This window comes from Plectropomus leopardus, chromosome 22 (genome assembly GCF_008729295.1).
Source record: "Plectropomus leopardus isolate mb chromosome 22, YSFRI_Pleo_2.0, whole genome shotgun sequence".
Classification (NCBI taxonomy): domain Eukaryota; kingdom Metazoa; phylum Chordata; class Actinopteri; order Perciformes; family Serranidae; genus Plectropomus; species Plectropomus leopardus.
This window is the reverse complement of record NC_056484.1, coordinates 23,110,710-23,171,855: the sequence shown is the minus strand read 5'-3', so window position 1 is coordinate 23,171,855 and position 61,146 is coordinate 23,110,710. Positions and strand designations below refer to the sequence as shown.

At 38.8% G+C, this 61,146-nt stretch overlaps 4 protein-coding genes and 1 pseudogene across 4 annotated transcripts; 2 read left to right on the top strand and 3 right to left on the bottom strand.

Moving 5' to 3' along the window:
* Nucleotides 1-2,904: 2,904 nt before the first annotated feature.
* On the bottom strand, nt 2,905-21,198 carry LOC121961380 (RAD50-interacting protein 1-like). Its single transcript, XM_042511351.1, is given in 16 exon segments — nt 2,905-3,762; nt 5,544-5,662; nt 6,805-6,985; nt 8,731-8,951; nt 9,905-10,009; nt 11,003-11,097; nt 11,967-12,104; nt 13,059-13,284; nt 13,372-13,482; nt 16,488-16,553; nt 16,555-16,678; nt 17,301-17,441; nt 17,562-17,735; nt 17,967-18,082; nt 20,110-20,235; nt 20,823-21,198. Coding segments are annotated over 16 exon segments (2,385 nt in total). The 5' UTR covers nt 21,057-21,198; the 3' UTR covers nt 2,905-3,554.
* A 9,908-nt stretch (nt 21,199-31,106) lies between these two features.
* Nucleotides 31,107-36,604, top strand: prl2 (prolactin 2). The gene is made up of 5 exons (XM_042511674.1): nt 31,107-31,128; nt 31,971-32,158; nt 33,555-33,662; nt 34,443-34,619; nt 35,784-36,604. The coding sequence occupies exons 1-5, from the start codon at nt 31,107-31,109 to the stop codon at nt 35,976-35,978; spliced, it is 690 nt and encodes a 229-aa protein (XP_042367608.1). The 3' UTR covers nt 35,979-36,604.
* Nucleotides 36,605-36,843: 239 nt separating this feature from the next.
* On the bottom strand, nt 36,844-46,569 carry LOC121961365 (heat shock 70 kDa protein 14-like). Its single transcript, XM_042511321.1, is given in 15 exon segments — nt 36,844-37,127; nt 37,212-37,279; nt 38,460-38,624; nt 38,731-38,946; nt 39,161-39,263; nt 39,444-39,599; nt 40,521-40,682; nt 41,248-41,352; nt 41,438-41,528; nt 42,368-42,473; nt 43,150-43,198; nt 44,443-44,464; nt 44,467-44,524; nt 45,633-45,713; nt 46,489-46,569. Coding segments are annotated over 15 exon segments (1,518 nt in total). The 5' UTR covers nt 46,546-46,569; the 3' UTR covers nt 36,844-37,048.
* Nucleotides 46,570-47,413: 844 nt separating this feature from the next.
* LOC121961089 lies at nt 47,414-50,015 on the top strand (annotated as a pseudogene).
* A 1,155-nt stretch (nt 50,016-51,170) lies between these two features.
* On the bottom strand, nt 51,171-60,904 carry irak3 (interleukin-1 receptor-associated kinase 3). Its single transcript, XM_042511554.1, has 13 exons — nt 60,737-60,904; nt 59,591-59,779; nt 59,152-59,216; nt 59,008-59,056; nt 58,675-58,838; nt 57,063-57,127; nt 56,861-56,975; nt 55,841-55,959; nt 53,339-53,537; nt 53,056-53,118; nt 52,382-52,549; nt 51,874-52,207; nt 51,171-51,614 (listed from the first exon to the last, which is right to left on the bottom strand). The coding sequence occupies exons 1-13, from the start codon at nt 60,837-60,839 to the stop codon at nt 51,499-51,501; spliced, it is 1,749 nt and encodes a 582-aa protein (XP_042367488.1). The 5' UTR covers nt 60,840-60,904; the 3' UTR covers nt 51,171-51,498.
* Between the last annotated feature and the right edge of the window lie 242 nt (nt 60,905-61,146).

Below are 61,146 nucleotides of genomic sequence, written 5' to 3'. Positions count from 1 at the left end.
TGTGTCTCAACATGCTATGCTATGTGGTTTCTAGCCCTTTTTTCGACTTGACATTTTTATGCATGCAGGTCATTGTTGTCCATTTTTGGATGACATTCTATACTATGATATTTTTATGTATTTTTTAATGACATACTATATTATAGTATAGTTTGTTGTCCAAAAATACATAAAAACATCATGACATTTTTATTCTTTTTTGGGATGGCATACTATACTATGCGGCTTTCAGCTGTTTTTTGAACATATTATATTTTGACATTTTTCGACATACTATACTATGACGTTTTCGTTTGTTTTTTTGACATGCTATATTATAATGTTTGGGGCCATTTTTTGACGTACTATACAATGACGTGTTGACATGCTATACTATGTGGTCTCCAGCCGTGTTTACAACATCTCATATTTTGACATTTTTCAACAAAGTGTACTGTGACATTTTTATGGATTTTTGGATAACATATGACATTTTATACATTTTTGGACGACATATCATACTATAACTTTTTTGTGTATTTTTGGATGAAAATTTATACTCTGAAAATTTTAATTCATTTTTGGACAACATACTATACTACATTTTTATGCATTTTGGTGATATTTCTATGCAGTTTTGGACGACATACTATACCATGACTTTTTTATGCTTTTCAAGCTGACACACTACAGTATAAAAATTTTTTGCATTTCTGGATCACATACTTTATTTATTCATTTTTGCTATTTTGGTGAACATGACCATTGTATGCTGTTTTTGAACGCCATATTTTATCCAGACTTATTTATGCATTTTTGAAATGACCTTACCCGATTTTGACTTTGTCATAATATTATGGATGACATATTATCATATGACTTTTTCATGCTTTTTTAGCTGATTTATTATACTACAACAATTTTATGGATCTTTTTTACAACATATTATACAGTCAGGCGCTCAAACAGTGAGAAAAAAAAGTGAGGGATTATCAGTGAGCAGGATATCAGCAGCCATCTTTCCTTTCTCCATCCATCCATCCATCCATCCATTTTCTTCCGCTTATCTGGAGTCGGTTCGCGGGGGCAGCAGCCTAAGCAGGGAAGCCCAGACTTCCCTCTGCTGCACTGCGCTCGGCCTGCCGGTACCTGTCTGCTGCCTCCAGAGTCCCACAGGCCAAGAAGGCCCGATAGGACTCCTTCTTCAGCCTGACGGCATCCCTTACCGCCAGTGTCAACCAACGGGTTCGGTTGTTGCTGCCCCCCGACAGGCACCGACCACCTTACGGCCACAGCACCGGTCGGCCGCCTCAGCATTGGAGGCACGGAACATGGCCCACTCAGACTCAATGTCCCCTGCCTTCCGCGGGACATGGTCAAAGCTCTCCCAGAGGTGGGAGTTGAAGCTCCTTCTGATGGGAGACTCTGCCAGACGTTCCCAGCAGACACTCACGATGCGTTTGGGTCTGCCAGGTCTGACCGCCGTCCTCCCCCACCATCGGAGCCAACTCACCACCAGGTGGTGATCGGTTGACAGCTCCACCCGTCTCGTCACCCGAGTGTCCAAGACATGCAGCCGCAAGTCCGACAATGCAACTACAAACTCGATCATCAAACTGCGGCCTAGGGTGTCCTGATGCCAAGTGTGCATATGGACACCCTTATGCTTGAGCAGCAAGAAGAACGAGGGAGTCCCCAGAAGGAGCACTCTCCAGCACCCCCTCTAAAGAATCCAGAAAGGGTGGATACTCTGAACTGCTGTTTGGACCGTAGGCACAAACAACTGCGTCCGGGCGAGGGAAACTGGACGATATTTTTCCTTTTTTCATCATAAGGGGTGCAGTGAGCTACACTTTGTCTGGTCCCTCCCCGGGAACCTGTTTTCCATAGGTGACCCTACCAGGGGCATAAAGCCCCCAACAACTGAGCTCCTAGGATCACTGGGACACGTAAGATTCTCCATTTTCAACTCAACTTTTTCCTGCTCAATCTCTTGCTCAACTTCTCAACAGATAACACTTTCTCCATCTCCACTGCTGCCTCCCTCTCAATGTCTGACTTGCGCAACAAAGGCAACTCTTTCTGCTGCTTGGAAGGTAAACCCACACCAGGACAAGTCCTCTGCACCTGAAGAAACAGGACAGGCCCTCCAACCAATAACACCTTCATCTTAAAACTTAAATTAACTTATGCCCAATATTAACCTTGTAAAAATCAGCTATTTTAACCAACTGATCCCACATGACCTAAAAAACTTTCAGTGGGCGCCGCCATGAATGCCTGCACAACTTCATCAATAGTTCACAACTCACCCAGCGACAATAGGATGTACAATGTTCAGACCTACAAGCATGCGCTGCAGCCTTCAACACAGAGCTTCCCAGCTATCTGACTGCCTAACCACAAATCCGACTACATAACTCTCCTCCCTAGTCTTTATGAGGCTTCCTCTCTGAAGCTTTTGTGCTCCCTTGTTGCGTAGATTTCCCGGATTATGGCTGCACCTGGATTGTGGTCACGGTTGTGCTGTTGCTGTGGTCCTGTCAGTGGCTGCGCCTGTGTTGTAGGTCTTGGTTGCACTGATGCTGTGATCCTACTCGGCAGAAACATCTACTGCCATCGTTATTGGTCATGTCATGTTATCGCTGCTTACATAAACTACAATATTTGCATGTAACATTGCATGCTATCATAAATTACATTTATTATTTTTATGTGTATTACAATTGTTAAATGTTATGTTATTGTTGCATCTCTCCTGTCTTTCTCTTTCCTTTATGCAATTTTGTCATCTACTGTAATTTAATTTGTTTTTTACAACATCTATTGCACGTCTGTCCATCCTGGCAGAGGGATCCCTCCTCAGTTGCTCTTCCTGAGGTTTCTTCCATTTTTTCACCGTTATAGGGTTTTTTGGGGGGGAGTTTTCCTTCCCTCTGAGGCAAATTGTGATATGTGATAAAGGACGTGATGAATAATATTGAACTGAATCAAACTTTATTGAACTAAATTAAATGAGGTGAAGCGGTACTGATGCACTAAAGCCTGCTGGTCAGAGAGAGGCGACCAGAAACTGACAACCACCCGGAAAACCATGGACATGCTCCTGTGTAATTTGGGGAAAAGGGAAGAGGAAGCTCTAGCCGCCTTGCATCTATTGTCGCTGTTAACAGCCAGGGTCAAAGCCAGCAAAAATAGACAAAGCACAGCCTCACCAGACAAAAAAAGGAAAAAAAAGAAATGTGCAACATCACTGCAAGGATGGTAGTATTCTGCTCAGGAGCAGAGCAGTATAATGAGACCTTTGGCATTGCAGGTTATCAGGGTTTATTACATAATCCATTATAACAATTGTTATTTCTCCTTTGTGGTATATGTCAGTCAACTCAGGTGACAGGTAAGTGGGTCCCCAAAAAATAATGCACAATAAGTTCATACAATGACAATGCAATAGTATCAACTCACTATTACCACTATCTGAACAGTCTGAAATATTACCTGTCTTGTTTACAAAGACAGTTAAAGCACTTGCTCTGATTCCCCGTCAGAAAATAGTGCAGGGAGGATTGTTACTGTCAAGGCCAGGAGGCTCTGAGGTTGAGGAGGATCAAGACGTCGCAGGGTGCCAAGCAGTAAACCCCCAGCTCATTGAGCGCAGACTCCGGTGTAGGATCCCCTGTACCCACCCAGTCTCTCGTCTCCTCCTCGGACTCTTTGAGGAGATTCCTCAGCAGAATAGCAGAGCCCACGTTAAGACACAAGATGATACACGCCTCCTTAACACTGCAGAGAGAGAGAGAGACAGAGAGACAGAGAGAGCAAATGGAGACAAACTCATGAGAATGCTCATTAAAGTTATCTCTTTCAGTTGTGCTCTTAATCCTCGATTGTCTTTTTAATTCTGATTTTCCAGTGGCTTCATGATTTGTTGGTATTTTCTCAGCTCATCTAAATAGATGATCAATGCTAACCCATCTGTCATGACTGGAGCATAACCCCACACACAGATGGTTCTCCTGACAAACACTTTGGGATGTGACCAAACTCAAACGTTTTTTTTGTCGTTCATATTTTATTCATTTTGAAAACACTAAAATGTACTTATGTACTGTACTTATTACACAAATACAAATTATAGAGATATAAAGGGATCCACAGACAGACAAAAGGAAAATAAATAACATCAATAATTATAATAATAACAATAATATTAATAACAAAACTAGAAAATTTCGGCAGAAATTTTGAAGGGTGCCTGCCGCTGAGGGGCCACTAATGTATGTGAGGAGCAGGAGGGGGGTGGCCACACTTTAACTCAGGGCCACAAGACACAAGAACCAATTAATGGACATTAATCAGTAAGTGATATCTTTAATAGACCACAACGGCCTACAATTAAGGGCCCCCTCAAGCTCAGGGGCCACAAGGGCCAATCAGTGTCTTACTTGTAGGCCCTCCAAAGGGCCCACACTGTCCCACTGTGCTGCAGTGGGACAGTCTGGGGGTACTTGTATACGCGTTTAGTGTGTACTAATGCATGCGCTTCGCAGTGCAGGCACTTCGGGGTATGTGTTGCACCGAGTAGTAATAGGTTCCTTGCACTGCTTCGCAGTGCAGGCACCCTAATAAAATCAAAACAAAACAAACTAAACCAGAAAACAACAACAAAAAATAAATAAATAAATAAAAACAAAACTTGGCAGCCACATAGAACCCACCCCAGCACTACAATCTTTCTTCAGTATACATATACATGCATACACATACACGATACAGTATACACATACATAAACATCTAAAGCACAGTGCAACTTTCTCCATTAACCCTTTGAAACCTGGATTGCTATCACTTCTCTTGTAATGCATTCAGATGATTTTCACAACTATTTAAACCTTCATGAGCAAATTGGTTTGATTTCTTTCAAAAACATGGGAAATAAAGGCAATGACTAACTTGGCAAGATGTGTCCCGCAAACTGCAAGAAATTAGTGGATTTAGAAAGTTATTTTTAAAAAGGTAAGAGGAAAATGTCGAGACAGCTCAATTTATAATTATCATAATTACATATGTGATATTATTTTACAAAATTATTTAAATTTTTAAGCAGTTTTTTATGGGAATTTCCTTGTGTGTTTGTTTTATTTGTTGGAGTTGCTTTACTTTGCTTTTTTTTGTTTGTTTGCTGTTTTTTTTTTAAGATTTTTTTGGGGGCGAAATGTGGGAGAGAGAGGAGGAATGACACGTAGCAAAGGGCCACAGGCTGGAATCGATCGCAGGCTGCTGCAAAGACCTCAACATATGGGGCGCACACTGCAGCAGGTGAGCTAGAGGCTGCACCATTTTTCGGTAATTTTCTTGTACTTCTTACTCATTACTTGCTGATTTTTGGGTAATTTCTTCTTAAATTGCTTATTGCCTTTTTCCCATGATTTTGAAAGAAAGCAAGCTAATTTGCCTAGATATTAAAGGGTTAAACAGAGAAAAGAGGTACACACTCTAAACAACAGCCTTGTGATGACCCCCCCCCCCACACACACACACACACACACACACACACACTTACTGCTTGAAGAAGTTCTCAGGTCTTTTGCAGTAGTGACCAAACAGAGGAAAAAGGTTTCTGGTCATGTCGAACTGAAGCTGAGCTGCTCCGCCTTCACTGAAATGATTGGACAGGATCACCTGAATAAGGCACACACAGTACATGATCAGAAGACATGTCTGAACAAAGTGCCAGGAGCAGCATGGAGCAACACGTGGACAAGACGCTATTTTAAGGCATAAAACAGGCAGAGTATAGTATGTCAAAATAGCCTGAAAAAGTCGTAGTGTAGTATAGAATAGAATAGCATAGCATAGCATAGCATAGCATAGCATAGCATAGCATAGTACAGCATTCAAAATAGTATAAAAAATCATAGGATACTACATCATCTATACATAAAAAAGTCATAGCATATCTTGTACAAAATAACGTGAAAAAGTTACACTAGGGTATGTCATCCAAAAATGCATGAAAAGTTCATGGAATGGTATGTCGGCCAAAATAGATTAAAAAAGTCATATTATACTACGTCGTCCAAAAAAACATAAAAATGTCATAGTATAATATGTTGTCCAAAAATGCATGAATATGTCATAATTTACTATGAAATCCCAAAATGCGTTAAAAAGTCATAGTGTAATTATTGGTCCAAAAACCCACAAAAATGTCACTGAAGGTGTGTTATGGAGCAATAATGGAAAGGCAAGCCTCTTACACATGGGAGTGGTCACGTATGAGGGATTTCTGGGAGCTGATAGTCCACGATTTCACAGAGGAATTTTTGAGGAGTTATATAAAAGATATAACAGATTATGGAATAACACCTCTTGTATCATGTGACCTACAAAAGCAAAAAAAAAGTGTTTCCATTGCAGTTATGCAAAATATGGCTTTTTTGAATCGCCTGAAATACCACTTTCATGTATGTGTAAAAACATTTTTTGCGATAAATGGGATTTTTTTTTAACTGATGTGTTTCCATTAGGGGTATTTCATATACACAATTTCAATTTACACAATTTGAGGGTTAATGGAAATCCACCTCCTCTGATATTGGGAAGCCAAACTTTATTGACTGGCTAACATTTAAGAACCAAAATCTAGATTGTAATTTTAACGTCTCCCCTTGCTATTAACTTCTAATTCTGGTCACTGTAAAATTTTTGGGCCTGGCCTGGCCTGGGCCTTTATGTCTGCTTTACGGTTTGTTCTTAATATGCTCTGCCACAAATGAAACCCAAACAGTACAGCAGGTTTTTAGTGCACGCTAATCTCTTACATCCTGGTAGAGAACGTGGTCCACTCTCTCGGCCAGACCCTGCCAGGCCAGCTGGAACAGAGACAGACTCAGGACCTGATGAAGGTGCAACAATCTGTCTCTCACACAAAGCATCATGGGACATGCTGAACTGGACAGGGTCATAGTGGACTGGTCCTGCTGGGGTGGTAGGGACAGCCACCTAGAGAAAAGACAAAGACAATAAATCAGAGTTAAATCTTTAATCACCCTGACTGGTGAAATCAGCAGAAGAGAAACCAAATCAATCCATCTGAAAAACAACCCCAGGGCCAAAACCGGGAGATAAAATAAGAAGGTAATTATTTCCAAGGTTCAGAATGTCTTTCCTAACTATTTGAGATCTCCTCTGCCTCTCACTGCTCCATCGCAGTCATCTCTCTGCATCATTAACAGCATCCTGTCTCCTTCTGCAGGCGTCCCTGTTTTACACAGTCAGCATCTGGGACTGAGCCCACTTCGAAAACTGTTATGTTACTTTTTGTGCTTGGAAATGCTTCATTTGAGTCAAGGCAAACTTTATTTGTAGAGCACTTTTAAAAGTAACAGTTGACCTGAGAGATGAACAAAGCAAAACTGAACTTATTTAAAGAACTATCAAAAATCACACCAGCATTTTTAATAAATGATCGATTATGAAAAGCTAAAGGACAAAGAATAACACACAAAACAACTGCAGCCTAATTAAAATTAGGACAGACAAAGTTTAAATTTACTCAAGTTTAAACATCATGTAAAGAGTTCAGCAAAGGTTATATAGCAGTGATACTCAACCAAATCTGGCCCCCAACAGGGTGCCGGGTGGCCCCGCAACCATTTTTTAATTCGAAAAGAAAATAAAAATAGAGTTTGTTGATCAAAAAACTTGCCAGTGGAGGATCCCCTGGACCCCCTGACATAGGTCTTTGCTAAGCCCCTGATGTCCTAAAATCTAAGAAATGTCCTAAAATCCAAGAAAAGTCTTCAAATCATAAAAACATCCTTTAGTCCTAGAAATGTCTAAAATCCTAAAAATGTTAAAATCCAAGAAAGATCCTCAAACCCTAAAAATGTCCTGAATTCCTAGATATGTCCTAAAATCCTAGAAATGTCCTAAAGTCAAAGAAACGTCCTCAAATTGTAAAAACATCTGAAAATCCCATAAATGTCCAAAATTTCCAAGATATTTCCAAAACCTGAAATGTCGTTAAATCCTACAAACATCCCAAAATCCTAGAATAGTCTGAGAAATGTCCTAAAATCCTGAATATATCCTCAAATTTAAGAAATGTCTTATAAATCTGAGAAATATTCTAAATCTTAGCATTGTCCTGAAATCCAAGAAATTTACTGAAATCCTAGAAACATCTATGGGGCTGCTGCGACTGGCCCCTGGCCTCCTGTCATTTTGCAAAAGTTGACCCAAAGCAAAGCACATTGAGTATCCCTGCTGTATAGAATATTTAATGTTGTTTTTAATGGTAAACAGATCTGTACATCACTGGCAAAATGATGAAACCAAATATTATGTCTATTAAAAAATGGAACCCGGAGGCAGCATACACAGTGAGAACAGCATAGGGCCAAAAATGGAGTCTTGCGTAACCCCACAAGTATATTGGGGCCACTTCAGAGGAATGCTCACTGAGGCGAACCAAGAAACTCCTATCAGTCAGGTCATCACTAAGCTAACTCGGGCTTTGTAAAAAGGCAAGGCAAAGCAGGTTTATCTATAAAGCAAATGAAAAAAAATAAATTAAAGTGCATTCCATGAGCCAAGCATATCATTCAATCTAGTAACATTCAGAAAAAAATAAAACCTACAGTAAATATTGAAGGCAAGAGACTGCACAGACGGCTATAGAAATGTGTTGTAAGCTGAGGGTAAGAGGCATTAATATGGTGCTCCTCCTCACACTGATGTCTCACCTGTCTTGGCTGTATGATCTGGCTTTTTCTGTGATTTCCCTCATGGTCCATTCCAGCAGTCTCCCCATCATGTCACCCTTCAGTCGATCCAACAGCGCCAACAGACCTTCAAACAGAGAGCCCTCCAGAGAGGCCAGGCGACCCACCTCCATCACCCCCAGGCCCCCAAGCACCGCCTCCTCGCCGAGAGACACGGCTGCCTGCTGCAGCTGCAGGAAGAACTGCAGAGAGAAGAGGAACAGGTCTGTCACCATCTGCTGGCTGCTCTCTGGAAGCATTGTTTGATTAGAACTCATCTGAATCGTTTTAAACCAATTTTCAGACTTTTTTAAAAAATAAAAACAAAGTTCTTGCAGCTACTTGTGTTTACACAACATTATCAACATGAAGTTTTGTGTCTTTTTTTAAATAAGAGAATTAACTGTCTTTATCTTTATTCCTTTTGAGTACAAACCCACAAAAGTTTCATTTTGGCATTTAAAAGAATCCCTACCACTAAAGCAGCATGATGATCAGTCCTCACATAGGTGACTATTTGTGTAATATACCCTTTTCAACCAAAATTAGGGCGTGTGTGCATGTTTTTTATTGTGACTCTATCCCCTAATAAACAGTCTCCTTTCCCATTGCCAAGAGACCAGAGCTGTGTACACAGCTCCCTCTGTTTTTACTGGTGCATCATGTTAAATGTTATGAATGCTTGGGAAAACAAGTTAGTAAACCATAAAAAGCAGCATGGAGGCCAGCGAAAACGTTTCAGTGGTTACTTCTTTTTCCATATCTGTTGACTTTTAAAATGGCTAAAATTCAGAGATGAGCATTACAATGTTGTGATGCTCTGATAAATGACAGTAACAGAATTATTTCCTATTAATTAATTCCTTTTGCATAAATTTTGAGCACGACTTTAAGAGCATAGTACCATTTGCATGTACACATTTTTTAAGCCGGTCTTTGTGCATACCTACTGTTTTTAGTGAGACTCCTCGTCAAGACTGCCTTTATGACATTTTTCCCAGTGAAACTAGTTTTCATATAAAACCATAGGGCTTGGCGTACTCATGCATGAGAGATAATTAGGAGCTGTCCAGCAATGGCAACATCCTGCTGCTGCTGTGGCCAAAAGAAAAAAAGCTTAAATAAAACAAATAATAAATTCATTAACTCAACTCACCACGTTGTCTCCCCAGTCTCCCAGGATGGTGGAAATGTAGTTTACAGCGTTTAGGATGGCGCAATAACGAGCACCCAGCGGGCAGCGAGACTCCTCCTTCATCACCTAGGAAGGAAAATAACTCTTATTATTATTTAGACACCTCTGCTTTCGTCATTCCTCACTTACAAAATTCTAACTATATTAAGTCCATAAATAACTACATGACTATGCAACAATAATAAGGCAATATGACAGTGGAGAACAGTACAACACCATTACATATAACAAGCAGCAGTGTGCCTACAGAGCATTAAAAAAGCTTGTTATTCCTACCCATCTTACAATGCCCAACCTACTTACACTTAAAGAATATTATACATTATTATATATTATATATTATAATTTATAAATTAAACATTAAAATATTATACATTATTTTGTTCTACTTTCACTGAGCTAATTTTTTAACCATCATCAGTCCTCATCATTTATCAAGTATTATAAACCTATCACTAACTGGTGTTTGTCCTGATGCCACTGTTTTTAGATGAAAAAAACACAAAAATATACAACATGAGAAGTACACTATTATTTTTTTAGGATTTTTTTTTTGATGATGATGACAGTCTGGGATATGTCAATGATTAGCAGCAATATTGATTGTGACAGTGCACCTCGTGGAAACCGCATGTATTTTCTCCATACGCCACATATGGTGAAAATGACTTCACCAGGTGGAAAATAGTAAAAATGACAAATTCCAAGTCAAAAGCCTAGAATGATACCGAGAAATAATACAATGCATGTTTTTATGCTTTGATGGCTGTGGGATCAAAAATGTCAGTTTAAATGCGTTTCAGTGGAGCATTTTTTGACTTTAACAGTCTGAATGAAAAGTTTAGTTCCCACAGTGTATTTTAGACCTATTGTAGGAGCTGAGCTGGAAATTCACTGATTAAACCCAAAGACACTATCTTGCCTACATTGATTCCATATGCATGAACACAGCCAAAATGATCAAATAATAAATAATGAAAAGCGTCTAAATTGCAGCAAACAGTCACTAAGGGTTAACTGTCTTTCTCCCACTGACATCCGTCTCTCTGTCATGGTTACCTGTGTGAGTCGTATGCGGAAGTCATCCACTAGTTCTCTCTGCAGGCCCAGGAACTTGAGTTGTGCAGAGGCACAGGGCAGGGCCCGGTACCGCTCTGAGGACAGCAGGAGGACAGCAGGAGGACAGTAGGAGGACAGCAGGAGGACAACAAACACAAGAGTTTTACTCTTCATAAGCTCTGACTTCATATATTCCTATCGTGTGCTTTAGCAGGTACCCTGTAAAGTCTTTCAACTCTTGGAAAGCTGTGGAGGAACGTTGTTATCAGCAGGTCCCTGTTTTGTTTGTATGTCATGTATGCAGAGAAGGTCACGTCATACACCTTCCTGTCAGTGCTTTCAGACCGCTCCACAAACCATCATGTGGTGCTTTTTGAGGCATCGGTATCTGCAGATATGGGCTTAAAATAAATGATTAAAATCAGCCAACATGCTGATTTTTGCCCATATCACAAACCAATATTTTTTCTAACTGACAACATGAACATATTTTTCTTATTTTGCACAATGAAAGGATATTACACACACTAAAAAGCACTGTACTTCATGTCTCCATTCGCTGGTGGGCCATCATTGATAAGAATATACAGAATATTATGTCAATTAACCAACAACAGAGACTTGATGATCACTAAAATTAGTGGGGAAAAAAAGTGGAAGTAGTGGTATTAGTGATGTGCAAAATGTCCGTGTCAGTTATCGGCCAAATGAGTTGTTATTTATCGGCATATTGGATATCGGCAAAAAAATCAAATATCATGCATCCCTTGTGCTACTGTAACAAAAAACGCAGCAGTGTGCCTGTAAAAGGCAGAGAGAAGAAGAATTTTTTTCCTTCCATTTTAAATTTCGAAAGATGGAAAATGGTCGATAAACAAGCGTCTGCTGTATTACATGTAAATGTTTCATGCTTTACTAAATAAAAGAGCATACAGATAGTGAGTTAAATACTGCGTAGTCTTACCTGTGATGACCTGTAGCAGAGTCATGAAAGTCTCAGCACAGTCTGGAGCCTTCAGCTCATCCATGTCACTGATGTCTTTGTACTGAGAGCTCCAGGCTCCCTCTGCTGACAGCATGGCGTCCATCTTCTCCACTGCCACTGAGTACGCACACAAACACAGCGTTAGGATGCTCTTCACGGCTCTTAGAGAGGCCGTGCACACTGCATGTCTAAACATGTCACCGGTGGTATGCTTGTATGGAATGATAGTTTGTTGGATGTCAATAAATCTCCATCTCTGTGCCACATGCTGATCTATTTGCAGCGTCCCAACACATTTTCATGAACAAAATTTCCAAACTTTACCATGACGTTTCAAGGACCCCCCTTCACAATTTTTTATTTTTATTTATCTATTTTTTACCTTTCCCAAATTTTTTCCTTTTTTCCATTTTTCAGACATAATTCCAGTGTCCCCAGTGAAGTGTACAAGGACAATGGGAAATTTGAAAATCCAAAAATAATCTAAATTACTGTAAGTTTTTAAAGTTTCTTGCTATAATAAGTGATGTAATTTTTGCAAAAACATGCATTCCAAACCCATTTCCTTAAAAAAAATAATAATTGCCAACATTTTTTTAAGTTTTCTATAAAAAATTGCCAATTGAAAAATATATCTGAGCTTTTCTTTAAATATATTTGAAGACAAAAAAAAAAGAAAATCAAAAACCTTTTCATGTTTTTAATAACAATCACTAAAAATGTTAATGTTTTCTACGGAAAAAAATTACCCAAAAGTTTAAAGTTTTCTATGACTTCTATGAATTCTATGATGAATTCTATGACTTTTCCAGGTTTACCATGACCATGGGAGCCTTGTATTTGGTATATTGACAAGGGATTTCTCTGTACTTTCTAAAACTGCCTGCTATTAAATCAACTCAGAAATCTCAAAATGTATAAAGTTTTTGATACCAAATCACAGGATGTTTTTTGGTGTCTAAATGTGGTATTTCGGGGGAATTTGACCATTTCTATCAATGCTCCAGGGATCAAAACACTTTAATGTAGCACCAAATCTGAGATAATCACACCATAGCTAGGTATACTTACTCTTCTTTTCCACAGTGAGCCACTTCTGAAGGATAGCGTCCTCCAGTAGGAGGTGAAGCAGACCGGGGTGCACTGCTGGGTACGACTGGTTTGTTCGCAGCTCCTTCTCAAACTGCAGCACCTCCTCCACAAGGTGACAGAAGAGCACGTCGTCATAGAGCAGCCTGGAAGCATCGCTGGCCACCTTCTCCTGGACCAGAGACAGCAGGCCTCGACACAGCTCCACCTGCACGCGCATGCACACACACGCACAATAACTACCTGTGTGGACTAACCAGATGAGATCGGAGCAGACAGGTGTAGATCAGCTCACCATGGCACTGATGGAGGCCCCGGCTCGGTCCAGGATAGGTTGGATCCTTTCCTCCATGAAGGCCGAGCTATTTCCCATCCACATCAGAACCTGTGTGAGGTACCACTCCGGCTGGAAGACGCAGACAAAGGAGGAGTTTGAGCTCTTCTAAAGCTTTGCCAAAGACTCTTTCGACTGATTTTCTGTGGGGACAATAAGTCTCTCTGATCCAATTGTACAAGCAGATATTAGAGAATCAGGACCGAAAACCTAAAGGTTGTTGCAGTCTTTGCTGACAGTGTGTTTAAGAACCATCATGACTAGTGCCCAGAAAGAACTAGTGTGTGTGACATGTTGTCTGACCAACAGGAGGTAAAGAGTTCACAGCTGTAAAGCTGCACTCAGTCTCAGAGTGTGCTTCTACTTTGGCTGTTCAGGGAGACATGGGAATTCCTGGATCAACAATGCAAAATGAGAACTGATAGACCGTGAAATCATTTGCAAAACAGGGTCAGTAAGAAGGTTTTCCTTTGAAGAATATCTTACAATTCTGTATGAGCTACAGACCTTCATGCTATTTTAAAGAAGCTCTCATGGTGTTCTTGAGAGCTTCCTCCGAAATCAAATTAGTTTATCCTTTTGTCCAAGTGGACATTTGCGCCAAATGTGAAGTTCCCTGAGAGATCTTAAGATATCACAGGAATGAGATTGATGAGGTCACAGCAATCATCACCTTTGACCACCAAAATCAAATTAGTTCATCTTCGAGTCCAAGTGGAAGTTTGTGCCAAATTTGAAATAATTCCCTCAAAGCATTATTGAAATATTGCGTTAACAAGAATGAAACAGATAAGGTCAGATTTACCTTGACCTTTGATGAAACAACATCTAATCAATAAACTCTTGAGGCCAAGCGGACGTTTGTGCCAAATTTGAAAAATTCCCCAAAATGTTCTTGGGATATCATGTTCACAAGAATGAAACAAACTCAGACAGACAGACTCAATAAGACAACATTGTCTGATGGGAAACTTTGTAATAAGACAGGTCTACTTTAACACTGAGCTGTCTGAAGTTTCTGCTATCATGTGCTTGCCATGAAACTGTAACTCTGGTAATCATTACAATTTATGCACAAAAAATATATGTTAATGTGTCAAACCATGCTCAGATTAGACACATAAACTGAAGTTGGTGTCAGTCGGTTTCGGTGGTGTGCATAAATTCTGAGTGTTTTCAGGTGTGTATATCAGGGGTCGGCGGATTATTGGCCTAGTCGATTATCAGGGCAATATCTGGCATTTGCAGATTATCTGTATCAGTGTTTTATTTTAATGATCACCGATATTAACTAATGAGAAAGTGCAAAGAAAGTGTCTGCATGGGAGGAACTTTTACTTTGTAAAACCACAGGGAGATATTGTTATCTATTCATTTTATAAAGCATTTACTTGACTTTTTAAAAAAGGTTGCTGGTAACTTGCTGTATGTAATGTTGAAAATTTCAGTTTTGATGAAACATTTGCGAAAGGCATTCAAACAAAATTTTGTGTTGAAGGACCTCACAGGCAGATCCTTCAGAGTGTCATGGCGAGGAGAGGTGTCTAGGTCACATGGCCTATCGACAGGGGTTCCTCAGAGGTCGGTGCTTGGTCCCCTACTCTTCTCTCTGTACACCACCTCACTCGGTGCAGTGATCCGTTCCCACAGTTTCTCCTACCACTGCTATGCTGATGACACTCAGCTCTTCCTCTCCTTTCCACCTGACGACAGAACGGTCTCAGCTCGATATCAGCGTGTCTGGCTGATATCTCCACATGGATGAAGGAACGCCACCTTCAGCTAAATCTGTCTAAGACCGAACTCATGGTCTTTCCAGCTTGTCCATCTGTTCAGCCTCAGATCAGTGTCCAACTTGACTCGAGCCTACTTGTGCCCACAAACTCAGCCAGAAACCTGGGTGTCATGATTGATGACCAGCTGACCTTTAAGGTTCATGTGGCCTCAGTTTCTCGGTCTTGCCGTTATGCCCTCTACAACATCAGGAAGATCAGACCCTTCCTGACCCAACAGGCCACACAGCTTCTGGTTCAGGCTCTTGTGATCTCACGCATTGACTACTGCAACTCTCTTCTGGCAGGCCTCCCTGCATGCTCATTCAAACCTCTTCAGATGATCCAGAATGCAGCAGCACGTCTGGTCTTCAACCAGCCCAAAAGAGCACATGTCACCCCACTGCTAATTTCTCTTCACTGGCTTCCAGTGGCAGCCAGAATCAAATTCAAAGCACTTCTCTTGGCTTACAAAACAATCACAAGAACTGCTCCAGCCTACCTGGAATCCCTGATGCAGGTCTACTCTCCTTCTCGCCCACTACGCTCTGCATGCGAAAGACGCCTGGTGCTTCCAGCCCAGCACGGCTCTAAATCTCTAGCCAGACTCTTCTCTTCTGTTGTTCCCAAATGGTGGAACAAACTTCCAAACTCTGTGCGTTCTGCTGAGTCCCTTTCTACTTTTAAGAGACAATTGAAAACTCATTTGTTCCGAGAACACCTAGGCACTTAACCTGACTCTTCTCCGCTTTGCCCTTTGGGGTAAATTAAGTCAGAAGGTCCAAAACCCAGCACCTAATGATTATCTAGCACTGACAAAGTTGTGTGATGTTGTATGTTGACTGTCATCGTAAGTAGTGATACTGAGATTGTTGAATCTCAGATGCTGAGATCGCTACTGGTTATTACTTTGGTTTAAAAAAAAAAAAAAAGGGGGGGGGGGGTGGTCTGTGCGGCACTTCTTCTGCCACTAGACGGCAATACCTGTGACCAATCACACCTGAAGCACTTTTTGCACTTACTAAGGGTTTTTTCCTTAAGTCTAAATTCTTGCTTGTGTTGTACGTCGCTTTGGATAAAAGCGTCTGCTAAATGAAATTGTAGAATTGTAGAATTGTAGATTTTGTTATATTCCAAATTCCAAACACTGACAGAGAGATCTTCATTTTTCTTCTAAATGCATATCAATTTAAATATCGGTTATCGGTCTTAGTGACTCCTAATAATTAGTATCAGTATCATCCCTGTAAAAACGATATCGATCGACCCCTAGTGTATATGTGATGTGAGTTGTGCATGTGAGACCTTGCTGAGGGAGTTGGTCTGTCGGTTCCCGTAGAAGTGGTATCTGAACCTCTTGCTGAGCGGGCTGCAGCATGATCTGAATGGGCAGGCAGAGGGGAGGAGGTTTGGACAGAGGTGTGGATGCAGAAGCAGGCTGGGTGGAGGGCGCACCTTGAGAAGAGGCCGAAGCCCTTTGGGATATGAGGTCATCACTGACGGAGGGAAGTTAAAGAAAACAAAGACTGGAGAAGCTGCAGTGTTCAACATGTTTACCTCCTGTTAGCTGATGTTGATGCTGATATTGCAAAACAATCAAACAGTGAATACAATTTTACTTTGGCTTTTAATTGAACTTTATTTAATTAATGACTATTTATTGTTATATTTTAGTCAGTTTTACAGTTTTACTAATTTCTAAATCATTTTATTACTTCTAAGATATTTATTAAATTATTTTACTTACTGTTTTTATCCTTTAATTTACCTCTTATTTACAGTTTATGTATTTTACTTATTTATTAATCTACTTATTCATTTATTTTTATTATTGTTATTTATTAATCTATTTATCTACTTACTTATGTCTTTTTTATCTTTCTGTTTATTGGTTTTATGGTGATTCTGGTGTTTCCTTATTTACGGTAGCATTTCCTCAGTTCCCGGTTTAATGAGTACTATTTTGTGTGTGTGTGTGTGTGTGTGTGTTATGGTTTTTTATTGTATGAAACACTTTGTGTTACAGTTAATTTGTATGAAAGGTGCTACACAAATAAAGTGTGATTGATTGTAAAAGAAAGATTGTATGTGAAAGTAGAAGCCCAGAGTGAAGGATACGAGGTCTGCAGGGCGAGCAGCTGTGAGACGAGCAGCTCCAACTGGCTGCTGATCTCCTGACCGTTGGCGGTGGGAGTCAGAGACTGAGTTGGAGGGGAGATGATCGGCCAGTGAAGCTGAGTCAACACTTTCTCAAAATCACTGTGTGGGAATTAAAGAGGAGGACTGAGCTCACATATCAAACACAGGATGATGATCTTTGCATTTCAGAACTTTGGCACATTCAGACAAATAAAGGTCGGGGGTTGGGTGGAGGTTTACCCGGCCAGTCTGTCTTTGATGATCTTGTGCCAGAAGTGTAGTGTTTCTCGGAGGAAGTCCTGGAGGTGAGAACATCCGGACTGGCTAAGTCCAGTGTCCAGTGCAGCCATGCTGTCCACTGCCCGTATGGCCTCCCAGACACTGCTGGTCATCAGACACTGCTGGACTGCAGCACTGCAGACACACAACACACAGACATTCTACCAAGACCTCAACATTTAGAGTGACTGACTACCTGTGCCCATCCTGATTTAGACCCCAAGCTATTATATGTCATTGCTTAGACCTCTATACAACTCAGCTTGTGCTTCACTTTTACGGTTCTTTTCTTTACATTGACCCCCTACGTCCATCGTCATCTCTGTCTGTCCACACATCCATGTGTCACTCTCCAGTTCACAGTACCTGAGTTCTTCTATATGTTGAAGGCATCGTAGGTACTTGACGTGTCTCTCTATAGTGTCCACCTGGTTAAGCGTCTGGCCGAGACTATCCATCCAAGGCTGGGCCCCCTGTAGGTGCTGGAAGGTGTAATCATATAGGAATACAAACCATTGTTTATACATCCAAGAATGGCCTAAGTAAATTACTTTATAAGGCAGGTTTCCATTACAGATTTGCACACAAAACTTCAATGATTTTGTCAAAATGTCGATAAAACACAATTGTGAGATGTCTCCACTGAGTGATGTTATGAGACTTCTCTGATGATAACATTCCAAGAAGCATCGTGATGGATATTCAAAACATTAGCAGCTTTATTTCTATTGCAGCCACCACACTAGCCATCATTATTTTCAATCCAAGGCCATGTAGGCGAGTTATGGAGCCATAATGGAAAGGCGAGCCCCTTAAACATGGGAGCGGCCATGTATGAGGGATTTCTGGGAGCTGATTTCACAGAGGAATTGTGGATTCAGAACTTCCAGATGATCTGCTCAACTTTTGAAGAGTTATGTGATGCAGTAACAGCTCTTGTAGCTCCTGCTGCATCATGAGGGAGCCAGTTCCTACTGACAAGCACATAGCCATAGCATCATGTGACCTAGAAACGCCAGTGTGTTTCCATTGCAGTTTGGACAAATATGGCTTTTTCAATTCGCATGAAATACCAAACTCAAGTGAGTGTAACAACTTTTTTGCAATAAATGGGAGTTGGGTTTTTTTTTCTGTGTTTCTATTAGGCGTATTTTCTTATTTTATATCTAATTGCAATTTCAATTTGTGCAGTTTGAGGGTTAATGGAAAGCCATCTAGTGTCTTTGTCATACAGACATAGAAATCTGCTTGCATCACCTCTCTGGTGAAGTAACATTATGGAAGCATTTGGTGGTGTTAAACATAGCAGGATCGTCACAGAGCTGCAACACTTACATGATATTTGGCATTTGGAATGTGTCAGGGCACTCTGTGGCCCCTTTTGTTGGAGAACAGCAGTAAATTGTAAATTGACAACAAAAAATAAAAATTAAGGCTTCGGAGTTTATGTTCATTAATTAATGTGAATTTGTTTTTTTTTCCTTCTTTTGACTTGCACTGCACAGAGAGAAAGAAATTCTCAAAAAATAGCCAGCTATTGAAATCCACACACACACACGCACGCATGCATGCAAGCACACACACACACACACACACACACACACACACACACACACACACACACACACACACAATGGTTAATTCAGGCTATTTTTTTGTTTAACAAGTTTAGTTTCCTGTTGCATGTAATGATCTATTCATGGCAGTGCTGTCCTTAAAAGGCTCTGTGTGAAATTCAGAGCATATGGGTTGTTGGACAAAAGGCAGATGAGGACGGCGCATGCTCATGCAGCGACCAGCAGCAGGTGTAGGCTCTGTGTTTGGCAGTACTTTTGAGCGTGTTTTTATCGTTGTTTTATTGCTTTTACATTAGAGTTTTTTGGTAAATATCAATAAGTGTCCTCCAGTAACTGACTCAGGCATTGAGATTAGCACTGACAGTAACAGATATGTGAATATGATTATGATTATGATTTGTTGTTGCTGTTGTTGTTATTGTTGTTGATGATGTTGATGATTATGATGTGATTGGTGACAGTAACAGTACATGTTGTTATTGCAGGACATGAATACAGTCAGAGGTAGATGATGTGATTTGTAAGACTAATAGAAACTGTTTATGTGATGATTTGATGAGTCTGATGTGTGTACCAGTGTAATAACAGTACATGTTGTACTTGCATATACATGAATATATATATATGACACAGTCAGAGTGTGTACCCATAGACTGATGTGGTTTGTATATATACTAATATATATATAACTTTACATATATATATATATATGTATACACAGTGTGTGTTGCAGCTGGTCTCTGCTGTCACAGTCTGATGTGTGTACCCATAGACTGTTTATATACATATATATATATTATATATATATATATATATATATATATATATATATATATATATATACACAGTCTGATGTGTGTACCCATAGACTGTATATAACAAGTATATATATATATATATATATATATATATATACAGTCTGATGTGTGTACCTGGTGCAGCTTGTTGGAGATGAGTCTCTCCTTCTGCAGCAGCTCCTCCAGAGAACATGTGGCCTCCTCAGCAGCACACAAAGCTGCACACACTTTAGGAGGCACGGAGCTGGACACGGTCACTACCTGGAGGACAAATACACAGTCACAACCTGCAGGGCACAAATACACAATCACAACCTGCAGGACACACATACACAATCACAACCTGCAGGGCACAAATACACAATCACAACCTGGAGGACACAGTCACAACCTGCAGGACACACATACACAGGGCACACATACACAATCACATCCTGAGGACACAGTCACAACCTGCAGGACACAAATACACAATCACAACCTGGAGGACACAGTCACAACCTGCAGGGCACAAATACACAATCACAACCTGCAGGACACAAATACACAATCACAACCTGGAGGACACAAATACACAATCACAACCTGCAGGACACAAATACACAATCACAACCTGGAGGACACAGTCACAACCTGGAGGACACAAACTACACAGTCACAGCCTGGAGGACACAGTCTCAGCCTGGAGGAGACACATTACAGTGCTTCAGAGCTAACACAGTCATGGACAGACTTTATTTGAGTCATGTGGTCAGTTTCAAACTTAAGTTGTAAATATTTTTGGTTTGACAGACAAAGACACCGTCTGTCCCACTGGACAGGCGTCTCTCAGAGGTGTCCCTCCTCACCTGCTCCTCCAGCTCGCTGTTCTCCTCTCTCAGTCTGTCCAGCAGCTGTCCAACAGTCTTCAGGGACTTCAGGTCGCTGCCGACTTCTTTCTCCAGAAACTCCAGCACATAGTCATGTCGAGTGTCCGAGTCTTCTGAAAATAACTCGCTGTCTCGGCTGTTTGTGTGAGCGGGGTTTGAAAAACTGTCTGACAGTTTGCTCATCGTTTGCTGGACTGTTGTGGGCGCCGCCATCTTTGCTCTCTGCAGCCGTCAACAAACTGTCTCGGATGTTAGAGGAGGGAGCGCTCGATTTGTGTCTCTGAGACCGGTTGGTTAAACTGTATGTCCACGTTTTTTTCTTTACTCCAAGTCCATCTAGAACGTATTGTCCATATATGACCTTAAATAAAGATAATTTGATACTATTTGTCCTACTCACTCTGTCCACTGAACTGCGCGTTCTTGCGTACGCAGCAGGCTCGTCCCACCAACACTGTATCTACGGGACACACTGACGAAGAAAACGAACTCACACGTTTGACGTCGACACCAAAGAGTCTGGCCACACGTCACACGCTACACGTCAACAAATACGTTCTTATTTATTTTATCAGAAAGAAAAACAAAACAAAAACAAAAATTTCATCAAAATTGGAAAACTTTGGAATAAAAAATGGTGCACAGAATCAAACAAAAAATAAAATAAAATGAAACTGCACATTTAAAGAAGAATAAATAAATGATGACATTTTAATTGTAGATGTGTGAATTAAGTGCCAGTCTGCCTGTGGCGCTTTCTGGTGCATGTCAGGTTCTGTTTATCCTCTTGGCCCTGGATTTCTGACCCTTCTACATGTATGAAATCATACATGTTCTTCATGTCGTTTAACCCTTTGAAACATGACCATATTGACTTGATTTCTTTCCAAAATATGGAAAGGAGGCAATGAGCAACGTAAAATTGAGCAACACCAAATTATTCAAATTAGCATTAAATGTGTAAAGAAAAAAAGTTTCAAAAATGACCTGAAAACAAGCATAAAAAAGAATAAGGAGTAAGATAAATTAAATTAAATTAGAAAATTAAAACATTAAACATTGTTAATACACACATACAAAAACACATTTCAGTAACATTTCTGGACATTTCCCCAGTTAAAAAAAAAAACTTTCTTGCAAAACAAACCTCACTGTCATGTGAGGCATATTTTGCTCATTGTCTTTTTCCCCCAAGTTTTAAAGAAAACCAAATAAATTTGCTAAAGTCTCAAAGGTTTTAATGCTTGTGAAAGGCGTCTGAACACAGCACAAGAAAAATGACGTCAGTTCAGGTTTCAAAGAGTTAAACAGTGTAACAACATAAAGTGTTTGTGAAGGAACATTATTGTTTTTTATCTGTTATTTTGGTTGTTTTTTTAGTAGTTTTTTATGCTAATTATTTTATCATGTAGTATTTATTTGTTTCAAATGTAAAGTGCATTGTAAATAAAATCATCAAAATAAAAATCATTCTTATTGTTATTATTATTATATCTTCAATCCTAGATGGAGCCTTACTTGTAGATTTTTAAAAAAATGACAAAAACCTTCCATAAAAAGAAAGCACTTTATCTTGGATATAAATTTTGTACAAATGCTGCAAAAAGCAGCAAAACTATAGCTTTTACATAACCTGATTACATCACATGCTCCTTCAGAGTACAGTGAAGACATGTCAGCTGTAAATGGAGCTCTCAGGTCACTGGGTTCATCCTGATGAGGCTCAATGTGGACACACGAACTGCCCTGATGCTGCTGGCTGCTGATTTGTCCTCAGGCTTTTTCTTGACTTAAGTATGACACATGCATGGCAAAAACTGACAGGATGCAGCACATGAAGCTGGAGAAAACACATCACTGACTCCCACATCAGCAGCACTAATTCCCCTCAAAAGAACATGATTTGTTTCTGATTTTAAGTTAAGTCAATTTTATTTATAAAGCCCATTATCACAAAACACAGTTTGCCTCACAGGGCTTTACAGCATATGACATCCCTCTGTCCTTAGACCCTCACATTGTCTAAGGAAAAACTCCCCCCCAAAAACCTCTGTAACAGGGGAATCAATGGTAGAAACTTCAGGAAGAGCGACCGAGGAGAGATCTCTCTTCCAGAACGGACAGACGTGCAATAGATGTCATAAATAACAATGCAACTTTTTAAATTTGGATTTTTGTACGAGCGGGGGAAAGAGGAGCGCTTGTTTAACAGCTCTGTGAGGAGCTGTCACATTCCATTCTGAAGCTCCCATGTGGATTTGCTCAACTTCAGTGATCTCACCACATCCACCTTCCAGATATTATCAAAATCTGCTCCTAATACTAAATTATGTCATGAAATTGGTCTGTGTAAAACTAATGTACATTTTGCTGTGTGATCACTCCAGCTGTGATGCAGTCAGTACATAATGATGTTAGAAAAAGTTGAATATTTGCATAGTCTGACTAAAACTGGACCTTTAAAGTACATGTAAACACGTTAGTCTGACTGAAATCAGACTAAATCGCATTTCTCAAAGTTGGATCAACACACCTAGATAATGCAACTGGAAGTCAATTCCAATCCCTCAGTGGTTATTGATAGAGACTGTTCATTATTTCTGAGGGGCAAAGGGGTGCTGCAAAACGGGTCAGGCATTTAGAAAAAAAAGTAAGCACTGAGGACGGACTTGTGCTTTTAATTTTGGCTTAGACAAGGGACAAATAATTCGAAAAGGTTGCATTTTATATTTATTTTTAAATGAAAAAGTCACAACGTAGCCACCCCCTCCTCTGATAAAGTACAGTCCCACAACACTGAGACTAAGGCAAAGTCATGTCCTACTATGGACTGGACTGCAGCAAAACCTATGTTTGCCACCTTAAAAAGTCTATCAGTTCACTTTATTTGAATTTTATGGTCTCTTTACCTTCCACAACAGCTGATGGAGGCAGCAGTAGAGCAGCAGCTCCAACATTCAGTGGAGTAAAATAATGTGACGTTTTTGATAGAATGGCTTCAAATCCCTGTCAGTAAGGGGTGTCTTACGGAAAGCGCTGAAAATATATTAAATATCATGTACACTTAAACTGATATTGATTTTTTTAAAGTGTATTGAAACTAACTAATGAAGGCAGAGTCTGCTCAGTACAGTCTGATTATATGTATGTGTTATTGTGAATAAACAGTTTGTGATTTGGTCTTTATCATAGACTTTATAAATAATAAAGATTTATTGTAACTAGCTGAAATGATCTCCACCAGCTGTGGAGGAGTCAGACATACTTCATCAATAAATAGATTCTCCCCAGCTGCTTGTATACTGAGACAAGGACAGGAGTCCAATTAAATGATCTGATTGAGCAATAACTGTGACTCCACTAAACTGGGAAACACACTGAAAAAAGTTTCATGACTGCATCCTGTACGGTTCTGATGTTACTGTATAAAACTCTCTTTTTTTAGTGTAAGAAATGATCCACAAATTGCAAGAAATTCATCGATTTTAGAAAATAATTTTGTAAAAAGCTAGGATAAAATATCTGGGGATGAAAAAAGGAAAAAAGCCAAGGAAAATATATATTTACAATGATCATAACCATCCTTTTAAAAATTATGTTCAAGGTAATTTCCTTTTTTCTTTTTACTTTCCTTTTTTTCTTTTTTTTAAAACCAATTTTCAGGTAATTTTCTTGTACTTCCCACTAATTATTTTTGAAAAAATTTGGTTCATTTTTGTCCTCCTCCAATGTTTTTTGAAAGAAATCAAAGGGTTTCAAAGGGTTAAAGGACGGGTCTGTTTCTCAAAAACTAAATAAAAGGCAAATAGAATGGCATTTTTTTATTCTAGGTGTCATAAACAAATTACTAAAAGGGTGTGTGGATGCATAGGCCCCATGATCACACATTAATACGCTTTTTAGGCTTTAGTGAATGTTATTATTATTATTATATAATTAACATTATTATTTTTCAAACAATATATGAAGGTTTTAGCTGGTAATAATAAGAATATAAATGTTTAAATGATGTTATGATATATACCATGAAAAAATGTTGCTATAATCAAAAAGGCTTTGTTGTAAATCAGAAATACAAAGTGAGCAGTTTTGTTCAGGGCAGTGACAGCAACACACTGCCGGAGGCACCGAAAGTTTCTGTGATGACAACGGGCTACTGCTGCACGTGCCTATGCTGCACGTTCACACACACACACACACACACACACACACACACACACACACACACACACACACACACACAGGAACTTAGTGTTGTTGGGCAGATGCCCTCATGTTGTCACATTCAGACTGACCTGCAGGGTAACAGGGTGACTGTTACAGCCGTTCATGCCCTCAGGACAGCACCCACTCGGGCTGTGGCCTTTCACTCCATTTACAGCACGACTCCTCCGCTGACTGGGGCCACCACACTGACACAGAGTTTTCTTCATTAGTGTTTAGTTTCCAGGAAAGTGTTTAGTTTCCTAGTTTTCCAGGAAATAAACACACACCAAATCAATAGCCTCCAGCACTTTGATTTGTACATGCATAAAACAATCTCTCTTACTAAACCAGGAAAAGACATGCAATGACTAGCAATTTTTATTTTCTCATATTCAAATTAAACAAACATACTATGGTCTTCAGAAGACATTGTCGTATATTCAGCATCCAAAAAACCACAACAACAACAAAAGAAAAAAAAAAAAAAACAAAAAAAAAAACAACCCACCCATCCCACCCATAAACTAAGAGGGGTCGACCTTCTATCATATGACTTATTTCTCACTCTGTTAACAGAAAAACAATGCGGATGGATACCTTAGGAAACACTGTATTAATAAGATCAAGGGATCAATTGCATTAAATGCTCCCAAAAATAAAATTTTTAAAATAAAAAAAGAAATAGACAAATAAATAAAATATAAGATACAATAGAATAAATTAATAATAAGAAATAAGAAAGAAAATAATAATAATAATAAAAATACTTATAATGGTAATAACAATAACTAACTACATAAACTATGTGTCTTGATAAAAGAGACTTAACCTGATTTCACTTAATCTTTACATTGACCTCTGTATGTTGTAAAGGTACATGCCCCATTTCAGGAGATATTTTTCTATTTTGTCCTGCATCCTTTATGACATCCATTCATATGCAGCCACTTTTCCCAGTTCTGTCATCCACTCCTGAAAAGGAGGTTCTCCAGGTTTCTTCCAGTTCCTGAGGATGATGTGTCGACCAATCTTAATTGCCGTCTGCGTCCAATATTTCAGTGGTTGTGAAAAGGCAGACAATGCAAGTATATATAACTTGGGACAGAATACAGAATACAAATTGTCTTTTGATGACATTGACAATGTAACTGTGGATTTTCAGCCAATATTGATTAATCTTGGGGCATGACCATAGCACATGTACCAGTGTACCTTCACCCATGCAGCATTTCCAACAAATAGCCGAGTCCTTTAAGTCTGAAAAGCCTACTCGGAGTCCAGTAAGATCTATGTAGAGTTTTAAAGTGGATAAGCCTCACCTTTAAATCCACTTGACATTACCTGTGAGTTCCTACAAATATTAGCCCATTCTTGTTCATTAAATGATGCCCCTAGATCCCTTTCCCAGGCTAGCCTAAGCGCTGATACACCTCCATCCCCTTCATATTCCATCAGCATCCTATAATATTTAGTTTAATTTAATATTTAGCTGTTTCATGACCCTGTCCCAGTACCTGAAAAATTTTATCCACCTTATCTGCTGGCCTTCAGGAATGTACTCCACAAGTCTTTTGCAATAGATGGTGTAGTTGTAGATATCTCCTGAATTGTGAGTTAGGTAAGTCATATTATAATATATAAAGTCATTGAATGATTTAAGTATATTAGTATTGTATAAATTCTCCAACACAAGGATGCCTCTTTCAACCCACTCCTTCCAGATAAATGTTTTTTTTATTAATAATTAACTTAGGATTTAACCAAATACTAGAAGCTCTATTTAAATATGGATCAAACTCTATCAAACCTGAGACCTTTCTCCAAATGCTTTGAAGGTGAGTTATGACTGGGTGAGCCAATGTGTGCTTAGAAGGTTTGGTGGACAAACAATTAAGAAGAGGTAAAGGAGCTAACACAGACTGTTCAATACTGAGCCACAGAGGGGCTAAAGAAACTTAAAAAAATATTAAGAACCAATCCGCTTCTAAAGCCAGATTCTAACTGTTTTTTAACGATTTCTAGAGCAACTATAAGAGGGAAATACTACAGTGTTTCTTTAAAGGGAGATCAGTCTACTGCACTGTAATCAAGGATGATTAAGAGTAACTGAAATAGTAATTTTAAACTCACAGACTACAATACCTGAACATAGGTGTGTTTAGGTGTTTAGTGGACCGAACACATGAAAAGAATCTTTTAGAAAAGTTTTGTAACCAGACCCAACAAGAAAAAGATCTTGGAGTTACACAAAAGATTACAGGAGTTACACTAAAATATAACTGAGAATGGCAAGTATCCAGCTTTTCTCATAATGAATTTATGTAATGAAATACACAATCAAATCACACATCACAAAAGTGTGTGTGTGTGTGTGGATGCATATGTAATTTAGATAGATAGATAGATAGATAGATAGATAGATAGATAGATAACATTATATGAATATACAGAGTGCAGTGTCATCATGGGCAACACTTTTTCTGAATGGTTTTCCGACCGTTCTGGAGTGAAATAGGGCTGTGTCATCTCTTCTATCCTTACCCTCGTCACCATGGACCGGATCACAACCAACACCACAGCGGACAAACCCAGAGGCATCCAGTTGACCCTGTTCTCCCAGCTGGAAAATCTTGACTTCGCAGACGATCTTGCTCTCCATTCAACTAACCACCCCCACATGCAGGCTAAAACTGACAGACTCCACAACTTTTCCAGACAGGTCAGATTCAACATCAACACCTCCTACTCCTCCACCACCTACATGAGCAGCCTCATCAAGACAGACAGTAAGACCCACAAATGCTTCCACTATCAATATACGCATGAGACTTTTATCAACAGACAAAATATTTGTACGTAACATCACATGCTATCATAGAGTACATTTAGTAATTTTACACCTATCACTATTGTAATATGACTTGCTATTGTTACCGTTATTGCTGCGTATCTCTCCCCGTCTGTCCCGCTCTCTTTCCCTCTCTCTTTCACTTTCTTTTTTGTCGTTATTATGATTTATTTGTTATTTATGACATCTATTGCACGTCTGTCCATCCTGGAGGAGGGATCCCACCTCAGCCGCTCTTCCTGAGGTTTCTTCCACCTTCCCACCCCAGTTACAGGGGTTTTTGGGGGAGTTTTTCCTTAGGCGATGTGAGGGTCTAAGGACAGAGGGATGTTGTTTGCTGTAAAGCCCTCTGAGACAAACTGTGCATTGTGATAATGGGCTTTATAAATAAAATTGGCTTGGCTTGACTTGACAAAGACATCAAAACAAGAATGGGGAAAGCTCAGGATGCCTTCTCCTCTCCATCTGGAGATCTAAACAACAGCCTTAAAATGACAATGTTATATAACAGCAAAGTAAAATCTGTTCTGCTGTACAGTTCAGAGAGCTGGCAATAGTCAAAACAGACATGAGCAGACTGGAAGTCTTTCATAATGGATATTTTTATGCTTACTGGAGATAGTATTTCAGGCAATTTGAAAAAGCCATATTTCACAAAACTGCAATGGAAACACTCTTTTTGCATTTACCCTGTACTCTGCACAGGTAGCCTTTTTCTAAATAACTATGGCTATGTGCTTGTCAGAAAGAACTGGCTCCCTTGGGCATGTGCAGTAGGAGCTAAAAGAGGTGTTATTGCATAGCATGACTCTTAAAAAGTTGTCCAGATCATCAGGAAGTTTTGAATCCACAATTTTTCTGTGAAATCGTGGACTACACCTCCCAGAAATCCCTCATACTTGGCCGCTCATAAGGGGCTTGCCTTTCCATTATGGCTCCATAACACGCCTATGTGGCCTTGGATTGGAAATAATGACGGCTAGTACGGTGGCTGCAATTAAAATAAAGCTGCTGATATTCTGAACATCCATCGCCATACTTCTTGGAATATTATCACCGGAGGAGAAGTTGCATAACATTGCAAGAAAAATCCTCTCGCACTTTTGTGTATTTCGAAAATATTGCTTAAATTTTGTGCAAATCTGTAATGAAAACACACCTATTATCCTTATTTGATGTGCTTGGTCCAATAACATTTTGAAAGTCTAAAAGAGCAACAGGATAACTCCATTTTTTAAAGTTAGCAAAGCGCTTAACCGGAAGTCAGTTGCTCAGCAAACAAAGTCTCTACCTCTATGGGCCTAATATTGCTTGACGATCTTTGTAATTTTACACCCGAAAAGTCATACTTTTCATGCTTCATGCACCACTGAGCAACTTTCGAAAGACTGAATTAGGCCCCGCCTTCAACTCTATCTCCGTTTTTCTCTATTCATCAATGCACCTCTGCTGCTACTGATAATGAACTCCTATTGGTAAATTACTAGACCTTCTATGGCCTTCTCCTGTTTTAAAAAAACTGCATTACATTTTTCTTCGCTCCTTCTTTTTCTTCTTCCCTATGACTCATTATTAGGCAACAGATGATGCCGGACCAACACGTTAAGATGAGTCAAGCTACAATACTTGACATGAGGCCAAGGGGCCCAAATGTACCTTGTGAAAGAGATGTTGTATCCCAACGGATACATTTTTTTTGAGAGTCCCAAACCACATAAAATTATTTTTTTCACTATTATTTGATTCATACGGTCCCATACTATTTTGGAAGTCTAGAAAACTATACAATTACACCACTGTATGCCCCTTCAAGTTAGCAGTGCACTAAACCAGAAGTTGGTTGCTCAGCCAACAAAGTCTTTCAACCTCTATGGCCCTAATTATGTGGAAGATCTTGATCATTTTACCCCTGAAAAATCAAACTTTTTCTGGCTTCATGCACCACTGAGCAACTTTGAAAAAACGGAATGGGGCCCCGCATTCAACCCTGTATCCAGTTCTCGTCAGAGCTCCTCTGCTGCTATTGATGATAATAAACAACTATTGATAAATTACTAGGCCGCCAATGTTTTAAAGAAGATTTGGTTACATTTAGTTTTGATTCTACCACTGTCATTAGGAGTTCTACCTTTTCAGTGTCCTCCAAAATACCATCAGGCAACAGATGATGTCTGACCAACGCACACATAAGACTCAACTGATCCAAGCTACACTACCTGACATGGTACCAAGGGGCCCAAATGTACCTTGTGAAAGAGACATGGTATCCCAATGTCAAGTTAGCAGAGCGCTAAACCGGAAGTTAGTTGCTCAGCCAACAAATCTCTACCTCTATGGCCCCAAAAGTGCTTGAAGATCTTGGTAATCATACACCTGAAAAATCAAACTTTTTTGGCTCCATGCGCCACTGAGCAACTTTCAAAAGATTGAACGGGGCCCTGCCTTCAACTCTGTATCCAGTTCTCTTTATACATCAATGTCCCTCTGTTGCAAGTGATGATAATACACTACTTATGATAAATTACTATGTTATAGAGAAGTTTGTGCTACATTTGACTTAGATTATACCACTGTCCTTTGGAGTCCTACTTTTACTAGTGTCCTACGACATACTATTAGGCAACAGATGATGCCTGACCAACACGTAAAGATGAGTCAACTGATCCAAGCTACACTACTTGACGTCATTCAACTGGCTCTCTGGACATTGTGACCGCCATTGACTGCTGCTCTGCAGTGTCACTCTGAGCTCCTGTAAACCTCATTCACTCTCCACTTCCTGTTAGTGACTGGAGTGCTCCGAGTGACCTTTCCTGCATGTCACTTCAGGGCACACGGACGTTAATGACAGGTACAGGAGACGCCTGCTGAGTGGACCCAAACTGTCAACGTCACACGTGTCGGACGTACTATCTGGTGACGCTTTGTGGGAGTGACGTCTTAAGTTGATGATGTCATTGCTCTCGTAAACTGCCTAAGGATAGTTCATTATGATAGTCTCACTCATTCATACCGACACACACACACACACACACACATACACTTTGTATGACAAGACACCACCCCTCCTCTCTCCCTCTCTCTCTGACATGAAAGTGTAAGAAGGAAATGGTGAGTGAAGACCCTCATATGAAGCTGCAGGGGTCTCGGAGTACAAAAGCTTGTGCACCCTCGGACTCTGAGAAAGGAGCTCCTCCGCGCCCTGCAGGATGCCTGGACACATCAGATCAGGTACATATGACAGAATTTGAACTTTGCATGAAGAAAGAACTTTCTCTGCATGTCAGTCATCATGTTTTCTAATTTTCCCCAACCTACCATGTTTCTTTATGGTAGGTTTACTTTCTTTACTTTATTTTTGTTTGTTTTATTTCAGTGTCAATAACACAGGGTGACTGAACACGAGACAATGTTAAACATTCCTTGATAGAGGGATTTTCATTTTATTCACCATTTTCATTTGAAGGTAGAAGAAGGAAGGTAGAAGGTATATTAATTAGTCATTTTTTAAACCAAGTTTAATAAACTCAGTTGCTTTTGTCCTTGATCCTGCTACATCTTTGGAGGTGAAGGATGAGTTGATTAAAATCAGCAGCTACTATGAAAATTCGATCCATTTCCTTAGGCATGTTGCTGCTGGTGGCATTAATCCATTACATGGACTTGTTTCAGTCTCTGGATTCTTGTGGGCAAAGGTGCTTTCCTCCAGTTTACAGTTAGAATTTTTCTAGCAATGAATAGGTATTTATGTGGCATATACCTCTGATCTTTTCTTGTTACATTTTGTGGAGCTACTTCCAGTACAAATACAGGGGATCTATTGGAATGGCAATTTCTTTTCATCTTTTCAATCTCCCCTTTTATATCCTGCCAAATATCCGGTTCTTGATTTTTCAACTTGAAATAACTGGTAAAAAATCAGCTTTAAAGATCTCAAAATGCACACACTTTCTCAAAAGATGACATGACCTTATTTCAGTCTAAAGAATATGATTCAGACACTGGTTGAGTATTTTGGGTCACTGTATTCAATGTTTTGTCTTATTTAGTTCTTCCCTTGGTCTTTCTCCTAGTGTCTTTTGTGTGGGTGGTGTTGGTGTGTCTGCTGTTGTGCAGCAGACTGACCAGCGTTGGTTCAGCACCCCTCTGTACCAACGGCCAGGCTGGGTGCCACGTGCTCTCCCTGGCCAACCTGTTTGACCGGGTCATCCAACACTCAGCCAGGATGCATGGCATTTCAAATGACCTGCACTCCGAGTTTGTAAGTCTCCTCTCTGAATTTTTTCTTACAGTATTGAATATGTTTGATCCTGTAACAGGAGATTTATGCTACTGTATAAATAATATATATAATTAAATTTATAAAATCTCCTATTGTGCCATTTTGAACATGTAATGAATTAAGGAAGGAGCATTTTTTGCATTATATGTAAAGTTACTTGCCAGTTTATTAGATCCACTTGTCTAAAACGTCTAAAAGTGCTAATCCTAACCCTAACCCTGACAGCTGACTGAAGTCATATCAAAGCAGGATATAACCACAATAATACTTGGATAACATCATGTTTTAAAGAAGATCTACTGAATGAAATCATGTTTAAAAAGTTGAATTTACCAGATAAAGGCATGTTTAAAAGGTAAAATCTACTGGATAAAATCAGGACTAAAACACCCAAAGAGCGGTGGAGTAAATCATGATAAACAGTTCATTCATTTGAATTAGACGATGGGAGGTAAAATCATTTCAAATGGGTAAATATGCACAAAGACAATGTGTTTTTCTCTCTTTATTGATTTTTATTTCAGTTGCATATGAATTTATTCGGAGACCTAAAGGTTGTGCATTGCCAGGTAGCCGAGGTCCAGTCTACTATCAATGGTAGATACCATCAATGGTAGACTGGACCAAGAAACATACACTAATATATAGTGTAATGGGAGGAAAAGGGTTTTAAAAATAAAAAGGCTGTGTGCTGGTCCTACTGCTTGGCTGAGAGGTCAGCATATAAAAATCCTTTCCCCACGCTTAACCCTACATCCAATGAATCCTCCTTCATGAAGGTTCAAATGTTGAGTTTGTGTTGAAGCTGTTTCAGAGAGCTCTTTCGTCAACTGTACGATGATTCTGGAGATAGTTTGTGCTGATGTTGATATCATGATATCATGTTTTCTCTAGGTTGTCTTACAGACTAACTAACAACTCCCATGTAAATTTACTGTTTTTGTCAATGGAGCCTGGTGGTGGTGTTCAATCAGCCATCTGAAAAGGTTGTCTGATGAAGAGGTTAAGTAGTAAAAATATGCAAAATATATCGTACACTTAAACTGCTGTTAATTTTTATTTTAGCGGGTGTTTTTTAGGTGGCCAAAAATGAACCTTTGCTCAGCACTGTTTGGTTTTATGAATGTTACACCAGGGTTTTCTACCTGGAAGTTACTGTAAATAAACACTGAGATTCTGTCTATAAATGCGCATGAACTGGAAATGTAGTACACACACACACACACACACACACACACACACACAGATATGATTATTTGAAACTGCAAGCCATTCTACTATTTCATTCATCATCTTTTTACACTAGCTGTAGTTGGCATTTCGCTGACCTCTGACCTCTGACATTTCATTCCCGCGTCCTTGTTTGTCTTGTCAGGAGCAGTACTTCCTGCCCAGTAAGAATCAAATCGGCAGGGTCGGTCGCAACTGTCACACCTCCACCATCTTCACCCCAAATGGCAAGGAGAACGCTCAGAGAATGGCGGTGAATGAACCTTTACGAACACTGTTTCCATTCAGTGGCATGCACTTATCCCTTGTATCCCTTTAACCCTCTGAGACCCAGAGTGACATCACTTTTCTTGTGCCGCTTTAAAACGCCTTTCATGAGTACTGAAACCTTTGAATTCTGAGAAACTAGTGTGATTTCTTCCAAAAACCAGGGGAAAATGACAATAAGCAACTTGGTATGAAAAAACTGAAGATATAGAAAATTATTTTTAAAAAGCTAGGGATAATGTCGGGGGGGGGGGGGGGGGGGGGGGGAAAAATATTTAAAAAGACGACAATTACCTATTTTTTTTTTTTTCCTTTTTTCAACTTTCTTTTTTGTTTTTATTAGTAAATTTCTGGTGATTTTCTTTTATTTTTTAGGTTGTTTTTTTTAAAGTAATACTATATTTACAGCTAAACATCATAATTACATATCTTATTTTTAAGCATTTCCTCTTTAAAAAAAGTTTTTAATCATGTTTTTTTTGCTTGTTTGTTTATTTATTTTAACTTTTTCTTTTTTTAGGTGATTTTCTTGTACGTTTTGCTTATTTCTTGCGAACTCTTAGATTCATTATTTTTGTTGATATTCATGGCCTTCGAAAGAAGAGGAAGAAATTGAGCCAATATGTTCAGATTTCAATGAATTTGCATCTTCCCAAACATCCAATGATGGATAATGATACCAATTTCACCCTACCTACTTAGACTTACAAAGGCTAGCTTGAGTTTGAACTGACTATGTGTCCACCGTGTCCTGCTGTCCCTGCAGAGAGAGGAGCTGATGCAGGTGATCCTGCAGCTCCTGGTGGCCTGGAGGGACCCTCTGTGGCATTTCCATCAGAGCATGGCTCAGCACGACTTCAACAACTTCAGCTCCAACAAAGCTCTGGAGATGAGCGACATGGTGCACGAGCTGCGCAAAGGTGTGGAGAAAGTGGCTGAGAAGGTGCAGGACCTCTTGTATTTATGTCAACGTGAAAATGTTTAGTTAATGTTTAGTTCACATGAGCCGGACTTTAAGTGCAGAGCTCATTGCAAAAGTCTGCAGCTCAGAGGGTGACGAAAGCGTGTCAGTGTGTGTAATGCAGCTCGCAGGGATGCAGTTTGTGGTCAGGTTGGGTCCTTTTAGTGACGCAGATGACAGAGTCCTGACGTCACGCACACAATCCACACAGCAGCGTCCAACCTGACACGACCTAATGTTCAGACTCAGCCTAAACACAGTCAGTCTGGACAGGAAGTGTCCTCATTCTGAGCAACCTGCCAGCTGCAATGCTGTCTTTTCTTTCTGTTTCCTCTTCATTCATTCTTTGTTTGTTCCATCTGTCCTTCCTTTTTCTCTTCCTTTTTTTCTCCCTTTCTTTCTCTTTTCCCTTTTCTTTCATTTCTGTTTAATTCTATTTTTTCCTTTCTTCCTTTATTGATTTTTCACACTATTTCTTTCTTTCATTCCTTCTATTTTTTCTTTTTCTTTTCATTCTATGTTTATTACTTTCTTTACCTGTATTTCTTCCTTCCTTGTTTTTGATTTTTCTCACTTTTTAAAAATATTTCTATTTTTTCTTTTCCCTTTGAAATGTATTTTTTGTTGTCATTCTTCTCTGCATTCTTTTTTCTTTCTTTTAATCTTTTTTATTTATCTTTCTCTCGATGTCTTTCTTTTTCTTCCATTGTGTTATTTCCTTTCCTTGCTTTGTTCTTTTAATATTTCTTTTTCTTCCTGTTATTTCTTTTTCTTGCTTTTTTCTTTTTTCCTGTTTTTTTCCTTTATTTATTTTGTCCACTCTCTATTTTTTCTTTTATTCCTTCTATTTCTTTTTTCTTTCTTTCTCTCTTTTTACTCTCATATCTATTTACCTCTTTTATTTATTTATCATTTATTTTTTTAATTCTTTTGTTTCACTTTTATTCTCCCTACTCTTTTGAGTCAGTGAGGTTATTGTGAATATTTTGCATAAACAGTTTTGGAACTGTACACTAAAAAAGGTGAAATAAACAATGGGTGAATGATAAAATAAATCAATAAACAAATTCATGATTTAAAAAAATTCTCCGATAGGATCAAGAGGGTGACCAGTGTGTGTGTGTGTGTGTCCCCTCTGTGGTCCAGATGCAGCTGCTGGGGATGATTAGTAACACTGTGAGCAGCCTGGCTTCTCCAGAGGATCTGTTGCCAGCCGACAGCACCGAGTGGCGCCTGATGAAAGACTACGACCTCCTCTACTGCTTCCGCCGAGACTCAAACAAGGTCCAGAACTACCTGAAGATCCTCAAGTGTCGCATCGCCCCTGAGCACGGATGCTGAAGTCCAGAAAACGATGCAGGCTGCGTTTAACTCCGGAAATACCAACGCATGGCAACGGAAATACTCGGGTCAGAGACTACGCCGACGATGCTGTGGTTTCTATGTGTGTTTTCTATCTACAGGAATGTTAACTGATATTATGAGTGAAGAACCCAAAGACTCTACCCATCCCCCACCTTCATGCCTGATATAATAGAGTGTGGACAAACATGAGTATGAACAAGGATGGAATGAGTGTAACACGTTATCATAGACCTCTCTATATCACATAAAATATAATACAGTATCAAACATTTCAAGGAACATGGATGCAATGTTTTTGTTTTTGTCATATCTGCAGAGGTGATCGTCTGAAGTTCTGCTAGTAAAGGATTTTCACACAGTACTTGCTTATGTACCATGTACATTGAAAGTTGCTGCTTGGTTGCGGTGCAGTCGTGTTGAGGGCCATCAGCACCAAGAACGATATATAGAACCTAACTCAAGTGGATGGCGGAGTCCACACTACAACTGTAACAACAACGAAAGTGGCCAACGGTATTATCTGGGTCACTCCCAGAGTGATTTCATGAACGATAGAAATACTAACAGCAGATCAGAATCTGTCACGTCGTGCATAATATCCCTGAATGGTTAAACTGCAGCCTGTTTTATTCAGTGCTCTCTCAATTTTTACTTCCATTTACCATTAGTCACTTCGCCACAATAACACGGGCAAATAGAGTCCAGGTTTGAAAATGTCAAAGTTACCCTCTACGTTAAACTTAGCAACGGTTTGCAATAGCAATGAATATATGGAGCATGCAGAGATCTTATATTCTACACTAACAAACAAGACAGCAGCAAATGTCTGGGCAGAAAGAAACATTCTTCTATTGTTAGATTTAATGTTAGATATTTGTGGTGTGTGTCTGTGTGTTGCAACCTAAAATGAGCACATTCAGCATTATTCCATGACTGCTCAGAAATCCAGCAGGTATATAGTGGGCACGTATTTTGGCTTTGACGATGTTTATTAAGTGAGAAAAACTAAAGAGAAACATTGAACTGACAGTTGTGTGCTTGGGGCTTCATGATGCTGCTGCTATGGTGATGACCTCCGGCCTCCCGCTGCTCTGCTCTACACAGGAAACATGGACGGAGCCGTCCCTGCAAACATATACAAATAATGGTAAACAAGCAGTCACATGACGCGGCCCGTGACCCCTGCACTGATGCTGAAACAGTGGCTACCTTTTCATGGTCACCACAGTGTCGATGTCGTGGTTCTCCTCTTTGGGCTGCAGGTTCTTCAACACAATCTAAACGTCAGACACACAAGCAGATTAATGCTTCATTTACATTATTACTAAGACTTTCTGGGTCATTATTTCAACATTTTTCTTGTTTTTTTTGTTAGATACAGAATGTCAACAACACCAGCTAAAAAACAGGACATTAAAATACTCCATAAAGTTTTGTAGAAAATATTACAATATTTTGTTGTTCATACCTTAATGGTACACATGTATGACAGTTGGAATTCATGAAAGATTTGGATATTTATTTTTGGACCAACACGACTTAACAAATTAAAAAAACAGCGCCACGTATAAACTAAAATCTATAGTGTGTGGTCTAAAGTGCATTCAGGGCATGCCCAGCTCCACTTTTGTTAAACCTTAAGGACTGTTTGGCACATTTTATGGGCTTTTAATTCTTTGTTTTATGATTATTTTGGCTGTGTTCATGCATATGGCACACATTTTGGCAAGATTGTGCATTTATTTTTTATCTTAAAATTCCAGTTCAGCTCCTTATATAAGTCAAAAACACACTGTGGAAACTAAATTGTTACACTGATACTGTTAAGTGCAAAAAATGCACCATTGAAACCTATTCAAACTGCAAAAATAAACTAGAAAATGAAAGCAGAAAATGATATTAACGTATATTTTTTATAGCCTGATTTTTAAAAAGCGCATTTTGTGTGCAGAGCAGTTGGGTGTGAGTATTTGACACTGCACAAAAAATAATAATGTATAAAAATCACTGTTACTACAAATCATTAAAATATCCAAGGCTGTGATGATCAAATAATAATAATAATCTTCTTAGCATATAGTACATTAAAAATAAGTTTTTATTTTCTCAACTAAAAACATTGTGGCATCTTGACAAAAAAAGGCATTTAAAGGGTTTAAAGTCTGAAAATGAATGAATATTTGATATTTATGATTAGGACTGATGTGCATTAAAAAATCTACTCAATGAAAGTAAATAATCATATTAATGAATAATTTTTTTTTTTTTTAAAGCTTGTTTTTGAAAAGCGCATTTTGTACACATATTTTTTTCACTGTAACACAGATGACATAGGAATTTTAAAAACATCACTACAGAACTGTCAGGACACCAGAGAGCTCGAGGTGCTACTGGACACTCAGGCTAAATCAGCATGTGTAGTGTGACATTTGATCCAGGCTCAGTGCTTCTGTGTACCTTGGCTAGTTTTTCGGGCTGCTCTGTGACACATCTCTGGTAGATCTCCAGACACAGGGAGGACAGCTCTCCTCCTCCACTCAGGACGTGATGTCTGCGGGCAGGGAGGGGCGTGCCCGATGGAAGGAGAACAGTGAACACCTCCGCTCCGGACTCATCCACCTCCTGCAAACATCCACACGCCGCAAAGATGGTCAGAAACCATTCATGTGTTACATATGTTATAGTACAATCCAATAATCACCGTCTTGTTGTGAACTGAGCAGTGTACCTTCACTAGTATGTCAGCGGCAGAGACATCCACTGTGACAGACTCCTCCTCAGGAGCGAGGTTGTCTTTGCCCACCAGTAAGCCCGCCTCCAGAGCCGCTCCCACAGCGATGACCTCATCAGGAGGCGCTGAGCTGAGGAGCTCCACATCAGAAAACATGTCGCGGATCATCTGCTGGAGGCGAGGGATCCTGGCTGAGCCCCCGCAGAGGACCACCTGAAGAACACCCACAAGAACATCAAAAACTTAATAAATTAAAAACTCAAATAAATAAAATATTGCAAAATGTAATAAAATGTAAATGTAAAAAAAAAGGGTAATAAAGTCTGCTTTTATCGATCCATAGAACAGGGATGCAGTGTGATCATTTTAAAGATTGGACCATCAGTGAAGCACATAAGGATGCAAAAACTTCCCTTACACACCGTACCTTGTTAATGTCGCTGGTGGAGAGTCCCGCCTCCTGCAGCAGGCCTCGGATTGGCTGGATGCTCTTGTTGAATAGTGAGGAGCAGAGCAGCTCAAAGCGAGCTCTGAGGAGACACCACACTGAGGTTAGCACGTTGCTAACAGCTGTTTGGTAGCAGACAGCAGACAGAAGGCAGGCAAGCGCATCAATTGGTAGTTTAAGTTTACCCTTAGCCACTACAGATAACATAAAGTGCAGTGTTGTCACGTGTTAAGAAAAGCTTGGCGTCATCTTAACAGCTTACCGAGAGATGTTGCATTCAAAGTCGGTGCCGTCGTGCAGGGAGTCGACGAAGCAGTTGGCTGAGCCCAGTGAGGACAGAGAGTGTTTGGCCATGTCTGCTCCGTTCATCAGCTTCATCATGGCCCGAGCGTTACTGCTCACGTCATGCTTGTAAGTGCTGCAAAACACACACACACACACATCAGTAGCAGCTCTATCAGTACTTTCAAGACCACCTTGAAAAGACAATTAAAAGCTGCTTAGCTCTGTTCTCTCTGACCTTGAACTCTGGATTTTTTAACTGTGTGCAGCTTCTTGTTCCGTGTTTTTCACGTGATGTGTGTAGGAGCCATGTAGAATATTTATTTTGTATTGTTATATAGTTTAGTTTGATATGTAAAGACTACATTATTTTGACCACTAGATGGTAGTGTAAGCCTATAGTCTATGATGTCTTATAGCTGGTGTTAAACATGGGTATTTTAAAAGTCACATTGGACTTTGAGACGAGGGAACCAAAAAATGCTAACGGACTTCAGCATTTTAGGACTCATTACTTCCCGTTCTATATCATGTGCTATTGTCTATTATTTATCTTGTGTGTCTCTTTTTTTTCTCCTTGTACAGTCTCTACTCGTTTATATTATTATCTCATTGTGCTGCGTTTTTTATTTGGACCTGCAGAGGGACTGCAGATGTAAATTAGCTCTAAGCTATAATCTGGTGCCGAGGATCAAATGGTAACTTTTATATTTTAAACTGCAAATGGTCCTTTTAAAGTGAAACAAAACAAAATAAAATAAAATAAAATGGGCATGAAGATGGCTGACAGGAATCAAACATAAACAAGCTGTGTAACAAACTACAGAGGTGCAGATGAGTGTTGTGGATCAGAATATAAGAAGATTTTAGATCATACAGCTGAATCAGCAGCTCTATCAAATGGTTTCATTGTTCATATTTTTGGCCCATTGTAGCATGAGTATCATAATATTTGTCATATCCTTACTTGACGTATAAAATCTGTCAGGTTTATGGCTAAATCAAAGTGAAACTAGACAACGTGTAGTGAGCGCGTGTCAGAAAGCACAGCAGCTACCGTTTGAACTCGGCGGCGAGGTGCTGGGCCAGAGCCTGGGTGAAGCTCTCTCCTCCGATGCTGTGGTCAGTGTGGGTGTTGAGAACCCGGAACATTCCTCCGTTGACCTGCAGCGCCGTCACACTCAGGGACGTCCCGCCCAGCTTATACACTAAGACGTGGCTGTAACACAGCACAGAGCAATATGAGGACAAATCAATTAGCAACACGTTTTGAAGTCATATTGAGTCCATTAAAGAACTCTCCACTCATTTAACCCTTAGGGCCTGCTTTAATATTACACACACTCGTGTCACTCTGTGCACAAAATTCACTTTGCTTCGCTTTGAAAAATATTATACATGAATATTATTTTCTACTTTCACTGAGTTGTTTTTAAACCAACATCAGTCCTAATCATAGAGATATCAAATATTCATTAATTTTTCAGAATTTTATACTACATGCAAAGTAGATTTTTTGGTAATGATCACAGCCTGGGATATGTCCATGATGAGCAGCAACATTGATTGTGACAGTGATAGTGGAATTAGCATGTACTTCTCCTTATGCCAAAAATGGTAATAAATGACATCAAGTGGAAAACAGTAAAAATGGACAGATTCCAAGGCAAAAGCCCAGAATGCCACTCAAACTGGAGACAGACGCATTTTTGAGTGGCAGGTGACTTTAAGCAAAGAGCAGGTCAACTCCAAATGCGTGACAGTGCAGAAACACGTCAGCGCACCTCTTCCCAGAAGAAGAGTCCTGTCCGATGTTGTAGGCCAGCAGAGCTGCAGCGGGCTCGTGGATCAGCCTCAGCACATTGAAGCCTGCAGCCTCAGCTGCCTCCCTGCACAAAGCACACACAGAGGTACGCCTCTTTAACACCAATCACCAGGACAGAACAGGACATTACAGGCTGTGAGGTGTCCTACCTCAGAGCACGCTTCTGAGCATGTGCAAACTCGAAGGGGACAGTAATGACGGCGTCGGTGACATCAGAGCCCAGAGCTGACTGGGCCGTTTCTGTGGAGATAAGAGGGATCCATCAAAACACTGCTTATTTATGAAGCATGCATGTGTGTGTGTGTGTGTGTGTGTGTGTGTGTGTGTGTGTGTGTGTGTGTGTGTGTGTGTGTGTGTGTGTGTGTGTGTGTGTGTGTACCTAGCTGAGGGAACTTTGACACCTGTAGCTTTTTTTGATTTGATTTGTTCTCACTCTATTTTCTTTTTCTTGTGTTCCTTCTATTTCTTTGTCTTTCTGTCTATGTTTTCTCCCCTATTTCTTTATGTTTATTTAATTTCTTTACCAGTATTTTTCTTTCTTTTTTATTTTTCTCACTCTATTTCTTTCTTTTTCTTATTTTCATTCTTTTATTTTAATTATTTTTCTGGCTTCTTTTCTTCCTTTAAAATTCCCTCACACTTTTTTTGTTTGTTCTTTTTTCTTTTCTTTATCTTTTTTTTACTTTCTCTCAATATTTCTTCCTTTTTATTCCTTTTAGTGTTTTTCCTCTTTCTTGCTATTTTTTTTCTTTCTTTCATTTAATACTTCTCAATTTCTTTCTTTTCTTTTTTCACTTTGTATTTTCTTTTTTTTTTAATTCTTTTCTACAGCTTTTTCTTTCTTTCTTTTATTTATTTATATATTTTTTTCCTTTCTCTTTTTTTTTAGCTCAGGTGTGAAAGCACCCTCAGGCTACGTTTAGGGACACACTGCAGACAAAAGAACAGTTAATTTTGGAGGCCTTGTGCAACTGCGGACAACAGCAATGTTCCAAATTGCCCAAATGTGTGTGTGTGTGTGTGTGTGTGTGTGTGTGTGTGTGTGTGTGTGTGTGTGTGTGTGTGTGTCACAAAAGTACCTTTCATTTTATGGAAGATGAGTTTGGCCACGTCCTCCGGAGCGATGTACTCGGGGTGATCTCCTGCTGTGATCTCATAGTAAGGCTTCTCCTGTCGGTTGACCACCTGAACACACAGAGCACGGCTTCACCAGCACAGCCAATCACTGAGGCTTAATGAGTGTCTCCAAAAGAAAGAGACAAAACTAACAAGCCAGCTGATGAAAGTACGAGGAGCGTTCAAAAAGTATTTTCCCAAACTCAATTGCAAGCAGAAACGTTTTTTTTAAAAACTTGTTAAAATTTGGTCCAAACAGTTCTGAATGGGTCTGCTCGAGATTGATATATAAAATGTTGTTGTTTATAGGAATTTCAGTCCCGCAACAGAGTTCAACATGGCCACTGCTCTTGAGGTTCATTACAAGCAAAGACAAAAGAATTCCTTATGGTCAGTGATATTAATGTGAATGATGTGAGGTGTTTGGGAGTGTGTAATGAAGAAAGGTCATTGCAGAGGGAGGAAGCCCTGTAAACATCCACAAAAGACTGAAAAATGTGCACAGTGATGAAGCCAAAGATAGGAAGAGCATATTAATCTTAATATTATTTATGTTAACTCAAGACACATACAGAATGTGTGTATCAAATTTTAACAAGTTTGAAAGAAAATCTCTGCTTTGCAATTGAGTCGGCGATATTACTATTTGAACTCGCCTCGTGCAACATGAACAGCCTGAGAAAAACACGTTAATGAAGGATAAAAGAACAGCAGAGACAACGCAGAGAAGATGTGTTGAACTCACCTGACACTTGGTCTCTGTTCTGTGAGTTTGGGTTTCTGGATCATCAAAGCTGAGGAAGAAATAAATCTGAAAGTCAGGCTACTTATCTGCAAAGGCGTGAATGTTTTTAGAAATGATACATGATTTTATGTGACTTTCAGGCACTGTTAACAAATATTTATACTGTTCAGCCATGAGAAAATTGTTGCGATTTCTTTTAAAAACATGGTAAAAAGGCAATGAGCAACTTGGTTAGAAATGTTCACCAAATTGCAAGAATTTTGTAGAAAATAATTTTTAAAAAGCTATTGAAAAATGTCTAGGAAAAAAGAGAATTTTTATTTATAATAATAATAATAATAAAACAATAATAATAAAACAATTAATATTTAAGATGATGTTGTGAAATGTATCATAATTTTTCAGACATTTCCTTGTTTGCCTTTGTGTGAATTTTTTTTGTTTTTATTGTCTTTTTTTTTACCAACTTAGAAGAAATTGCCTTTACTTTTTCACTAATTTCCTGCTCATTTTTGGGTAATTTCTTCTTTTGTTTCTCATTGCCTTCTCAGTTCATGACAAAATCAAGCCAATTTCCTCAGGTTTCAAAGGGCTAAATCAGCCTCAAGTTGTAACCTCTTCCGGCTAAGGCCAATGGTGCATTCATGTGCTCCTCATATGGTCGTTCTTCAGACTTCCATGTATTTATGAGGTTTAAGTTGTAATGTGGAAAAAACATGAATGCTGCTGTGATGTGCTGTATTTATCGCTCAGTTTCGACAGATTAATAACGAAGAGCAAAAGAAAGAGATCAGGTGAGCCATGAGATATGATCTGTACCTAATTTTTCAGATTAGCCCAACACAACTTGAATGCAGCACCAGGCTGCAGAGATAACAGAGTCACCTGATGCTTGTGTCGCATAGACCAGCAGGTCAGTGGTCATCACATTCCTCTAACATCATTGATCTTACATAACTGAACTACATACAGCTGGGATGCTGAATCACTGCATTCATATCAATACTTTATCTTTATTAATGTAAACTTGTATATAATGAAGTTTCATGGGTCGAGCAGCATTTATGCAATTACATACATCAACTCAAAGGAGCTGATACTGCAAAATCAATCAGTCCGCAAATCACTAATTATTATCTTCTTTTAAAGGCATGATAATGTGCATTTCCCACCATTTTCTGCCTACTGACATGTTATTCAGATGTACATATTAAAAAGTCAGCCACGCTAATATGATTCTACATCTCCTGTAGCTTTACGACGAACCAAACCAGACAGTATAAAGTGTGTCACCTTCTCCCCAGCACTTGTTTTACTTGACGACCGTGTTGGCAGCGTTGCGGACTCGCCCCTGTTTGGCTGCAATACCTACAATCTGCACAAGACGAAAAAATTACTTAGTTAGATCTTTATTTCGAACATGTCAAATAAAATATGAGAACAAATTTAAAAGTAAGCAAGAAAATCAACACTAGAATGACCATCAGACATATTCAGTAAACAAACTAAAAATGTAATGTCCAAGAGGGAGAAGGAGGAGGAGAATACTTATCCAATCCTGTCTCCTTTTTTCATTTTTATAAATAATCATCTATTTTAAACATAAATATTGCCAATTTCTGCACAGTATTCACCATATAAACCTTAAAACTAATCCAAAAAATAAAGACAAATGCAACTACAACAGCTATAAGACAAAAATGTTAGCTGCTCTGCTGCTCTGCTACTCTGCGAAGGAGCTAAGGACTGACGACACATCACATACTGAAGCAGTACAATCTGCTCAGCTTTCATAACTCTCTAAACTTTTTCATCCCTCAAACTGTTTTTTAAATGCCTTCAAAATTTAACCCCTGATATTTCAAGCAAATTTATCAGCAGGCAAAATGGTAGGAACACCAGGGGCTCAGCAAGTAGTAATTGTAAAACCGCACATTGTAAGACCTCTTTGGGGCCGTCAGCCTGTTCTATAAAAGTCTCTAAACTGTAGAACACACTACCAACAGATATAAAATTAACACGAGATATTAAGATTTATTTAATGTAACTGTATGTTGTAATTCTATGAATCTTGATGTAAATGTTCACCTTTTTGTCTTATTACCATAGCTGTTATTGAATGCACTCTATTGCATGTATCCTTGATATTATCTTCTTTGTTTTTTCATACAAGCCTAACTTTTTTTAAAGCCTAACTAGGGACAGGACTTGGAATATAGCAATAGCTAAAATCTCGATATGTGAGGCATCAGCTTGTTTCCAGCAGGCAGAAGATGTACTACATTTATTTGCATTGTCCCTATCAAATAAACTATATATATATATATAAATAAACATAGATGTCAATAATGTGTTAACCATTTGGTTTAATAGTTTCATAGCAGTGCACCATGATATCATAATTAGAGAAGGTCTGAGATTTCCCTAAAATCTACAAAAGGTGTAATAAGTGACATGAAGTGAGGTGGAGTATCTAGATGTACCTGCTCAGTGTCTCTGTAGCCCACCACAGCTGGAGTCACTCTGTCTCCTGCATCATTAGCCACCACATCAGCCCGCCCATCCTGCACCACACACACACACACACACACACACACACACACACACACACACATTTATTTAATTTTCCTGCAAATAGAGCTTTACAATAAACTTCTCAGGGTGAAAACAGTCAACAAACTGATTACAGAAAAATGTGTCTTTTCTTCGTCTAGTATACGTGTGTTTTGCAGATTTTGGGGGCAGTTCCATTATATTTTGTGATGTTTTATGCAGCCTAATTTCTTATCCAAAAGAGCACGTAAACGTTAACAGGAAGCGTCAGACAGAGATGAAATTACAACGGTTTGTTTGCATCTCTGCAGGAGTTTGCTGTGTTTCCAGCTGTGTCTGAATGTGACCACGCTGCTCCAAAACACAACAGAGCCTCAGTAAAATGTTACAAAAACATAAAAGGAACCATTAAATAAAAACTATGTTGTGACGTAGGTTCTACTGTTTTTTCAGCTGCTTTAGAATATTTCAGTTAGGCGTACTACACGTTAGACAGTATAGACTCCGCAGTTGTACTGTTATGGACAAAATAAGAACGTAATTATTTATTAACTTACTGACTGGCAGTTGTGGATATAATAACATATTTATCTAAAGCTCTTCAGAGAAGCTAACGTTTGAGCTATCACACATGAAATGACTTGATTCATCGTGTTCGTATGTAGCCGGAGCAGCTGAATTAGCGCTGTTTTATGTCGGTTTGTGGGCTTTAGAACAAACAGTGTGGAGCAGGAGAAGAAGGACACTGTAAGAGTGGTAGGCACAATTAAACAGAGTGTAACTCACCTTAAAAATCGCCACACAGGCGCAGGTATAGCCGAAGTGAACTCCTATAGCAGCCATGCTCAGAAAACTCTGCTCCCTCCACGCGCATGCGGCCCATGATGCGGCCGGTGTTCCGCTCCCACAAACAACTTCCGGTTGAAAGTTTTCAGAACAAAAGCGCTTGACTTTTATAAACATTGCGGACTCAGAAACGGAATAACGTGTATATTATCGACAATCCCATTCTGCAAAAGTTTTAATTACACAATCCATGTATATAAGAGTGATATTTAGTTTTACTGTGTTTCTTAAATAATTTCTTTCTCGTTTAAAAGTCACTAAATTCATAAAAACAATATACAGTAAACGCAATTTAACTTTTAAGCACAATAGACAAATGTGATTTTAATAAAGCCCCAACCCTTAATTTATTATTATTATTATTATTATTATTATTATTATTATTATATTTCAATATAACTATAGTCTTTTTTTCTGTACGTTTTGTGTGCACCTGTTTGTACACGAGAAATTGTTAAAAATACATGTTAAATACATTATTTTTAGACATTTAAGAGTAAAAATAGCTTTTAAACCCAGTAAACTAATTTTCTATATGAACATAACCATATATACATACATATATATATATATATATCGTTGATTAAGCTTTTTAAATTATCATTATTGTTGTTGTTGTTATGATGATGATGACGATGATGGTGATTATCATTTTCATCATCATTAATATTATTAATTATTATTATTACAGTCGCATCTTAACGTTTTAGTTGGTGGAGTCTGGTCCAAATGTCTGTTGGTGTAATGTGCAAATAGCATATTTTACGCCGTTATATTAAAGTTTCAGCTAATCGGATCGTTGACCGTGCAGTGACGTCAGTGCCGGAGTCTCTCTCACTCCGGGACACCGTGCATGTAGCTATTAATAACGGCACGCGCTACCATGTCGGTGTGGTCCCTCGCCATTCTGCTGTTTATCAGAGGGCTCACTCTTTCTGCAGCAGGCGACTGTGAAGGTTAGATTGCATGGTGTGAGCGAGAGTTAAACACAGCCTGACTCTGGTTTACCAACAACACATTGCACTGACGGGTCTATCAGCAACAGGTTCTTTCTTGAACAGCCAAATGAGCCATGCAAGCTTTGCATGTTTGGACGAAGTTTGCGTGAAACATGGCTTTTGCTCAATAATTGTACAAGAATTTGAGCTGCGACTTTTTGAGTAAATAGGGGGAATTAGTCTAAAATTACAGGTCATAACCTTTAGGAGGTGGCTTCATAGATTTTTTAGTATGGCAGGGGGGAAAAAGTAAATAAAAAGATGACACGACTCCCATATCCTGCATACTGCTTTCAAGACAGTGTTGATTATTACTATTTTGAATGGTTGATGGCAAAAGCAATTAGACATTTGTCCTTATAAATTGTTTAGCCCTTAAGAAAAAAAATCAGTTGAAAAATGTTTCCTTGCTTTTGTCCCTTTTGGACTATAATAACAATGACTGAGATGGCTATTTATAGTCATGGTGAAAGTTTTAGCTTAGTTTCACTATCTTAAGGCCAAAATAACAATTAGGTAGAGCATTTTTTTAGCATAACATCCCTGAAGCGTTTGGTAGAGATGACTCAGTCAGGCTGAGTTAAGTTCAACACATTTTTCATGAAGATAAAGTGACTCAAAATGTGCTCTATCAAATGGTTTAGCAGGATGTTATGTTGTGTGGATTTGAAAATTGGCTGTTCAGTTCAATTTAATTCAATTCAATACAGTTTATTTTATTTCAGTTCAATTTAATTCAATACAGTTTATTTTATTTTAATTCAATTCAATTCAATTCAAACAACTTTATTAATCCAACTAGTGGCCATTAATTAGGAGCAGCATGTTAAAACTACAAAACAAATACACACACAAAAACACACATAGCAGGATTCACAGTATACAACCAGTAATGTGCACCAGGAGACTCATGCCAGTAGTTGATATAATATACAATATAACAGTACAAAATAAATCATACTGTATACAGGTGTGTACCACGTACAGGGAATTTAAAACTCTGACTGCCGTAGGGATAAAAACTTTGGAATGGTGGTTTGTTTTGCAAGCAGGTAATGCATAACGAGGCCTGATGGCAACAGAGAAAATTCACCTGCGAGGACATGTCCCGGAGAGGCCAAGACACTTTTTGCCTTCTGTAGGATGCTTGTTCTTGTCTTGAAATTAATGGTCATCTAGTTTCTACTAGTTGCATAATTTTTTGTAATAATAGTATTTTAACAATGTGCCAACCAACCCTGTTTCACACACCATCAAGCATGTTTCTATTTGTTTAGCCCCCATACTAACACAGAACTTGTCTGCAGTGTGTGTGGACTTCCTCTCCAGACTGTATGGCAGTCTGACCTCCACCCACAGAGAGCTCTCTCCCTCCCTGGTGGAGGAGGAGCTGATACAGACCTGCTCGCTCGCTCAGGGGAAGGAGGCCAGGCTGGTGAGAACACACACACACACACACACACACACACACACACACACAGAAACACAATCCCTGCTCGCAATTTTTAGTTCTAAAAATGTTCTGAGAATGTCACTTTACTTTACTACCAAAATTTTCAGCAGCAAGTTTTCTTTTAGTCTTCTTAAAGTTAGGGTAACATTCTCTATGAGCGTAAAAAAAATGTTGTTGTTTTTTTTTGTTTTTTGTTTTTGTTAACTTATAACATTACTTGTTTTCTCTTAAGATTGTGGGAACGTTTTATAAATATAATATTATATATATATATAACATAGATATATAATGTTCTATGATCTGTCACCTCTCAACATCACCAAAACATCCTGAGAATGTTGTAGTTATAACATTACCTCTTAGTCACCATTTAACCTTATAGGGACATTATTGAGATGATAAATGTCATTAAAGCATTCTTTAAACATTAGATTTAAATGTTTCTTTAAAACATTATGGCAACTTATAGGTAATGGTAGCCAGTGTTGTGGGAATGTTCCCTGCTAGTTTGGCTTTAACCAGGTCTTTAAATGTAGTGACTGAAAAGCTGATCTGTGCTGTCCCAGTGTTACTACCTCGGAGCCAGCAGTGATGCAGCCTCCCGCGTGACAGCGTCCGTGTCTCGACCTCTGGCCTATCACGTCCCCATCGAGAAGATCTGCTGGCGCCCTCAGCAGCACAGACACGCAGATCTGTGAGCTCAGATATGGTATGTTTAAATACACCACAAATACTGGCCGTTCAAGTGTGTTTGGACTCAATGTGAAGCCAGTTTCTGTGATGTGATTGTCTGCAGAGCCTCAGCTGAAGGATTTGAGCAGCGACGGACTCAAAAAGCTCAAAGTCTTGGAGCTGAGGAACATTTTGGCCTCGTGGGGAGAGGAGTGTCGAGGGTGTCTGGAGAAACACGAGTTTGTCAGCCTGATCCAGGAGAAAGCACCGCTGCATGCTCACAGCACGGAACTATGAGCAACAATAAAAAGATATAATAGTGTTGGCCAGTGATTTTTCTTTATCATCTGTTAGTTTTGGATCAGGGGACAAAAAAAGAATGAATTAAAGAAATAGCGAATGAGAACCGAGTTAAGAAATTAACCCTTAGTGCCCACTTTTATATCAAACACTCATATCGCTGTGCACAAAAAAGGCTTTCAAAATCGAGTTTTAAAAAATATTATCAATATAATTTTCTACTTTCATTGATTTTTTTAACCATCATTCCTAATCAAAAATATCCAATATTCATTTATTTGCAGAATTTTATACATTTAATTCCCATGTTTTTATCATGATGGCGCAATGTTTTTAGATGAAAATATATACATACACACACACACACGTATATTTTTTTTATTTCATTTTTTTTTCAATGTACTACATGCAAAGTTTATTAATTTATTTATATTTAATGATGACAGTCTGGAATATGTCAATGTTTGCGGAAACATTGATTGTGACAGTGCACCTAGTGGAAATTTCAAAGAATAAGTCCAGAATGACACCCAAAAGTAATACCATACATGTTTTTATGACTGTAGGATCAAAAATGTCAGTCTGAATGGTTTTCAATGGAGCATTTTTTGACCTTAACAGTCTGAATGTAACAATTTGGTTACCTCGGTGTATTTTAGACTTATTGTAGGAGCTGAGCTGGAAATTCACAGATTAAACAAAAATACACAATCTTGACAAAGTTTATGCCATATGCATGAACACAGCCAAAATGATCAAAAAATGAAAATCATGTAAAATGCACCAAACAGTCCCTAAGCCTATCATTATATGTAATGATTTTATATATAAGTTAGACATGTATGTCAGAAAGTAAAAGAAAAACAAAGATTTTTTTTAATATCTGTTGTGTTTATAAACTTGCACACATAAATTTAAACATATATTGTTAGCATATACAATGGCAAGAAATAATACAGCATCAAAATTAATATAGATATTTTCAATATATATACATATATAAATTTTGCTATGGGTATTTTATACATGTCATAAACTTTAATCTTCAATAGAGCATGTATGTATGTGATCATTATACACTGCCCTATATATATATATATATATATATATATATATATATATATATATATATATATATATATATATATATATATATATATATATATATATATATATATATATATATATACACATTTCCATGTGAGGAGCTAAAAGGAGAGTTCAGTAGAAAAAAATAATCTTTACATTTTTTTAACGAGTTGCATGCAAATGTTCTCACTCGCTTTGTTTGTGTTTGTGGCTGAGGGATTTTTGTGGTTTACCTTTGAAGTTTTCTGTTACTCTTACTAAGTTCTGCTCTGTGGCTGCATGAAAATTTGTTTTTCCATTTCAGCCCACTTTACTGCCAACTGTTGCGATGTTGATGCTTGCTGCATGTTGACACTTAAGCTCTGAATTTCCCCCCCAAGAACACACATGACAGCACATAACATGAGCTGCTCTCAGGACCGCAACAGGAAGTCAGCTCTACTGCTGTCCTGTCTCAGAGAACAGTTCCTCTGAGTGTATCAGCCCTCCGTTATAAAGAGTCAGTTTGTTCCTCAGTCTTTCCTTGGCTGGGTTTTCCACCACGATTGAGTCGTCTGAAACACGGAAAACACAGCAAATACTTTCACACACATATTATGTATTACACATGTATTACGTAAATGCATGTGATCGTACTGACTGAAATATTTTGGGTATTTCCTCAAAAATGAGGAAGCATCTGGTGGAGTTGACGCACCCATTTAAGCACATCCTCAAATGTCATCATGCACAGGTTTAGTGAGTAAGACCCACAGAGTGTTAAACATTTTTTACATGCTGCTTGTGTAATGTGAAAACTTCAAAAACACTCACTCTGAGGACTGTCTGCGTTGAGCGTGAAGCCGTTGGCTCTGCAGTCCTCACAGGCCACACCCCCTGTCTCAGCAGGACAGCTGCACTGTACGGGCCAGCTGCTGTACAGGTCTGCTGAGCCCCCCGTCTCGCTCAGATAGGTCACCTCAGACTGGCTGTATTCACAGGGCTCCGCCCGTGTTGGAGAACCAGGTGGGCTGTGCTGCTCGTCGTGCTCTACAGGTATGGAGGGTGGGGGGCTCAGCTGAACAGGGTTTCCAGCATCCAGGCTGCGGGGCTGGTCGGCGGGGGGGCAGCTAGGTGGTGGAAGCAGTTTGCTCAACTCCAGAAGTACCTGGACAATGATCAAGGAGGACATTTCAGCAAAAAGAGGGGTCAGCTCCCCCATATGAAGCTATCACATAACATTTGCAGTGAAAAGCAGCAAAAACTAGAATGCGGAGCTTTGAGCTGAGAATATTTGTTATGTATTCTGTTCATAAAGGTCAAAAACAAACTTATTACTCACATTCTCAATTTTCGGTCTGCTGCGGTGGCGGCTAGCAGTGCATTCCAGGGCCAGACGTAGGAGGCCGAGGGCCAAGGCGGTCGGCCACCGACCGGCTGCCTCATCCAAAAACCGCAAACAAGAGTCCACGCCACCGCTGTTTTCCACCTCAGTGACAAGCAGATCTCTCTGACAGAGCAGACCGAGAGAGAGCGAGAGAGCAGGCGGTCGGTGGGTAGAGCACATAACACAACTGAATCAATACGCTGCACTCAGCTCCACGATGAAATGAGATTTTACCCGTTTTAAATAGTCAAATTCGCAGTAAAGTTGGGCTGATTGCACAAAATTGCAAGGTTGTGCAGAATTCACAGGGACTGGCTAAATTTGCGTTAAATGCTGCGATCACATCATCATAAAATCGTGGTGGGACCGGATTGTGGTTCTGGTGCTGTATGCTATAAAAGTGCAATTTAGAACTACTTTTTCATGATTTAGTTTAATCACAAATAAATACAAAATTTAAAAACCACTCTTCAAAAAAAATTAATATATTATGACTGTAGATAAACATGGCATCATATTTGGTGAGAAGCACATTATGACTTGTTCGGACTGTTAAACAATAACTTCGTCCCATCTCTGCCGTCAGATCAAAGCTTTGTGAAATAAACTCAACTTGAGTGGGAACTCACCAGTGGTGTTTGTTTGGGTCCGTCCTCTTTCACCTTCCGTCCTGTTATTGTTTCCATTATAACCTAAAATAGAAGCAAGCAAGCAAAATGTAATGAATGGTAATGAAAAATAATACTGTAACATTTCCTTATACTATAGATATATACTATTTGTACTATTGAAACACCTGGTATTTGAAAAGGGGATTGCATTAAAATTAATGGAAAATATCTAAGCAACAGCCCATTGCACACACAGGATGAGGAGAGTCTAGTTAAGCTTATATAGTTTTGTTATAATCACCATTCCGAAGCTGTACATGTCCAGGCTGAAGGACAGCTTGCCGTCTCTGATGTACTCCTCAGGGAGGTATCCCAGGTTGCTGTGGAACCTCGTATCCAGAGTGATAGTACACTGCTGATTGGCTGAATGAGGACAGAGACGAGCCAGTCCAAAGTTAGACAGCTGGGGCTGCAGGGCGTCGTCCAAGAGGATGTTAGAACTATGCAGAAAAGACAGACAGACACTTCTGAACTTGATGGACAGCAGAGACACACACAAAAACAAAAAAAGACAGAACATAATCCCCAAAAAGTGCAGAATTTATTTTTTAAAAAGTATACCATTTTTTCTGTAACATATATAATCATATTCATTATGAATATAGTTCTTTATACACGTTTATATTTTTTAATGTTCTCCTTTAAAAAAACAAACACTCAACTGTTCAGGTCTTTTTTTGTCAGTTTTTTGCAATGTGTGGGACATTCTTTGCCAAGTTGCTCACTACCATTTTGCCCCGTGTTTTTGAAAGAAATCAAACCAGTTTGCTCAAGTTTTAAAGGGTTAAACAGCTTGTAAATGGCTTCTGAATGTAGCACAAGAAAACTTCAAAGGGTTAAAAAGCATTGCATAACAATTTATCTGAATATAAAAGACAATCACAGCAGCATTCATTTTAAATGTTGCATAGTTGAAAAGTCGGAAGGTGTGTTAAGATCAAATACAAAGCCAGTTTTTTGCCCAGTGCAATTAAGGTACGATCACACACGAGTGAATACAGGCGAATGACCATCACCTGCCTCCGTGATATTTGTGCTGGATGTGGGCAGTGGTTGGTTCGTTCAGGCCCGAAAGAAAGCTGATCAGCCTTGCAGACAATTTTTTCCTGATAGCCACCTGCAGTATTGCAGCGAATAAATGTCTTACCACTAGGTGTCGCTGTGTCTATCAGCTAGGCTGCCTGTTCTACCAGTGGTGACTGGAGACTAGTGCATGCTGTGCACTACATACAATAAGTTTTATAGAAAGATGAGCACCTGTATTCATGACAGAATTGGAAAATGTACCTTTGGGATTTCTAAATACCCTGATATACTGTGATACCAACTAAGCCTACTGCTTAGACACAGGAACAATCAATAGGTCTCATGCAAGAAGCGATATACGAACAAATCTTCTCTTATTTCTGCACATATTTAGGATTTGCTCTTATTTTATTAGCTCTCATTGATTTTTGGGATTTACCAATGTTTTCTTGTATTTGCTCTTCTCTTAGTTAAGAGAACATTTTATGAATGGTCAAGAGCACTCTGACCAAGATAAGAGAAAAACATTTTGTTTTCAAAGGCCACAAATTGTTACCCAGCGCAAAGAAAATCAGTTTTTTTTCATTTGAGGAACATTTCAAAGTGCATGATAATCATTTAATCACATTTAGATTATGTTTTAGAGTAATTACAATGACTGGATTATCAAATATCAGGGCTAAAGAAAGAAATACTATTTCACTTGTTGATCCCAATTACAGTAACCCCAATTACTGTCATTTCAGTTAGTGTGCATCCCTCTGCTGATCAGTGCTGGAATGTAACAAAGTACATTTACTCACTTTACTTTATTCTATTGTATTGTAGTGTAGTTCAGTCTTAGACTATAGGAATTACATGTATGGATTTTGAAAATGGACATGGTTCCCCTTAAAGGTATCAGTTCCTCCTTTACTTGGACCATTTGTTTAACCTGTATCAACATCAGTTTTGTTGTGCTGCATTCAGATGCCTTTCACAGGCAATTAAACCTATGGAACCAGAGAAAAATGTTTTTCTTTTGAAAACATGGAAAACTGAGCAACTTGGCGAGATATGTCCAGAAAATTGCAAAAAAGAAAAAAAAAGTAAAAAGTGACAAGAAAATGACTTGAAAATGATCTGAATGGCAATTATTAGATATTATCCAAAAAAGGGAATATGTCCAGAAAACTGTATTCATGATTCTTATAATTATATATTAAAAAATATGTTACAGGAATCTTTTGCATTTTCTTGAGGTCATTTTCTTGTCTCTTTATGTTTTTACTTTTCTTTTTTTTTGCGTGTATATTTTCAGGTGATTTTCTTGTAACTTTTTACAAATTTCTTGCTAATTTGGGGGGGCAAAGTTGCCTTCTTCATGTGTTTTTGAAAGAAATCAAGCCAATTTGCTCAAGTTTAAAAAAAGAATTAATAAAATGAGTTTTCCATATCAGAATTAGAAATCAATGTGTGAGGAGGGGGTGAAAATAATCACACACACCATACTAAAAATTATTTTCTTGGTTTGTAGTTGGATTTGTGGTCTTGTGGCATAACATTAATGATAATTTGTGACTTGAGTTCATTTCGACTGCTGCTTCGACTGTAACGTGGAGCTTTCTGATCATTCCAGTCGGAGTTGGCTATCACAGTGACCTCTTCAAGGAGATGGCAGGCAGATGAGAAAATATTAAGAATCTTTTTTTGAAACTTAAAACAGTTTCTTTTGTACCTGGAGATGTTGCCACAGATGACAGGGCAGGGCTGGGCTGTATGGAGGTGATGCAGGGCCTTTGCAGTTCCCTTTATGATGGTGAGACGCTCCTGCCAGGACAGAGGGGGCTCTCCAATCTGCACAATGAAAACATTCCATTTCAGATATTACACAAAAATATGCTTTTAAGTAGCTAAACTAACTCTTAAGTCCTGAAGAAATGGATAAAAAATGTCCTTGCAGAAATTCCTCAGCAGTTTTCCTGCCCTGTGCATATTAACCCTTTGCGACCTGAGTAAATTGGCTTCATTTCTTTTCAAAACATGCAAAGAATGCAGCGAGCAGAAAAAAAGATAAAAAAAAAAGAAAAGAAAAGAAAGTTACCTGAAAAAATTACCCCCCCAAAACATTTTTTAAAAACCCAATATATATATTTATATGGAAATTACCTGAAAAATAATAATTCTAATAGACATTCTATAACAATTATATATATATGTGTAAATATATATATATATATATATATATATATATATAATATATATAAAATTTTTTTTTTTTTTTGACAAATAGCTTTTCAAATCTACTAACTTCTTGCAGTTTGTGAAACATTTCTTGCCAGGTTGTAAGTGTTGTTTTTTTTTCCCCCCATGTTTTCAAAAGAAAGCAAAACCATTTGCTGAGGGTACAAAGCTTTAAATACTTGTGAGGGGGTCTAAATGATGCACAAAAATGGTGCTGACCCAGGCTTCAAAGGGTTAAGATAAAAGACATCAGCATAATATTATGTGTTTTTCTTTAATCTGGTGGAATGATTTCTCAATAAAAGTTGAAACAAAAAGATATGATGACACCAAAAGTCTGGTTCCTCGATAGCTGTAAGTTTTCTTGGTTCTGCAAAAGCAAATCCCACAAAATCACTTCCAGTTTTTGGATACTTAAAGTATTACCTGGCAAACATTTCACTCTGTATAAGAACAGAACACAAACAGACTCCCTAATGACCTTGTAGTCCAGCAGGTGTTGCTAAAAATGTACCTGATTGTGTAGTCTGTGGAAGAGCGACCCCTTGGGCAGGTAAGGGTAGACCAGGCAGTAGCGGTCCTCATCAGAAAAACAGCACAACAAGTTTAAGATGTTTGGATGTTGGTACCTGTAACACATCATCACACTCAAATGCTGATCACGCTCTAACAAACAAAGATAGAAAGGCATCTTGAGAGTGAAGGCTGACACATACAAATGATGAATTTCCATATTTTTTCTGAAGATATCCCACAACTCCTTCCATGATGCCGTATTTACCTGGAGAATAATAGATAAGGAATGCATGAGTTAGATTCTCTTAGCGGCAATCAATACTGCAACATGGATTCAAAGCCCATTGTGGGTTAATACACAAGCTTCAAACACATCCCAGATCCAAGACACACAGAGCTCATGCTGATAAGCAATCTTTAGAAGGAGGTTAAAGGAATACTTCACCCACCAAATGATTATTTGTGTTTCAATTAATTACTCTGTGTTAACTTAGTTTTCATTTCATTTTCAAGCATGTCTACACTGTGAGCAAAGATTCAAAAACTCACAACATCTTAATAAATGAAAGTCATCAGGGTTCTCCTGATTGAGGCAGTGGTAGACCAGCAGCTCATAGTTAAGTTTCCCTTTAAGTTCCCCATCAGGAAGGTCTGTTTGGGAAGAACTGAGCATACGGCTGGATAGATGAGACTTTATTATGTTGCATTGATTAGATTGCACAAGTTGTGTGAGAGTTTGTAAACTCAGGGCTCCTGCAGAGCTTAAGGCAAGGTAAATGTAAGACTTTTTTTCCGACCACTCAGACTTAAGTTTCTGACCAATTTTCTACAAATCAAAATTGAAGGACAATTTTATTTAGCTCAAATGTTTATCGTTACAGAAAATTATGATGTTATTTTGTCCAGTGAAAAGTAAAGTAATCTACATCAAATGTTGAAAAAAAAACTTTTTATGGTGGAAGGCAAAGAATATACCATGTTATATGTTATATTATTATGTTGTGTTATTAAAGTATATATTTTGGTTTACCAACAGAAGGGGGGAATATCTGGCATTTTTGGCCAATTTTCTTGTTGATTTTGTTTCTCAATCTTCATGTGAAATTTCACAGCTTGGATTTCCATGATGATGAGTTACGAAAAGGAATTTATTAATTTAATGAACAGAAATAATAGATTTCACCAATTATTTTAATATTTTACAACTCAAGGTTAGAAAAAATATTAATAAAATCCTACTTCCCATGTCTGAGCATCTTTAAGACTTTAAAGATTATTTAAGTCATTTTAATACCAATTAAGGCCCTATTTTTTTAATTAATCAATTTAATGCTTTTTAAGACGTTTTAAGGATCTGTGGGAACCCTGAGAAAGATGTGAAACAGTTGTGCTATGACTTTAATTCATCAAGAATTTTCCCTATTTTTGGAGATCTGTGAGTTATAGTTTGTGATAGTCAAACTGGAGACATTTTTTTTCTTTTCCTGAATTTATGTTTATAGAGATCTTAAGGGAGGGGAAAGGATCTGATGAGCAGCTATATGATTATCAGATATGCCAATTTGTTTGTTTACGAATGATTTGGATGTGGGCATGAGACGTATATTTGTATGCTGCAATGAAAAAGCAAAACAAAAAAAGAGTTTTCTCAATTTTTGGAATCCTCGTTCACTTTTTCATGAGAAAAGGTTTTCTCCATGAATTCAACATAACACAGGGTGATTAACTGATATACAAATGCTTATTTGGGGGTCAAAAGTACTTCCTTAACAGCCAGAAAACATATTTAGAACTGTTAGAATCAGTGATCACCTGTTTAAAAAGCTTCACCGCAAACATTTTATTTCCCATCTTTGCTTTGTAGACATCAGAGAAGTGGCCCTCTGAGATCCTCATTTCATGATGGAAATCTCTGGTTCCCTCTATGATGTCTTGAAAAGTGATTAGAAGTGGTTGGTTTTCTCCAGAGGTGATCACTGAAATACAGAGAGAAATCGTTATGAACCCCAAACTGCTTCACTCGTGCTCAGAATCACACATTCAAAACGCCATTTAGACGGAGCTGACACTTCCAGGTCAGTTCCGTCTAAATGGCGTTTTACAGATGTGTGTATGACATAAATCCATTCTAACGTCTCTACTCACTGGGGTATGAAGCTGGGGTTGTCGAACTCTCCTCTTTTTGGAGGGATTCCTAATCAGAGAGAATACAGACGGGATGCTCATTTGTTTTGCCATGCAGGCTGTCTGAGGAGTTAAGACATTCAACAATGGAACAAATAATTCTACCTTCTCCTCAGCTGCTGACGTCAGTCGTTTGGACTCTGCATGTTGACTGCTGCAAGGAACCGGCTCTAAAAATAGACACATCCAGAAAAATGTAAATCAATTCATAAGCATGGGTTGCTGACATCCAGCGTACATGAGAAAGAGGAACCAAGAAGGGGCTTTCAGTTTCCCCTGTGTCGTGCCACTTCCCTCCCACACTCACTGGGTCCACTGGAAATCTGTGGTCTTGCAGAATTAAACCACAGAATTTGTGAAACTGCTGCAAAAATTCTGCTGTGGAAAACAGAATGTTAAAGTTTTCTGCAAAAGATCACTATCTCTTTTTTCTCACAGTTATCTGATCTATCTGATCTGAAGTACCAGAAATATTTAAAATGTGTTATGCAGATAGATTAGTAAATAATGTTATCATCGTTGCCTTTAAGTGTTTGTCACTGACCTGAAGTTTGGCCCTGGAAGAGCTGCAGGGCCCTGAGGTGGCCCATGTCCTGCAGCACCCTCTGTAGGTCCTGCACTCTTGAGTTCTCCTGAGCCCAGGACCACAGCAGCTCCCTGGTGGGACTCCGACCTGCTGCCTCCACGCGCTCCAGCATGCGCAAGTCTAACAGGCTGGGGACAACTCGCACAGCTGGACACCAAGACAGATGGGGGACATAAGCAAATGTCAAATCAAGCTCACAGAGGAAAACTGTATGTATATGAAACATAAAGCACAGGTTCACCCTCTAGTTTATTTTTTTAAAACACATTTTACAGATTCACTCAGATGACCTGAAGTTACTCACAGTCTCACTGAGCACCAAATTAACCCTCTGAAACCTGGGCTTGATTTCTTAGCATGGGAAGAGGGGAGTGAGCAACTTAATAAGACATGAACTCAGAAATCAATATCTTGCATGTCTGGAGGGATCGCTCCTCTTCCCCTCCTGAGGTTTCTACCGTTGTTTTCCCCTTTAAAGTTTTCTTTTTGGTGTGTGTATGTGTGTGTGTCTGTTTGTCTCATAATGGGCTTTTTATATAAAACTGTATTGAATTAAAATGAAATCATGAAATCATCAAGAAAATAGTCAAAGGTACATGGAAATTAGCAAAACAAACTAACAAAAAAAATGAAATGGGAAAGTTGAAAACAACAAGAAATGACCTAAAAACTGATTAAGTTATAATAATTCTAAAAATAATTCTGATATATAATAGTGATGATGATCTACATCTAGTTACTCGCAGTTTGCACATTCCGTGCCTTTTCCCCATGTCATGCACAAAAAATGAGGCTAAGGTTTCAAAGGGTTAAGTAAAAGTGGCATAAAAATATGCAACACAGACAAGCAACCAGATGTGAGGATTTCTAATGCATCTTGGTAGATTGATTTAATTGGTGAGACAAATGTCAGAATTTAGTTACATATGTCTCAATAATTTGAATGCAGTGCACAAATTCTATTCCCATGTCTTAAAATGTAGCTGTGATTGAAAAGTTAGAACTCTTTTCAGTTGCTCTCAGTGTAAAGTCGGTGTTACATGAAAACCTGCATCTCCATCAGTCAGCCTAAAAGGCGAAGCAGAATAAAAAAGTGTTGCTCACCGAGTCCGCGCCAGCCGAACCTGTCGTCGCCACTGTCCATGATTTTACAGAAGCTTTCCACCACACAAGGATGGACATCGTATAGGAAAGTTGAGGAGTCCATTTGTCAGAGAGGACAGGAGGACACTGTCTGGTCTACACTCAACAGGCTACTGTTCTTCAGTGTTGCTCAAATACGGAAACTCCCTCCCGCTGCGTAGCTCGCGCTGCACTGACGTCTGGTTAAGTCATTCTGTGAGTCAGAGGACAAACTTTAAAATTTACCCCACAAAAGAAAAACCCAAGCAAGCTTGAAAAGCAAAACTTTCCTCGGTAACAACAGGGGGAAAAAAAGGACAGTGGGGGAGGACATGTCAAGTAACCCTCGCTGCTATTATCAATATCAATATGAGACGTTCAAAGTTGAATGT

Excerpts from the sequence above, each read along its gene's own strand:
- prl2 (XM_042511674.1), top strand. The coding sequence starts at position 31,107 with ATGCCTGGACACATCAGATCAG. Across the intron at positions 31,129-31,970 it reads GCCTGGACACATCAGATCAG|TGTCTTTTGTGTGGGTGGTG; the intron begins GTACATATGACA and ends TCTTTCTCCTAG. Across the intron at positions 32,159-33,554 it reads ATGACCTGCACTCCGAGTTT|GAGCAGTACTTCCTGCCCAG; the intron begins GTAAGTCTCCTC and ends TTGTCTTGTCAG.
- irak3 (XM_042511554.1), bottom strand. The coding sequence starts at position 60,839 with ATGGACTCCTCAACTTTCCTATACGATGTCCATCCTTGTGTGGTGGAA. Across the intron at positions 59,780-60,736 it reads GTTCGGCTGGCGCGGACTCG|CTGTGCGAGTTGTCCCCAGC; the intron begins GTGAGCAACACT and ends CTTGGTGTCCAG. Across the intron at positions 59,217-59,590 it reads CTTCCAGGGCCAAACTTCAG|AGCCGGTTCCTTGCAGCAGT; the intron begins GTCAGTGACAAA and ends GTCTATTTTTAG.